The sequence below is a fragment of the Saimiri boliviensis genome, chromosome 7 (assembly GCF_048565385.1).
Source record: "Saimiri boliviensis isolate mSaiBol1 chromosome 7, mSaiBol1.pri, whole genome shotgun sequence".
Lineage (NCBI taxonomy): Eukaryota > Metazoa > Chordata > Mammalia > Primates > Cebidae > Saimiri > Saimiri boliviensis.
In genome coordinates this window covers 117,065,421-117,137,509 of record NC_133455.1, presented here as the reverse complement: position 1 = coordinate 117,137,509, position 72,089 = coordinate 117,065,421, and the positions used below count along the sequence as shown (strand labels likewise).

The 72,089-nt window shown below is 42.6% G+C and overlaps 1 protein-coding gene and 3 pseudogenes across 1 annotated transcript; 3 read left to right on the top strand and 1 right to left on the bottom strand.

Annotated features, from left to right (window-relative positions):
* The window catches only part of LOC101036234 (interferon-induced transmembrane protein 3 pseudogene), a 6,632-nt pseudogene extending 1,759 nt beyond the window's left edge, over positions 1-4,873 (top strand).
* A 14,531-nt stretch (positions 4,874-19,404) lies between these two features.
* HEBP1 (heme binding protein 1) lies at positions 19,405-49,665 on the bottom strand. The gene is made up of 4 exons (XM_003934535.4): positions 49,449-49,665; positions 38,039-38,177; positions 33,447-33,627; positions 19,405-20,018 (listed from the first exon to the last, which is right to left on the bottom strand). The coding sequence occupies exons 1-4, from the start codon at positions 49,524-49,526 to the stop codon at positions 19,847-19,849; spliced, it is 570 nt and encodes a 189-aa protein (XP_003934584.1). The 5' UTR covers positions 49,527-49,665; the 3' UTR covers positions 19,405-19,846.
* LOC101033711 (nudC domain-containing protein 2 pseudogene) lies at positions 25,797-26,520 on the top strand (annotated as a pseudogene).
* Positions 49,666-49,870: 205 nt separating the features above from the next.
* LOC101034242 (5-hydroxytryptamine receptor 7 pseudogene) lies at positions 49,871-54,067 on the top strand (annotated as a pseudogene).
* The last annotated feature ends 18,022 nt before the right edge of the window (positions 54,068-72,089 follow it).

Below are 72,089 nucleotides of genomic sequence, written 5' to 3'. Positions count from 1 at the left end.
CCTGGGTAACAAGAGCGAAACTCCGTCTCAAAAAAAAAAAAAAAAAAAAAAAAAAAAGAAATAAGGAATGGACTTGTTCATTTCCAAGCAGGGCCGCATATTTTCTTTCTTTCTTTCTTTCTTTCTTTCTTTCTTTCTTTCTTCCTTCCTTCCTTCCTTCCCTCCCTCCCTCCCTCCCTCCCTCCCTCCCTCCCTTCTTTCTTTCTTTCTTTCTTTCTTTTTCTTTCCTTCTTCTCTTTCTCTTTCTTTCTTTTGTTTTTCTTTCTTTCCTTCTTTCTTTCTCTCTCTCTTTCCTCTTCCCTTCCTTCTCTTTCCTTCCCTCTTTTCTTTTCTTTTCTTTTTTCTTTTCACAGAGTCTAGCCTTGTCTCCCAGGCTGGAGTGCAGTGGCATAATCTCAGTTCACTGCAATCTCTGTCTCCTGAACCAAGCGATTCTCATGCCTCAGTCTCCTGAGTAGCTGGGATTACAGGTGTATGCTACCACATCTGGCTAATTTTTGTATTTTTAGTAGAGATGGAGTTTCACCATGTTGGCCAGGCTGGTCTTGATCTCTTAACCTGAAATGCCCCACCTGCCTTGGCCTCCCAAAGTCCTGGGATTACAGGTGTGAGCCATTGCACCCAGTCTGGGCTGCATATTTTTGTTTTTGCATTTGGCTCCAGAAATTATATCACTGGCCCTGGGTATGTTATTCAGTTTTCTGGTATTTGATGCATAGTTTGATCAGTTTTCTATCAGGATGTGAACATTGCACGGTTTAATTTGATATTGATGTAATGTGCAATTTGTTGTGAAGTGCCGTAGTAATTGATTAGCAAATTGTCAAGACTCTCAACTGAGTGTCACTTATGAGTGTCAGGGTATTTTTTGGAATAGAAGTCATTCTACTTTTTTTTTTTTTTTTCAGTTTGTAGCTATTATAACACTTTAATTGAACTAGTATACATTCTCTTATACAGAGCTGCTTTATTATTAGAAAAAAGCAGGTGATATAAAAATATAGAGGTATATTCAAGTTCAGCTTGTTGACACTTGTACTATTAAAGAATAATTAAAGGCAATTGTTTTTTTTTTTTTCAGTTGGAGTCTGACTCTTGCTGCCCAGGTTGGAGTGCAACGGCAGAATTTTGACTCACTGCAAACTCTGCCTTCTGGTTTCAAGCGAATCTCCTGCCTCAGCCTCCTGAGTAGCTGGCATTACAGGCACCCGACACCACACCAACCTAATTTTGTATTTTTAGTAGAGACGGGGTTTCTCCATGTTGGTCAGGCTGGTCTTGAACTCCCAACCTCAGGTGATCTACCTGTCTTGGCCTCTCAAAGTGCTAAGATTACAGGTGAGAGCTACCATGCCTGGCCAAGAGGCAATTTTTTTTTTTTAACTGCAGTTACAGTATGGTATAGATTTTGTGATTCAATTTAATCACAACACTGATGTTGCAAATTGCCAACACTTTTAGTCAGATCAGCTATGACTGACAAGACAATTTTTATGAAGAATTTGTTGTGCATCTGGAAGTATAAATTTGACAATATTGAGGAAAATATTGACTCTAATAAAGCGTGGTGGCTCACTCCTATAATCCCAGCACTTTGGGAGGCTGAGGCACGCAGATTTCTTGAGCCCAGGAGTTCAAGACCAGACTGGGCAACATGGCAAAAATCCATCTTTATAAAAATATACAAATATTAGCCAGGCATGGTGGTGCACACTTGTAGTCCCAGCTACTCAAGAGGCTGAGGTGGGAGGATCACTTGAGCCCAGGGGGTTGAGGCTGCAGTGAGCCCAGATGGCACCACTGTACTCCAGCCTGGGTGGCACAGTGAGACTCTGTCTCAAACTCCCCCCACCAAAACCCAAAAGAGAATACTATTTTTTATTTTATTTTATTTGAGTTGCATTCTAAAATGGAAAAAATATATGCAAGATCTGATAGTGAAGATTATTTAAATGTGATTTATAAAATATGCAAGACAACAAAAATGACAGACTCAACATGTAATTTACAATAAAATTTTTATAATTGAAAGCTTAAAACCTTCAAAATAAAAAAACATGCCTGGAAAGACAACATAATATCTTGTCAATAAGTCAAGAAAATGTTTCCAAAGGAAAATTACATGTGATTATTAATAATTTATAAGTTGTCAACTACTATTAATGAAAGAGCCTTATAATCACCTACTTAGTAGTGTATTAGGAGCAAAAAAAAAAAATGGGTCATGCAGCTGTCAAAAATTATTCTTACAGGATGGATGAGATTTTTGATGATAAAATGATAAATCAGCTGAAAAATTGAAAATTACACCTTTTAGTAACCCGTAATGTCTCATCAAATCTATACTATTATAGAACAATAAGAGGGAATGTTTTTAAATGTAATTACATCCTGGTACAGATTTTGTGATTCGACTTAATGAAGAAAGCACTGATATTGCAAGTTGCCAACACTTTCAATCAGATCAGATATGACTGACAAGACAATTTTTATGGAGAATTCATTGTGTTGTTTAAATTTTAGTTTATTTTATTATTTTTTGAGATAGAGTTTTGCTCTTGTTGCCTGGGCTGGAGTGCAATGGCACAATGTCGGCTCACTGCAACCTCCGCCTCTTGGGTTCAAGTGATTCTCCTGCCTCAGTCTCTTGATTAGCTGGGATTACAGGTGTGTGCCAGGACACCCAGCTAAGTTTTTTTTTGTATTTTTAATAGAGACAGGGTTTCACTGTGTTGACCAGACTGGTCTTGAACTCCTGACCTCAGGTGATCAGCCTGCTTCAGCCTCCCAAAGTGCTGGGATTACAGGTGTGAGCCACTGCGCCCGACCTTAAATTTTATTTTACACTCAACTGGATTAGATATAATCTCTCAGTTGGAAAAGTATATTGCTTATTGAATATTATTTTTTTTTGATTTTTAGGTTTTATTTTAGGTTTGTGGGTACGTGTGAAGATTTGTTACATAGGTAAACTCTTGTCACAGGGGTTTATTATACAGATTATTTCACCACCCAGGTATTAAGCCCAGTACCCAGTAGTGATCTTTTCTGCTCCTCTCCCTCCTCCCGCCCGTCCCGCTCAAGTAGACCCCAGTCTCCATTGTTTCCTGCTTTGTGTTCATAAGCTGTTATCATTTAGCTCCCCATCATAGGTGAGAATATGTGGTATTTGGTTTTCTGTTCCTGCGTTAATTTGCTAAGGATAATGGCCTCCAGCTCCAGCTATGTTCCGGCAAAAGACATGAACTCATTTATGTTATAGCTGCATAGTATTCCATGGTGTATATGTATCACATTTTCTTTATCTAATCTGTCCTTGATGCGCGTTTAAGTTGAAAGTTGATTCCATGTGTATGTTATTGTGAGAAGTGCTGCAATGAACAATCATGTGCGTGTGTCTTTATGGTAGAATGATGTATATTCCTTTGGGTATATAGCCAGTAATGGGATTGCTGGGTCCAATGGTAATTCTGTTTTTAGTTCTTTGAGGAATTGCCATACACTGAATATTATTTAAATTGAAAAAAAAAAAGTAAAAAAAAGTGTGTTGACAACAAATAAAACCAGAAAATATGGCAGAATTAATATTGTTAAAAAACAAACAAACAAACAAACAAACAACTAATAACAGCCCTGGTTTATTCATCATGAGGCTTTGGCACCTAAAGAAATTTTGCTGAACTTCATGGATTTATTGAAATCAAATGAGATGCCAATGGGCAAAACTTGTAGAAATATTTTGTCAGATATTGAAGCTGACCATATCCACTTACTACACATAATCAAAGTCCTGGTTACCATGAGGAAAAACACTCAGAAATAAGATTTGGATTTTGTTAAATTGAAAAGCTCTCTCCTATGGCAAACATTTTTGGAAGTGGTATTTGGATAGTCAAAGTGCACATTTAGCTGATTTGGGCGCAGCGTATTCTTTTTCTTTTTTTAAGACAGGGTCTTGCTCTGGCACTGGCACTGAAGTTCAGTGGTGCGATCAAAGCTCACTGCAGCCTTGAACTCCTGGACTCAAGCATAACTGGAACTACAGGTGCACACCACCACGCTCAGCTAATATATTTTTTTAATTAAAAAAATTTTAGACCGGGTGCAGTAGCTCATACCTGTAATCCCAGTGCTTTGGAAGGCCAAGGTGGGTGGATCTCTTGAGGCCAGGAGTTTGAGACTAGCCTGGCCAACATGGCAAAACCCCATCTCTAGTAGAGATACAAAAATTAGCCAGCTGTGGTGGTGCACACCTGTAATCCAAGGCTACTCAGGAGGCTGAGGCATGAGAATTGCCTGAACCCAGGAAGCAGAGGTTGCAGTGAGCCAAGATCATGCCATTACTCTAGCTTGGGCGACAGAACGAGACTTTGTCTTAAAAACCAATTGGAGAAATCCAAACTACGGTGGAAAGGGAGAGCTCACTGAGAACCATCCAGCAACCTGACCACAGCTGGTCTTCCCTGGACACCTTGAACCACACTGTCCAAACCTTCTTCACTCCTGTCAACACTGGCCATTCTCCTAACTATGAGATGATCAAGAAGGAGCACGAGGTGACTGTGCTGGGGGCGCCCCACAACCCTGTTCCCCCGACATCCACCGTGATCCACATCCGCAGCGAGACCTCCGTGCTCGACCCTGTCATCTGGTCCCTGTTCAACACCCTCTTCATTAACTCCTGCTGCCTGGGCTTCATAGCGGTTGCCTACTCCGTGAAGTCTAGGGACAGGCAGATGGTTGGCGACCTGACGGGGCCCAGGCCTATGCTTCCACTGCCAAGTGCCTGAATGTCTGGGCCCTGATTTTGGGCATCATCATGACCATTCTGCTCATCATTATCCCCGTGTTGAAACTCCATGTCTATCGATAGAGCAGGAGGCAGCCTCCAAGCCAGGAGCTCTGCCCATGACCTGTATCTCACGTACTCCATCTTCCATTCCTCTCCCTGCCCCCGGAACCGAGTTCTGTATCAGCCCTTTATCCTCACACACTTTTCTACAATGGCATTCAATAAAGTGCACGTGTTTCTGGAAAAAAAAATTTAAAAATTTTTCGTGAAGACAGAAACTCACTATACCAGACTGGTCTTGAACTCCTGGCATCAAACAATCATTCCACCTTGGCCTCCCAAATTGCTGGAATTACAGGTGTGAACCACTGCACTCAGCTGTATAATACACTTTAATACGTTAAACACATTTTAAGGAATCAAAAGGCAGGAATTTTAAAAGGTGGCTGTAATTATCTGACATTCTTCCCAAAGAGAGGTGGGGTCTAATTCCTCTCCACTTGAATCTAGGCTGGCTTTAGCGACTCTTTTGTAACCAATAAAATGCGGTGGGAGTGAGGATGCGTGAATTCCAAGGCTGGGTGAAAATTAGCCTTGCAGCTTCTGTTTTGGTCTCTTATACCAAAAGGCTTGGTCCAAAGGCTCTTCCTAGGACACAGCTGCCATGTTCTGAAAACCCCAAGCTACGTAAGAGCCTACATATAGATTCTCTGGTCAATAGTACCAGCTGAGCCCAGCCTTCTAGCTATCCTTGACAAAGCACCAGACATGTGAATGGAAAAACCATCTGGGAAATTAATCCTCTTGTTCCACTTCTTCAATTGAAACTCCACTGAACAGAATTTAAGTGTATGTCTGTATGCAAGAATTATTTGCATTGCTATCAGTTTTCCATATGTTAACTTTTATTTCTGCAGAGTTTTTAAATAGCCTAGTCAAAGTCAAAGGCACATATCCCCATAGGACCAGATAATCCCAGAGGCCCCAGCATTCCATGGAAGGGATATTCATCCTGAAGTCTTAAAACTTTCCTTATAAAGGTAATAATTATAGCTGCTGCATGTTCCCAACCTTGTTGTAACACATAGAAGAGAACATTATAAAATCAGTTTGAATGAAATAAAATTAGAGATATTGCTACATCTCATTTTTCTTTCAAAGTCACAATGATTACTTTTCAGAAGACAATAAGAAGCTTGAAAGAAAAGCATTTCAATAAAAGATCTATTTTCTTTTCAAAACTCCGAACCAATAATTGAATTAAACCTGGTGAATGAAGAAGAGAAAAACTGATTGTATTTAATTCTTTTTTTCTTTTTGTCACCCCGGTTGGAGTGCAGTGGCATGATCTCAGTTCCCAAGCAGCTGGGACCACCATACCTATCTAATTTTTGCATTTTTTTGTAGAGATGAGGTTTCGCCATGTTGCCCAAGTTTCTCTCAATCTCCTGGACTTAAGTGATTGGCCCTTCTTGTTCTCCCAAAGTGCAAGGATTATAGGTGTGCCCCACTGCGCCTGGCCTGTATTTAATTCTTATACTAAAGAATGATTAAAAGACATTATGTATATTATGTGGATTCAGACTGAAGAAAAATTTTCAGTGCCACTATCGTAACTGGTGTATTACTATTGCTAACAATCACTACAGCCTATTTGTGTGAATTTTTAGGGTTTCAACTTCGACTGGATTTTAAAAAGAAAAAAACTAGGTTGAACAATGTATCAGATGTACGTATCACCTCAGGTATTCCACGGAATGATTTTATAAATGCCTTAGCATAACTGTCCACTAAATAAAAATCATGTCTACATTTCTGTTTTGTGTTATTTTGGATTTTTATAATCTATATAAAAATTAATAAAATAATATATGATGTTAGCTTTCCTCTGCTTTTATTTTACATTGGTAGTAATGGTAAATATTATTTCGTGAAATGTTTGAGGGGTATGTGTGTGTATGTGTGTGTCTGTTTGTACTGGGTTGAATGCAAAATGTCTTTCTGATTGGGGACTAGGGTAAAAGAAAATTTTGAAAATATTGGTCACATTGGATGAGCACTGACTTGGAGTCTGACTTGATTTTGGATGTCTGCTCTCTGATCTTGGGCACGTTTCTTGATTTTCTGAACTTAAACAAATGTTTCCTCTTCCCTGTGGCATATTTACACAAAGGAAAACCATCAATGATGGTTTTCAGGTAATTTAGTCTGAGCTGAGTTAAAGGGTTTTGAAAGTAAAGTGATGGTATAAACCATATCCGAGGTTAACAAAGAGTGCAACTTACTTAAGGATTCGAACAATTTTATTTCATTGTTTTTATTTATTTGTAGAGGAAGTATTGCCCCTCTCTTGCCTCAGCTTCCTGAGTAACTGGGATTACGGGCATGCGCCACCATGCCCAGCTAATTTTTGTATATTTAGTAGAGACGGGATTTTATCATGTTGGCCAGTCTGGTCTCAAACTCCTGACCTCAAGTGATCCACCTGCCTCAGCCTCCCAAAGTGCTGGGATTAAGGCGTGAGTCACTGTGCCCTCCAGGATTCTAACAGTTTCAAAGGATTTTTATATGTAATTATCAACATGCAAACTATTATGTTAAATTGAAGTGTTAAGTCTACATATTAATGTAGCCCATTTATTTACTCTTAGACTCTCTCTCTAGAAATATATCACTAGTGTTAATTCACTCATCTGCCCGTTTGTTCTTTTTATGACTTTTTTCGAGCATCTATTTTGTGCTGAGTACTGTGCTTGCGCTTGAGATACCACAGTGAAGAAGACTCAGGGCCCACTACCTGTATTTTTTTTTTTTTTTTTTTTTTTTTGTGACACGGAGTTTCGCTCTTGTTACCCAGGCTGGAGTGCAATGGCGCGATCTTGGCTCACCGCAACCTCCGCCTCCTGGGTTCAGGCAATTCTCCTGCCTCAGCCTCCTGAGTAGCTGGGATTACAGACATGTGCCACCATGCCCAGCTAATTTTTTGTATTTTTAGTAGAGACGGGGTTTCACCATGTTGACCAGGATGGTCTCGATCTCTTGACCTCGTGATCCACCCGCCTCGGCCTCCCAAAGTGCTGGGATTACAGGCTTGAGCCACCGCGCTCGGCCAACCACTACCTGTATTTAAGTTGCTTACCTACTGGGTGGGGTGGAGGGTAGGCAGGTAATGAAAACATCAGTAGGCAGTCAGTGTATTCTGTGGGTTCATAGGTGTGGGGTTCAGAGAAGACCTTTCAGAAGAGATATCTAAGCCAGGTGAAGTGAGGTGTAGGAGAACTCCGGATGGAGGAAGAGCAGCCTGTACCATGTCCACAGCAAGGACGACTGCAATCTCTTCTCCAAATACCAAGTGGATGGGTGTAGTGGGAGGATGGGTGGGTGAGAGAGAAGGAGGAGGCCCCATGGCCGGATCATCCAGGGAAGGCGTGGCTCTGTTGAGGGGTGTGAATGTTATTCTGAAAGTAACTGTCTTTATTGTATTTAAGCTATAAAGTGCATTACAGTTAATATTCATTCATTCATGCAACACATTTTTAGGGGCATCCATAGCTGCCCATTGTGCTAAATGCTATGGATATAATAGTTAACAAAGCAGGCACAGTTCTTGGCCTCAATGAGCTTACAGTTTGGTGGGAGAGGAGCCAATAGAACAACAATTAAAACATGCGCATATACAATTACTGGTGCAAAAGTGCTGCAAAAGGTGTTGTGGTAGAGAACGAGAGTGAGGCTCCCTCTAATACATTGGGTGAGAAGGGCCTCCCTGAGAAGGTATCATTTTTTTTTTTTGTTGTTGTTGTTGTTGTTGTTGTTGCCCAGGTTGGTCTCAAACTCCTGGCCTCAAGCAATCATCCCACTTCGGCCTCCCAAAGTGCTGGGATTACAAGTGTGAGCTATCATGCCCCCAGCTCCGTATTGCTTTTGGGATCAAATGCAAAAAATCATTGCTGTGGCCAATGTCAAGGAGCTTTTTCCCTATATATATTTTGGAGAAGGTTTGTGGCTTCAGGTCTTTTTTTTTTTTTTTTTTTTTTGAGACGGAGTTTTGCTCGTTACCCAGGCTGGAGTGCAATGGCGTAATCTCAGCTCACCACAACCTCTGCCTCCTGGTTCAAACAATTTTCCTGCTTCAGCCTCCTGAGTAGCTGGGACTACGGGCACGCACCACCATGCCCAGCTAATTTTTGTATTTTTAGTAGAGACGGGGTTTCACCATGTTGACCAGGATGGTCTTGATCTCTTGACCCTGTGATCCACCCGCCTCGGCCTCCCAAAGTGCTGGGATTATGGGAGTGAGCAGGTCTTACATTTAAATTTTTCGTGCATTTTCAATTGATTATTGTATGTAGTATAAGAGTCAAATTTCTTTTTCTTTTTTCTTTCTTTTTCTTTTTTTTTGATAAGGTTGGTTCAGTTTCATAGTTACTTTCTCTTTTCTTTTTTTTTCTTTTTTTTTTATTCTCTGTCCCTATTAATGTGACTACTCTAGCTATCTCATATAAATAGAATCATATAGCATTAGTCTTTTTGTGACTTGGCTTATCTACAAGGTTCATTCAGATTGTAGCACATGTCAGAACTTTGTTCCTTTTTATGGCTGAGTAGTATTCAATTGTATGCATATGCCACATATTCTTTTCCTTTTTTTTAATATCTAATTTCTATTTTATTTTTTTTGTAAGAAAAAGAATAAAGAAGAGGAAGAAAGAGAAAGAGGAAGAGGGAGAGAGGATGGGGGTATTGCTTTATTGCCCAGGCTAGAATGCAATCTAAAAATGGGTATGCCTATAATTGTCCTTAATAATGGAGATATAAAAGAAAATGAGGGAAGAGAATAACAAACAAGGAGCCAACCAAGATTTAGTTTAAACTTCTAAATTGATATGATGTGGTACTGATAAGAGTATATATTTTGTATATTTAAAGTGGAGAGTTCTATAAATGTTAATTACATTTACTTGTTCCAGATCTGAGTTCAAGTCCTGGATATAGTTGTTAATTTTCTGTCTCACTGATTTGTCTAATATTAATGCTGAAGTCTCCCACTATTATTATGTGGGAGTCTAAGTCTCTTTATAAGTCTTGTATGTCTGCGTATTCCTGTATTAGGTGCGTATATATTTAGGATCTTTAGCTCTTCTTGTTGTTGCATTGATCCTTTTGTCATTATATAATGTCCTTCTTTGCTTCTTTTAATCTTTGTTGCTTAATTGTAACTTCTGCTTTTTATTTATTTATTTTAGCTCTCTGTTTGGTTGGTAAATCCTTCTCCATCCCTTGTTTTGAGTCTTTGTGTATCCTTGAATGTGAGATGGGTCTGGATGCAGCATAATGATGGGTTTTAGCTTTTTATTCAAATTGCCTGTCTTTGGATTGGGGGATTTAGTCAATTCAAATTTAGAATTAATAATAATATATGTGAGTTTAATACTGCCATTTAATATTAGCTGGCTATTTTGCCCATTAGTTGATGTGAATTCTTCATTATATTGATGCTCTTTTTGATAATTTTTTTAGAAAGGCTGATACTGTTTGTTCCTTTCTATGTGTAGTGGTCCTTTCAGAAGCTCTTGTAAAGCAGGCCTGGTGGTGATGAAATCTCTGAGTGCTTGCTTATTCACAAAAAACTTTATTTTTCCTTCACTTGTGAAGCTTAGTTTGGCTGGATGTGAAATTCTGGGTTGAAAGTTCTTTTCTTTAAGGATGTTGAATATTGGTCCCCACTCTCCTCTGGCTTGTAGGGTTTCTGCTGAGAGATCTGCTGTAAGTCTGATAGGCTTCCCTTTGTGGGTAACCTGACCTTTCTCTCTGGCTGCCCTTAGTATTTTCTCCTTCATTTCAACCCTGGTGAATCTGACGATTATATGCCTTGGAGTTGCTCTTCTTGAGGAATATCTCTGTGGTGTTCTCTGTATTACCTGGAGTTGAATATTATCCTGCCTTACTAGGTTGGGAAAATTTTCCTGAATAATGTCTTGAAGCGTATTTTCCAGCTTGGATTCATTCTCTTCGTCACATTCAGGTACCCCTATCAAGCGTAGATTAGGTCTTTTCACATAGTCCCATATTTCTTGGAGACTTTGCTCGTTCCTTTTTATCCTTTTTTCTCTAATCTTGTCTTCTTGTTTTATTTCATTGAGTTGGTCTTCGACCTCTGATATCCTTTCTTCTGCTTGATCAATTCGGCTGTTAAAACTTGTGCATACTTCACCAAGTTCTCGTATTGTGTTTTTCAGCTCCATCAATTCACTTATATTCCTCTCTAAATTGTGTGTTCTTGTTAACATTTCGTCAAATCTTTTTTCAAAGTTCTTAGTTACTTTAGATTGGGTTAAAACAAGTTCTTTTAATTCACAGAAGTTTCTCATTATCCACATTTTGAAGCCTGCTTCTGTAATTGGAACACACTCGTTCTCCATCAAGCCTTGTTCCGTTGCTGATGAGGAACTGTGATCCCCAGCTGAGGAAGAGGCGTTCTGATCTTGGGTATTCTCAGCCTTTTTTGGCTGTTTTCTTCCCTTCGTTATAAATTTATCCATCTGTGGTCTTTGTATTCACCGTCTTTGTAATTAGGTTTCTGAGTGGACGTCCAACTTATTGATTCTCAGCGCCGAAATCTGAACAACCCACTGCACCGACTAAATCGGCGGCGTTAAGATTGATGGTGCTTTTCTGACTCTGCACCAAGAAGCTACGCTCCGAGGCACCAGCAAAACCGCCTCGCCGGTCACAAGAGTCGCGCTGGCGACCCGTGGGGCTCCTCCGCTGGGAATCTCCTGGTGCGTGAGCAACAAGAATTCATGTGAAGGTGTGGCGTCCTCTCGTTCTTTGTGCCTTTACTGGGAGCTACAATCCCGAGCTGCTAGTGATCAGCCATCTTGGATCGCTCTCCGTTGAGAAGGTATCATTTAAGCAGAGACCAGGAGGACAGAAAGATCCAGTCACGCCCATGCAGAGTGGGAGGAAGAGCGATGCAGGTGGAGAGTGCAAGATAAGCAGGAGCCCTAAGATGCCAAAGAGCATGGTGTGTTTGAGAAATAGAAAGATCCACTGTATCTGCAGCAAGGAGGGGAGTAGCTAAGAATGAGCATGGAGTAGGAAGTGGGCATCAGATGATACAGAGAGCTTGAGTTCCAGGGAGAGGAGTCTGATGCAACAGGAAACAGTGAAAAGGTGTTAAGCAAGAAAGTGACAGCTCCTCCTGTAAAGATAATCTGCTTCAGACCGTCTAATGTACGATGGAACACCAGGCATTGAGAATGGATGAGAAAAGACCAGGATAGGAAGCAGGAGACCATCTCAAGAGTCCGTGTGAGGCATGATGGTGGTTATTAGTCCCCCAGAGTTGGGAGGAGTGATGGAGAGAGCCAATAAGATTCAGGAGACTTTGGAGGTGGAATCTCTGTCTTGCTGGTTGTTGGGAGGCAGAGAATGAAGAACAACTCCTGGAAGCCCAGATCAGCTCTACCAACCCAGATCTCCCGCACTTCTCTTAGTAGCAAAGCTATTCTTCTAGCTGCTCAAACCAAGAATCTTGGCGGCATCTTGATTCCTCTCTTTCTTTCATGTACAGTCCACCAGGAAATCTTGTTTGTTCTACCTTCAAAATATTACAGACTCTGACCACTTCTCACTTGTTGGGTGACACCATCCAAGTCCAAGTGACCATCACCTTTTGCCTGCTTGACTGCAGGAGACTCCTAACCGGTCGTCTGCTTCTGACCTCGTCCCCTAGCCCCAACCCCGACCCCTTTACAGCATATGATCAAAAGAGCAGCCAGAGGGATTCCTGCAACTGTTGAGCTTGACTGTGTCACTGCTCCGCTTGAAATCCTACAATGGCTTTCTCCATTTTATACAGAAGAAAAGTCAAATCCTCTGAAGTGACTTCCAAGGACTTACCAGACCGGCCCACTCCTGTCACCTCTCTGTACTTCCCCTGGGCTCTCTGTTTCAGCCCCTCTGACCTCCAAGACCTTTCTCACCCACACAGGCCCGCCCTGTCTGACAGCCTTCGTGCCTCCGAGGATGGGCATCCCCTAGGTCGCATCTGGCCGACCCCCTCACTGCTTTCAAGTCTTGCTTCTCCTGGAGGGCTTCCCTGGTCACACTGGCAGCAACTGCATACCACCCTCTCCATACCGACCTCCCAAACGCTGCCCATTCTCTTCGCTCTACTTTTAAATTTTGTCATAGCACTTACTACTTTCTTTCTTTTTTCTTTTCTTTTCTTTCTTTTTTTTTTTTTTGAGACAGTGTCTCACTTTGTCACGCAGGCTGGAGTGCAGTGGTGTGCTCTTGGAGCACTGCAAACTCCACCTCCGGGGTTCAAGCCATTCTCCTGCCTCACCCTCCTGAGTAGCAGGGATTACAGGCGCCTGCCAACACAACTTGTTAATTTTTGTATTTTTAGTAGAGACAGGGTTTCACCATCTTGGCCAGCCAATCTGGTCTTGAATTCCTGACCTCATGATCCACCCGCCTTGGCCTTCCAAAGTGCTAGGATTACAGGTGTGAGCCACTGCGCCTGGCCCTTAAGACTTTTTTTTTTTTTTTTTTTTTTTTTTTTTTTTTTTGAGACAGTCTCACTCTTTTGCCCAGGCTGGAGTGCAGTGGCACGATCTCGGCTCACTGAAACCTAAGTTCAAGCAGTTCTTCCGCCACAGCCTTCCAAGTAGCTGAGACTACAGGTGCTTGCCACCATGCCCAGCTAATTTTTTGTATTTTTAGTGGAGACAGGATTTCACCATGTTAGCCAGGATGGCCTTGATCTCCCGACCTCATTATCCGCCCGCCTCAGCCTCCCGAAGTGCTGGGATTACAGGCATGAGCCACCATACCTGGCCCCTACTTTCCAAGACATAATGTAATACTATTACATAATGACATACTATTAATATTGATATGTCTATTTTTTCTGTCTATATCCCCTACTCTGCAAGGCTAAGGAGCTTTGTTTTGTTTGCTTATAAACTGAATTGCCTAGGACAGTGCTTGGCATACAGGAGAGGCTCAATACATGTGAGATGAATGAACATGAGAAAGAATCACAAATGTGGTAAGCCAGAGGGTGGGCCAAACACCACAAACAACGAGGTGCAGGCAAAAGCCTGGCTCGTGGGGAGGAATTCTAGAGGGATGGGCAAAATGCCCATGGCCTCCCAAGTTCTCACTCTTGACGCTTGGCTGGGCAGGGCTGGAGGCACTGCAGGTCTGTGCTCCAGGAGACATCCACACTCTTTCCCACCCATCCCTCCACTTTACATAAGAGAAGTTGGGAGAGGCAGGAAACAGCTGGCTGCCTGATCAAGTGCAAATGTGAGGTTCCCAAGGAGGGGGATGACACTGTTGCCCAGAGGAATATTCCGAGCTCAGATGATAGTCACGTGGGGGAGAAAGATGACGCCTGAGGGCCGTCCAGCTAACAAGGAAGATGTCTCTCTACTCAGGGTGATTTCCTGTTTTGATCTGAGCAAGTAGGTGAAAGGTAGTGCTATTTAGAGCTGTGGGGAAGACGGAGGCATGAAAAGGAGGGTGCAAAAGTGTGCAGTGAGAGTCCAGTTTTGGACATGCTGTTTGAGGTGCCTGCGAATTCCTTATAGCAATATATCAAGGAGGTCACTAGATACACGCTTCTTGAGCATCCTGATTTATTTCTGCATTTTGGTACTTTTCTTGATGTGCCAACTTCTTGTTGGCATCCTAAGCAGGTACTGTATGTACCAGGCTGGTGGCAGAGTCAGGATGCCTCTCCCTATCCTCATTCCTCAGCTTTCTTTCAGCAATGTCATGAATTGGGAAACACATTCATTCATTTATCCATCCCGTAATCATACACAAGCTTTCACTATATTCCGGATACTCGGCTGGGAACTGAGAGTACAAAAATAAATAATACTAAATATCAGCACTCAAGAAAATCACATCTAATTGGGGCTGATCAATTAAATAGTTGAGATTTATGTGCTGTGAAGTATTTGTAATGTGAAGGAGAAATTAATATTTCCCTGACCCCACCTCTCTTCCTACTAGAGAAAGACCTCAAAAAGAGGATGGATCTTATCCATTCCTTAGAAGCCCTTACAAGTGATACTTCTACAACTTTTGTTATGTTTAGGTCTGGCACAGTGGCTCATGCCTATAATCTCAGAACTTTGGGAGGCCTAATTGGGTGGATTGCTTGAGGCCAGGAGTTCGAGACCAGCCTTGCCAACATGGTAAAACCTTGTCACTACTAAAAATACAAAAAAAGCTTGGCATACTGGTGCACATGACTGTAATCCTAGCTACTCGAGAGGCTGAGGCATGAGAATCACGAGAATCACTTGAACTCAGAAGGTGGAGGTTGCAGTGAGCCTGGATTGTGCCACTGCACTCTGACAGAGTGAGACCTCATCTAAAAAAAAAAAAAAAAGCCTTAGAATTTTTCTTACGTTTTTGTATCAGTCAAAGAGAAATTGTTCAGTGTCTGTCTCAGCAGTGAACCCATTTCTTATTTCCACATGCCTGAGGGTGACATTTTGAAAGGAGATGAGATGAAGACAAAAATGAAGTCAAGAAGAGAGAGGGCTGTGAATAAATACTTAGGAGTCAATAGGTCATGGATGCACAGAACCCATGTGCATGATTTTCATGGTGATGGATGAGCTCCTGTTGGGAGTGGGTGCAAGAACATGATACAGCCAGAAGAGGGTAAAGAACCCCCTCCTGGGGACTCTAACATGTAAAGGCTGGGCAGGGAGAGATGTGCCTATGAAAGAAGTGGGAAAGTAGGCTGAGGTGGGTGCACCTGGAGAATGGCAGGTCACAGGTACTGGAGGAAGAATACCAGGGAGAAGGAGAGGTCTCAGCATTGAGCAGTACAGAGGGGGCGCTCAGCCTGATAAAGGCCGACTATGCTGGACTTCATAATCAGTTTCAGTGAAAGTAAATGTCAATGAGTGGAGGAAATGAGGGGGAAAGATGTAAACACTGTGTAACGTCATTTTGCAATTTATAGAGTTAATGAGAGAGCTGAGATGTACCTGGAAAGGAAGATTAGATTGAAGGAAGATTCTTTTTTGTTCTGATTGGAGAGATGTGAGCATGAATATATGTTGAGAAGTAGGAGCCAGGGACCAGGGAGAGACTGAAATCACAAGGAGATAATAGATGGTAGAATGAAATTCCCAAGGAAGTGAGAGACCTGGCCCCCATCACAGGTGACAGGAGGAGCTTTGGATGGAAGGTGGAACACCTGATCCTGTGAGAGAGGGAAGGAGGCAAGGGTGGTATTCTCCAATGACCAAAAACCCTCTCCTCCTAATAATTAAATCAACTCCCATGAGTTCATTTCCTCCATGCAGTCTTTGCAGATACATACAAGCGCTGAAGCTTCCTTTTGATTCTTAGAATGCCCGAGGCTTTGCTGGGCTCTGCCTCCAGTTTAGGGCCCCCCTCATAAGACACATTTTGCTCACACCGGCAGACACCCTGGTGTGAATCCACAATCTGATAGCCCATAAGAAAAGGCTCTAAAAAGTAAGCAGAGACAACAGGATCACAAACATACATTATATATTCAGAAGTATGTCACAGACATAAGGAGGGACAATAGGCTTGTGTTTGTATTGGTGGCACAAGAATTTCTTTTAGCTGAGTTTTACTACATGAGAGAAAACAAGGACTGCTAAATTGACAAGTGGCAAATAGCTTGCTGCTGGGTATCTGTGCTGCTTCTGGAGTTTTGATCTCATGGGGGTTGTTCATTTAAATTCCAGGCAGCAGCACATACCCTAGGGACACAGGGATTATATCACTGCCGCTCTGGCTGAGCCACAGAGTAAATTATACAGGGATGAGGGAATACCCACCCAGTATACTTACTGGTAAATTCACACCCAGCTTATCTCCTTTCTTGCTCGCCAGGGACACCAGCTATTGAACTGAGCATTTAGCGTTGTATTGCAGAGTGGATAAGAGCATGGGCTCAAATTCTGACTCTGTCACAGGTCATCTGAGTAGCCTGGAGCATGCTAATGAGCCTCCCCAAACTTCCCCAGTTCATCTGTACATGGGGTAGAGATGACAGTGCTAGTGAACACCTCATAGGGCTGTGTAGAATATATAAGGTAGTCCATGTAATGAGTTTGTACAGTGCCTGGTATGTGGTGAATGCTCAATAAATATTAGCCGTCAATAGCTCTTTTTTTTTTTTTTTTAATTCCAGCCAATCTACATTAATAGAACTGAGCATCTACAGTACCCTCATCCTTGATGCTATGGGTGAGGAGTAGGGATTATAAATCATAGAGGAAAAGGTGTGTTCCTGAAGGGATCAGGGAAGAATTCAAAGACTTTTGAGCTGGACTCTAAAGGGAGTGTGGAGGATAAGGAACCCAAAAGGGAGCAAGAGGCAGGATATGAGAAGAGGCTGGGGTTTGAGACCACTCTCGAAATGACGTTTTTGGCTGGGCACCATGGCTCATGCCTGTAATCCCAGCACTTTGGGAGGCTGAGGTGGGCAGATCACCTGAGGTCGGGAGTTCGAGACCAGCCTGACCAACAAGGAGAAACCCCATCTCTACAAAAAATACAAAATTAGCCATGCATGGTGGCACATGCTTGTAATCCCAGCTACTCACAAGGCTGAGGCAGGAGAATCACTTGAACCTGGGAGGCAGAGGTTGCAGTTGAACTGAGATAGCATCATTGCACTCTAGCCTGGGCAACAAGAGTGAAACTCCTTCTCAAAAAAAAAAAAAAAAAAAAAAAATTCAAAAAATTAGCTGGGTGTGGTGTTGCACGCCTGTAGTCCTAGCTCCTCAGGAGGCTGAGGCAGGAGAATTGTTTGAACTAGGGAAGCGGAGGTTGCAATGAGCTGAGATCGTGCCACCACACTCCAGCCTGGGCAACAGAGTGAGACTTTGTTTCCAAAAAAAAAAGGACTTTTTAATGATGGTCTAATTAATTCATTGCCAAGGAGAGAGGAGGTCTTTTTACTTGAAGTTTGATTACGCAATAGCTTTTCATAGCCTACACCAATTCTTGCCATGCCTTCAGTCCACTCCAGCATTCCACCTTACACGGTTTGATTTTTGATTCTGCATTTGTGGATATTGTTTGGGTCTGTCCCCAATTCCTTCAGAATAATGTTGCTATAGAAGCAAAATTCCTTCTAAAGGAAAAGGCTAGAGCTAGTTAGGAATATAAATTCAAAGGCAAAATCCATGGCATTCAATCAACTACATACCCACCAATGTGGCATGCTATGAAACTTTAATTACTGTGCTCAAGATCAAAGTAACATTACTCAGGAGTGGAGAAGCCAAATGTAAATTAAGGAGGCCTTTCTTAAACAAATGATGACAAACTAACTCCCTGAGCTCAGCCAAGCCTTCCACAGTCATCCTATGGCCCTTAAACCCTCACTCTAGCATGAGAATGAGGTGGTGTGCTGTGGGACATTCAGAACAAATTTTACTGGGTGGTGCTCACAAAACATGCAAGGAATATTCATACATCAGGAAGTTGACTTCTGAAGGAGGGAAAACATACTCATACATGCCAATCTGCAGAGGCAGCAGCTTTTTTTTTTTTTTTTTTTTTTGAGACAGTCTTTCTCTGTCACTCAGGCTGGAGTGCAGTGGCACGATCTCAGCTCACTGCAACCTCTGCCTTGTGGGTTTGAATGATTCTTGGGCCTTAGATTCCTGAGTAGCTGGGACTACAAGCACGTGCCACCAAACTTGGCTAATTATTGCATTTTTAGTAGAGATGGTGTTTCACCACGTTGGCCAGGCTGGTTTGGAAGTCCTGACCTCAAGCGATCCACCTGCCTCTGCCCCCTCAAAGTGCTGGGATTACAGGTGTGAGCCAATGTGCTTGGCCGAGGGAACAGCATTAAGGCTGTGGTCCTGAGCATTAAACCTACAGTTCTGATTTTATTAATATCTATAGAAACAGGAAATGGGGCATGGGTGGATGCTAAGGTGGTTTTCTCCCTGAAAACTATCCAGTTGTCCTAGGGAGGGCTGCTAAAGGCATGTGGCCCTAGCACACCATGAGGATCGGAGTATGTTCTACATGCTCTGGGGCCCACTGAGAGCTTCATCCTCCCCTGCTCACTCACGGGCTCTGCTCCAGCTCAGCTGCCATCCTACTTCCTGCTCACAACCTTGTATCTGTGTCTTTCTCTGCAGGCCAAACCGCACCGTTTCTTTCATTCCTATCCTCTTCAGTTAATGAAACTGGTCCCCAGCTACATCTCATCTCATCCCCCTGAACCAATCTTCCTGGCAAATCTCCCGTCTCCAGAGCTGTCCGTGCACCACAGTGTGATGATTTTTCTTCTCAGTCTGCTCTTGTGACTCCTGGAACCCTTTGCAGGTCACAGCTGCAGACATGATCTTCAACTTATGATCACAGAGTTCTACCCAACGGTTATGAGAAATGTCTGGTTTAGGGATGTTTAAGCCTATGTGTGGTGTGTGTCCTGGGATCTTTGGGTTTATATCTGAAGGATTTGGGAGCTCTAAATATAGAGTTCCTGCAATAGTAAACACCATCATAGTACGCACACTGATATTACCTTTAGGACCGCTGAACCTTGGAAATAACTGCACTTATGATTTGTCTTAGCTGTTTAAGTCAATGCCTTTTATTTTCAGTTTTTCTCAAGACAAAGCTCTTATAGGAATCACAGATGAAAAATCAGGCACAAATCACATTTACCCCTTAATAACAAAATACAAATTCAATAATTTTAGAAAATCAGTTTTTAGTGACCCAGATGGCTGGAAAAAAGCTGCCAGGATTTTTCTGGTCTACTGCAGAATTTTCTAAATCAATGAGAAGGATGCTGCCTATCTTGGCTGTTTTCTTTCCCACCGTGAGAAAAGAGACAGTACATGGAACATGCTTTTTTCAGAAAATTGGCAGTAAGTAGCTTTGAGGGAAAGTTGGTTCAGTTGGACTTGCAGTTGGAACTTGGGAAGCACTGTCCCCTCCTGTCCCCCTGAGGAAGGAGACACAGAGGTACACTTCCAGGAAGTTCTCGGCTCAGTGGGTTACTCATGTCTTCAACAGCCAGATCTCATTGCGCCGTCCGTAGGGCTTCATGGGAGGGTCATAGCCGGTGCAGAAGTAGATGTCCCCCCTGTAGGTGGCTGTGCCCTCCAGGGCAGCACGCAGCCGGGAGGCATGCATTACATAGTCTGCTTCCTTGGCATAACCACCAAACTGCCTGAGGATTCAAGAGCAACAGCTGGTTAAGAATGGACATGACCTTTGAGAGAGCAGGAATCTTTGGAAAAAGGAAGTCACTCACCACGCTTATTATGACAAGCATGCTAGAGTGGTAAGACTGGGGACTGAGTCACCACTTCCTAGATGGGTTGATTTTACCTCTCTCAGCCTAAGTTTCCTCATTTGAAAAAGGAGATACATATTTCTTTTTCCTCCAAAGTTATGAGTGTCAAATGCAGTAATGGATGTGAAAAACTCTAATGCGAAGCCTGAAACACAGTAGCCGAGTATAAATGTGAGCTTCCCTTTCTTTCCTGTAATCTCCCAAGGGGACAGAAGGCTTGTTTTCCTCAAGGCCAAGACTTCACCCTCTTCTCTGGCTCCCTCCACTGCCCTGCTGCATCTCTTTTCTGCTGCTCTGTCACCACCTTGAGAAGCAGGAAGAATACAGGGGACTTCGGGCAAAGCTGCAGCGATGAGAGTGGTAGCTAATGCCCCTTCCACAGCAGAGCAGCTCCAGTGACTGACCTCAACACAGCAGTGACCTGAAGCAGCTTCATTCACACACACAGCTAGGCTAGCCTGGGCAACACAAGACCCTGTGTCAAAAAAACTAAAAAAATAACAAACCCAGAGCTAGCCAGGTGCGGTAGCTCACACGTGTAATCTCAGCACTTTGGGAGGTCGAGAAAGGCGAATCACGTGAGGTCAGGAGTTCGAGACCAGCCTACATGGCGAAACCCCATCTCTACTAAAAATATAAAAATTAGCTGGGCATGGTGGCAGGCACCTGTAATCCCAGCTACTGGGGAAGCTGAGGCAGAAGAATCGCTTAAACCCAGGAGGCAGAGGTTGCAGTGAGCCAAGATTACATCATTGCACTCCAGCCTGGGTGACAGGAGTGAAACTCTGTCTCACACACACACAAAAAGAAAAACAAAAACCCCCAGAGCTAACAAAGGCAAAGACCTAAGAAAATCTTAGGAGGTCTCCATGCAAGCTTTAAACATGCCCTAAATAAGGAAATCACTTCTCACAAATCCTTTCTTCTGCTTAAATCATAAAAGCCTTCTTTTTCTAGCAAGGAAAGAAAAGAGAAGGTTCCTAAATCTGGATTTCTTTTGATGGCAGAAATTGGGGACAGAGAAGCAATAAAGCCTTTCTTTTCAAGATTATTATTCTCTCCCTTACGTCATCTGCCTCTGTTCCAAAATTCATCCTGTAGTCTACCCTAAATATACCACTCTAAATCTGGGTTGCACTAAAATTTTTATTAGAGTCAAGTACGTCCTGACTTCTAATGAGCTGTATGACTCAAAAGTCTGAATTTGCACCAGGCCAAGATTAGGCCAAATAATGCATTATTTTTGATGGAGTCCTCTGAATCATGCTTTGCTCTTTTACAAGTGGTTAGTCATGCTGGACAAGAATTCAGCATGCTGATTACAGGATCACTGATGTGAGCACCCAGGATGTTGTCTGTAATGGAGTGGCTGTTCTTTTTTCTTTCTTTCTTTCTTTTTTTTGAGAAGGAGTTTCGCTCTTGTTACTCAGGCTGGAGTGCAATAGTGCAATCTCAGCTCACTGTAACCTCCGCCTCCTGGGTTCAAGTGATTCTCCCGTCTCAGCCTCCTGAGTAGCTGGGATTACAGGCATGTGCCACCACATCCGGCTAATTTTGTATTTTTTATTAGAGACGGGTTTTCTCCATGTCAGCCAGGCTGGTCTCGAACTCCTGACCTCAGGTGATCTGCCCGCCTTGGCCTCCCAAAGTGCTGGGATTACAGGTGTGAGCCACCGTGCCCAGCTGGAGTGGTTGTTCTAATGTCTACACGACAGCTATAGACATGGATAAAACTGAGACCAATTTTGAATAGTGGAGGCTTGGCTCTTCAACTATATCAAAGAGGTTATAAGGCAGATGAAGAAAGTTGGGCTCTAGCTTCATTGAGGCTCAAATGAGAGGAAACTAGGTTAGTAGACAGACGATGAACATTCAGGAAAGACTTTTTCAGGCAATAAAAGCCTGTAAGACACTGGAGTTTTTTATGAAGAATGTCTTTAGACTGAGAATCATTTGTCTGAAATGAATCAGGTGCTGGAGATGGAAGCAGGTGTTGAGTGCTCTCGGCAGCCCCTACTTGCGCTGTGATACTGAATTGTTCTCTAGAAAAAGGGACAATCTTGGCTCTTTAAGTAATGATTTTGGAAAATTCCAAAGGAGTGGTCCTCAAATGTCTTCCTTCATCAGTTAGAGGCAAAATGGCTCGTGCGTGCTCAAATCCTAGCTCTGCCCTTTCTAGGTCTTAAGCTAATTCTTCAGTTTCTCAGATCTTCGGGTTCTTCATTGGTCTAAACAGAGATAGTGATAACATCAATCTTCAAAGGCTATGGTAAAGATTAAAGGAGAAAAGACTGCACAAACAGCTCAGCGCCGAGCCCATCACATAGCAAGCTGACAACAAACAGTAGCTATTATTGCTATCTGCAATTTGCTCAGAACAGCCTTTTAATTCCCTGACTCCAAGGTGAGGGACATGATGGTAATCTAAAGAAATATCATGCAGCTGAGTGTTGCGTGCTTGTAGTCCTAGCTACTTGGGAGGCTGAGGCAGGAGCACCGATTGAGGCCAGGTGTTGAGGCTGCAGTGTGCTATGAGCACACCTGTGAACAGCCACTGCATTCCAGCTTCAACAACATCGTGAGACCTGTCTCCAAATGAAATAAAGCAAAACACAATATACAACTGAAACAAACAAACAAACAAAGTAATATTATGAGCTGGCTCAATGAACAATTTTCACTTTGTCGATTAGGCCTACTCTTAAAATGCTATGTGACCTTGTAACTCCACTCGCTAAGCCCATCCTAATCTTCTTCCTGTGTTTTACTTTTTCTTTTTTTTAGCAGCATTTATCACCTTTTAACATACGGTATAACTTACTTATTAAGTTTATTGTTTATGGTTTGTGTCCTCTGCTAGAAGACAGGCTGCATGATGGCAGAGATATTTGTTGCCTTTTGGCCACTGATGTACACTGAGCAGCTAACATAGTGCCTGAACATGTTAGACCCCGTGGTTAAATGAACAATTCTGGGATAAACAATAAAAGCGATGTCTTCAGGCTGACAGAGCTAAAGATGACAGCACTTAGGGCCTAGTGAGTGAAGTGTTTATGTAAGTCTGTTGGCCCCATATTCACTCACTCACTCATTCTCATAATAAACATCTGAACACACACTAAGGGGACAGTGGTGGGAACTCAAAGAGCAGAAGTGGATCCACTGCAGCCAGGTGTGAAGGCCTTGAATGCCATGCTGAAGAGTTTGAACCTGATCCTAGATGCACAGATAGACCACAAAGGTTTTTTTTTTTTTTTTTTTTTTTCGGACAGAGTCTCGCTGTGTCACCCAGGCTGGAGTGCAGTGGTGGGATCTCAGCTCACTGCAACCTTCACCTCCTGGGTTCAAGCGATTCTCCTGCCTCAGCCTCCTAAGTGGCTGGGACTACAGGCATGTGCCACCACGCCCAGCTAATTTTTGTATTTTTAGAAGAGACGGGGTTTCGCCACGTTGGCCAGGCTGGTCTCAAACTCCCGACCTCAGGTGATCCACCTGCCTCAGCCTCCCAAACTGTTGGGATTACAGGCATGAGCCACTGTGCCCGGCCTCAAAAGGGTTTTAAAGTAGAGGACCTGCATGATCCAATTGTGTTTTGGATGGCAGCAGAGGGACAGAGGAAATGGCAAGGGGTTGAGAGATGTGGGGTCACTGGGGCCCAGGAACAGCTGAGTGTGAGATGATGAAGGTGGGAAAAAGGCAGATTTGAGAGGTGCCTGGATGTGGAGGGAGGTGAGAGAGAGGAAGGAGGAGAGGATTCCCCAGGGCTTCTAGTTAAGCCTCTGGGTAGAAGCAGATGACACTAATCTGAATAGGGATTAAAGGCTAAAGAGTAGCATTAGGCAGGAGGGGCAGATATAGGCGGTGTTCATGATTTGGTATGGGGGGCATGTTAACATTAAGGTCCCTCTGTGAAATACATTCATGCAACAATTATTATCTAAATGTGTGTCTGACTGAGTGAAAATCTCCTTAGACCTGGGACAGAACTGGAGTTAGAGATACTGATTTGGGAAAGAGACGGCTCTAGTGACAGCACCTTGAGAGTCCCCAGAGAGTAGGTCCTGTCTGTAGTCATGGTAAGGGGTGACACGAGGTAGAGATGTTGTGCAAACAGCAGGCCAGAAGCTTGCTCCTTAGAATCCTAATATCTAAGGGGTGGGTGGAGGAAGAGGACAGGGCAAAGGACAGTGAGAAGGGGCTGTCTGAGAAGCAGAAGGAAACCCAGCAGAGAGTGAGACAGAGAATGTCCTCATTCGGGGATTCCTAAAATTCACTCCGGGAAAACCCCCAATTCTTTACATTTATTCCCAGGCAGACCGAAATGCTGGTAATGCTGATAAAATTTCCCCTATTGCTTCATCATGGAAGCCTTTTACTGGAAAACAGACACAGCTGGGTGGGCTATGGGAACAGATACATGTGTTCTCCTCTCTGCTAATTTAACTAACTCACACTTACTCCCATCACAGAACCACACAAGCCAGAAACCAAACCCTACCAGGAACACAGCCTTGGTGTAGGAAGGGAGCCTAGCTCTGGCTGACTCCGCTGTGTTCACAGACACATTGACTCATTTGTTCCTGCCTTAATCGGGACACGGAGCACAATAACAGTGGGCCCACTGCTCTCCGAATTCACATGTGTGCTTGAAGGTGAGCTAAGAAATGCTCATAAAGTGCTTTGAGCTCCTAAAAGAAATAAACATGAAGTCCATACATTATTTTTGTAAGCCTGTGAATAAGTCTCTTCTCATCTTGAAAGAAGCTCTCTTCCAGGGCAGTGTTTTTATCTCACCCAGTGTCAGAGCTCAGTATTCTGAACAAAGAATTTGGTTGCCATGGGAACCGAGGAATCTCACACATACACACCCCCACTGATTCCAGAAACACAAAAGGAGCTGACTCAAAAGGTCTGGAAGAGTTAGAAAGGGGAAAGATGACACAGGCCGTTAGTGAGGGCTAGCGGAGGGAATTAGGGCTTTCGTCCAAGGAAGGAAAAAATCATAACACGTTATCTTTCAGGGAGTGTCTGGTGCAGGCATGCAGGGAGGAAGAAAACATGACTCTGAGCTTGACCATTCAACTTTGAAACTTTAACAATCAATGGATTAACACACACGAGTGTACGGTCTGCTGTGCATTCAGCTCTGTGCTGCTAGGCAAAAGAAATATCAGATCAGGAACTGACAGCCTCAGAGCAACAGGAAGAAAGGCTTAACATAAGTGTTTCATTCAAGCAGGCTGGCCTCGTGCTTATTGAGTTGAACATCACTGAGCACAAAATGTCAGCCAGACACCTTAAGAGCTGTAAGGATGATAAAAACCTCTTTCTACCCTTGCAAGGTCTAAGTGTAGTGGTCAGGAGAGAAACAGACACAAAGATTATGCTGGCTGGAGGGAAATGCTGGAATGAAGGTGGAAGGTACATCCAGAATGTTCTGGGAGTGGGGTATAGCGAATGATTGGTTCTGAATTAGAACATGAAGGGAAGGTATTAAGAAAGAGGTGATATTCAGGTTGTATGGGAAGGGAAAAAGAAAAAAAAAGAAAGGTGATTAAAAAAAAAAAAGAAATAGGTGATATCCTGAGCGAGGGATTCCGCGCGTGCGCTCGGCTCCGCCTCGTGCAGCTGCGGCCGGGAGGCGACTGGAGTATGTCGGCCCCGTCCGTGAGTAAGGTGGTTCCGTGCGGGACCCCATGGGGCCAGTGGTACCAGACCCTGCAGGAGGTGTTTATTGAAGTTCAGGTGCCGCCAGCCACGCGCGCCCAGGATATCCAGTGCGGCCTGCAAAACCGGCATGTGGCGCTGGCGGTGGGCGGCCGCGAAGTCCTCAAGGGCAAACTCTTTGATTCTACAATAGCTGATGAGGGAACATGGACTTTGGAGGATAGAAAAATGGTTCGTATTGTTCTTACCAAGACAAAGAGAGATGCAGCAAATTGTTGGACTTCTCTACTAGAATCTGAATATGCAGCTGATCCTTGGGTACAAGACCAAATGCAGAGAAAGTTTACATTAGAGAGATTCCAAAAAGAAAACCCTGGTTTTGACTTCAGTGGAGCGGAAATCTCAGGAAACTACACTAAAGGTGGACTAGATTTCTCAAACCTTGAGAAGTAACTGCTTTTTCTCCTGCGTTCTGTGGATCCTAGCAGATATTGCCAACTTAATCAGAGGAATAGATTATGTGATGGAAGAAAAATGGGGATGCCTACAGTTAACAAATTACAAAATATATTTTTAAATGGTTCTAGAAATTGCATTGAAACATGATTTATGTAGGAAATATACTATGGGAACTATTCTATGGATCTATGGTAAAGTTTTTTTGGACTTGTTTTTGCTCAGCATGAAGTTTTATATGCTACATTTTACTAACTCCATATTTAACCATATTTTTAATACAAAAGAACATTGGAGTATAGATCATGTGAAATGAACGGTGCCTTTAGGGAAAATTAACTTTTTCTTTTGATAAACACAATATTCAATAAAGTTTTCTAAATAGAAAAAAAAAGAGAAAGAAGTGATTTTAAGCATTTATTGAGCATCTCTATGTTTTTTGTGTATGTGACCTTGCCAGGAAATGGAGTATCTCTTCTTGATGCCGGCAATGAACAATGTGACAATCTTCTATCCTCACAGGGCTTCCAACAAATGGAGGCTGGGGAGGGGGTTGAGTGGAGCTGCGGGAGTGTGAGCAAAGGTCTGGAGATGGGTACTGTGTCTGGAGAGGGAAGCATCTTGGGTGGTGGCAGATGGGATGCTCTGAGATCAGGTTGACATGGGAGTGGCGCTGTGTGTGGAGGGTGGTCAGTGCCATCACAGGGCATTTTCACTAGGCTTTACTGCCTGGTCAAACATTTGGGACCCATAGTTGACCCACCCTCTCCTAGCACCCATCTCCTAGATGCTAGAAATGAAGCATTGCATTACTAGCTGGGCTTCTGTTCAAACCCCAATGTCTGGTTGGATGGGACTGAGGCCCCCAACCAGAGCTGAGCAGCCTCCAGGGAGGCTCAGTTTCTGAGCAAGGACAGGTGGTCAGTCTGTGCCTTAGGCAGGTGGTTATAAAAAGACACTTTAGAAGGGTCAGAGATGGAAAAGCTGGAAGCCAATGCCATGGCAATTGTTCAGGCAAGAGATGACACAGACCTGTAACGGATGAATGGGAAGGAAGGGACAGCTAGGAACTGACTAGGATGAGCCAATAATTAGATGCAGAAGTGAAGGAGTCAGAATGACACTGGAACAGGGTGGGCAGGAGGAGGGAGGGGACCATCAATAAGACAGAGAACACAGAAAGGGATCTGATTTTGCATGGAATCTGCATTGTGTTTTGGACGTGCTGATTTGGGAGATACTTGAAGAGGATTATGTGGCGATGCCTGCTGGGAGCTGGAAATGTAAGGCTGGTGCTTGGGAGAGAGGCAGAATGAGACGTGTTGACCTGGGCATCATGCACAGAGAAACTGAGCCTGAAGCCCCTGCCTGGTGGGAGTTTCTAAAAGATTTACAGGATAACTGACAGCTGTTGGGGGAGAGAAAATGACAATTAATTAGGCTGAGACACCAAATCTTATCATTAGCAAGGCTTCTGGAGGTGAGATGGCTTAAATATTAAGAGATACTAAATAACTGTTTGTCAAATCTAACCAAACTTCCCACTTAGGGCAAACATCATATGACATAAGTGTCACCTGTTTATCCGGATGGCACTTGAATTTTTCCAGGGGCAAGGACATTATCTCATGACATCCATACCTAAAATAGTTCCTGGTACAGAGGAAGTGAACAAGGAATCCATTATCTTTTGAACGAAGGAATGAATGAGTAGGTAAATCACAGTGTCTCAAGATCCACGCTGAGTCTGATGGGATATCAAGACATTAAGGGGAGACAGAGGTCAGGCTGGAGAGTTACCAACACACTGGTGACAACTGAAGCTATGATGGGGACCAAGATCTTCATGGGAGAGAGCAGAGAGACAGAAGCACAGAGAGGCAAGGATGAAGCTCTTTTGTTCACATATCCATTCGCCAAATTCTTTGTTTCTGTTTTTTATTTAGAGATGGGGTCTTATTATGCTGCCTAGGCTGGTCGCAAACTCCTGAGCTCAGGCGATCCACCTGCCTTGGCCTCTCAAAGTGCTAGGATTACAGATGTGAGCCACCGAGATGGCCAATTCACCAACTTCTTATTGAACACTTAGGAAGCCTGCATTCCAGTGGGGAGAGGGCAATAAATAAATGAGCAGATAGAGATATATCATGCAATTGATAAGGGAGGAAAAGCAAAATAAAGCTGGATAGGGGGACAGAACAGGACAGGGTGCTATTTTCATTAGAACGGCTGGGCAAGGCCCCTTTTAATTGAAGTGAGAAGGCAAAGCAAGGGTCCTGAGTAAGACAAAAAACCCTTGGTCCCAACTTCCTGTGGTTACAAACAGGGTTGAATAGGAACATGGGCAAACACTGGTCTGTAAATCTCCTAAGTGGTGATTTGGGAACCCCCTAAGGGTTTAGCAGATGCGCTCTTTCTTCCAAACTTCTCTTTCTCTAGGCTGAACTTCCCAAGCTGCCAAAGGCCTCCACTGGGGCCTGGTCATTTAGAGGGAAAAATGATATCAGCAACCCTAGGTGGCGACAGCTGATGAAGTTCTTTCAAATCCACAATGAAACCGGCCTTCACAATCATATTTTATAGACAAGAAAACTGAGGCTCAGAAAGATTAAACAACTTGCTGCAAGCTATAAAACTCATAATTACTAGAGTTGAGGTTCTAACTCAAGTGTATCTGCAGTAACTTTGACTTTTTTAAATTGTTAATTCTCATAAAAAGATCAAATTCTCAAAGGGAGGTAAAGTCAGGAGGACAATAGGCTAACATTTACTGTCTACCTCAGCATATGATCGTTCCTCAACTAGCCACTTGATGTCACTGCAGAGTCAGATGAGCATTCAAAAATACCCTGCAGTGACCTGTGTAATTTCTGATTCTGTTGAAAGCAGTGTGAATGAGATGGTGGAAGGCAAATGTCTAGGATTGTGTAGATATTTACAGATATTATCATATTTTATCCTCACAACACCGTAAAAGCTAGGTACTCATGCCAATCTTGCAGATGAGGAAACTGAGGTACAGTGAGGCTGGGGCAATATACCAAAGGCTATGGCCACTGAGTGATGAACTGGGTTGGAGCATAGGTCACCCCGAAAATAAACTCCTGGTTTCCAACTTTTTCCTTTATATCTAGACATTTCATTTAAACCATGAAAGTTTCATTAAAACCATCAAACTTCTCCTGCTCTTGGTCCCTATTGAGAACCTGGTGCTGAAATGAGCTGAAAAGGCCAAACTTTAACCTAAGTGCATGGAGAAAGGACAGTAGTCTGGAATGTCGCCGCTGGTCTAAGTGTGAGGATAATTCTATTGCCTCTTCTGAATACTAAATATATTCTAATAGTGCTATTTTTTTTTTCACAGCATTCTATTCATCTAAAAGCACTGGCAATTAACAACGTGAATAAATGTATAATCCCTTTGTAGACATCTCTTCACAAGGTCATAAAGAAGGAAGACTGAATGAAGGATGCCAGGCTTTCATTTTAGAATTAATTTTGTCATCGAATGCACTCACTGCATTATTTGACAGAACACTTTTTGCATTTGAAGGAGTACATTTGCCTTCCACCATCTCATTAACACTGCTTTCAACAGAATCAGAAATAACAGAAATCACTGCAGGGTACTTTTGAATGCTCATCTGACTCTGCAGTGACATCAAGTGGCTAGTTGAGGAACGATCATATGCTGTGTGAGAACTCCGTGTTAACAATTTCACGGAGCCACATTAGACACCACATTTGGCACTTTCATCTGTTTAGATTTCAGAGAGTTAAAAGGTAAGAGTCACCAACCTGCCTTTGATAGTACCTTTTAAATAGATACCCATTCCCACCATAAGAAACCAGCGTTCCTTAGAGAAATGACTAATTCCAGCTCTAAGGCAAGAAATGCTAAGATATGCTCAAAACATCTCATTATACCAGAAAGCCAGGGAGCTAACAAAGACTATGGGAGCTGTGTCAAAAGGACCAAGAAACCAACTTGAAGAGGCTCCCACCGGCCAACGGTGGGGCAATTAGAGCATCAATAAGAATAGTAACTCCAACAAACTGAAACATATCAAATGTGTTTAAATTCATACATTTATAATTACACTCAAGAAAACAAAGATGCAGACCACCTCACCTTTGGAAGATGTTATAGAATGAAATTATCATTCTGAAAACTGGTAAAGAAAGAGAAGGTATTGAGCAAGCATGTATCTTACTTTTTCTATACGAAATAAGGGAAGCCAAATAGTAAACGAGAGGAAGTTTTCTCTTCACCGAGTATTTCAGGTAACAAAAGAGGGAATATTATCGTTTTATGACCTCTAATGGAACAAGGCATCTAGGCAATGATGATCAACGGTGACCAACATCACTCAATCAGGGGCAATCAGACACTGTGGACCCCTGAAGGAAGTAAATACCACTATCTAGGAAATATTCTTGCCAAAACTTCAAAAACTTCAATCTGATCAAGGCTTTAGTTCCAACTACTAATTTATGGGCAATATGGGGGTCAGGGGGACCTGGTAGAATGGCATGGAAATGCAATCAGCAAAATCTAGACTACAGGGAATAAAAGGACAACTGATCCATAGATGGCAAGGAATAATGTAAAGGTGTGCTGGTAAAGAAATTCACAGAATAATAAAAGCTTAAAAATGTACGGTTGTGTGCACCCGTAATACAGCTACTTGGGAGGCTGAGGTGGGAGGAGTACCTGAGCGCGGGAGGTCAAGACTGCAGTGAGCTATGATCACACCACTGTACTCCAGCCTCGGCAACAGAGCAAGGCCTTGTCTCTTAAAAAAAAAAAAAAAAAAGCAAAGAACAACAACAACAACAACAACAAAAAAAACTGGGTGAGATGTGGTGGCTCATGCCTATAATCCTAGCACTTTGGGAGGCTGAGGTGGGCAGATCACTTGAGGTCAGGAGTTCGAGACCAGCCTGGCTACCATGGTGAAATAAAAATACAAAAAGTAGCCAGGCACGGTGGTACGTGCCTGTAATCCCAGCTACTTGGGAGGCTGACGCAGGAGAATTGCTTGAACCTGGGAGGTGGAAGTTGCAGTGCACTGAGATGGCGCCATTGCATTCTAGCCTGGGGAACAAGAGCGAAACTCCGTCTCCAAAAAAAAAAAAAAAAAAATACTGACCAATTGTAATAGATAGATCTGAGTTGGATCCAGATTCTAGCAAAATATTAAAACAAATGATAAGATAATGGTGGAAATCTGAGCTCTGAATATTTTGTATTATAAACTTTAAACATTAAAATTTTAGAAGAAATAAGGTATTATGATTATATTTTTTAAAAAATCTTCAGTAGTTACCTGAAATATTTATGTATGAAATAAAATGTCTTGAATTTGCCTAAAAATAATCCAGGGTAGGGCTGGGTGAATGCTGTGAAGATATACATGACACAGAATTGGCTTTGAGCTGATCATTGCTGTAGGTAGGGAATGGGCCCATAAGATTTCATGATCTTATACGCTTCTACCTTTCTATAAGTTTGAAAATTTCCATGCTAAAAATTTCAAGACAAAAGAAAAAAAATTACATCCACTAATTACCCTGGGCTGGTAAAACAAATGATCAGAAACTAGCCCATCTGCTTGAAGTCTTAATGTGAACTGATTGAATCATGTTTATCTCATTCCTTATGAAATAAGAATGAACAGAAAGAAGGAATAATTGCCGAAACCTGCTTCAGGTCATAAACATTAGGTAATATATAAATAGTACCTTAGTAAATACTGAAAGATATTTAACAATAATCCTATAATGTTACATTACAGGCACATACATACACATCATATATAGGAGGTTATATTCTCAGCATTTAACAAATGGAAAAGCTAAATTTTAAAGTGGCTGAATAACTTCCCAAGCATCATCTTGCCATTATGCAGTAGAGCTGGAAATCAAATAAAATACAAGTTCATTATATTATACCTGCTGCTTCCCAAACACAGGAAAGAGAATGGAAAAGACAAGCAGACATCTAACCCAGGCTGCAAGATTTAAGGAGGCGCTCACTCTCAGTTCCCATCCTGCACTTGGACAGCTGTGAGAGTGAGTGCTTCCTTAAATGTTGCACCCTAGGTGCTTTACTTCTTCACCCCAGGAAAAGGTATTGTTAAGTTAATTCGCTTTCTCCACAGCCTCTGCAGCGAAGCTGGGAAGTCTGAATGAGGACTGTGGAAGAAGCACAGGAGCTGAGGCTCTGGTGCCAGCTCCCAGCTGCATTACATTCACTGTCCTCTGGGGTCACCTGGCCTAGGACTGCCCTAGACCTAATGTGAGCAGTGAGGCTCACATTCTCAGAGCTTTCACACAGCTCCAGGGGAAACGGTCCCACCAGCAGGTGCAGGGTTGCAGCAGGGCAGCCAAGTTGGTCCCTGAAAGTGGACCAACACTCAGTCCTGTGCAAGATTATATGTATATGAATTTTTCATGAGGTTGCTCCTGAGCAGAACCAAACCACCTACGGTTACTTCTGGTGAAGACCCTGGTCATTCCCTGAGCCTGGTTTGGGGCCCGTCACATAGGAGGATTTTGACAAATATGGGAAGTCATCAATGATTTAGAAGAGACTTGGTTTCCGAGGGCAGGTTGCAGCCTGAGGGATAAAAACTGGTAGGGAACATGACCCCACATGAAGTCCTGGAAACAGGACCAGGAGGACAATAGAATAGATGCGTGCTCTGCTTAAATGACTACCGCCCCGGAACAACAAGCAGGGTGGCAGCCCAGCTCTGGCAAATGCTTCCTGCTCTCTGGCATTCAAAGGGAGTATGGGGTAGAAATCAGGTATTCTTCAGCCCTTTATGCTTCCCATGTGTCCATGAATCGAGACCATGGCTTGACTTAATATATTCGCTGAGTCTCCCAGAACCTTGCTCTGGCTAATGTAGACATTGATTGTAAGCTTAAGCAAAGCTTAGGCTCTACCCATCAATTTGACAACTGGCCAAGGCATTTATTCTGATAAAATACAAATGTGTGTGCCCTGCAGCCTGAAGAAATTAAAATGAGAAATTGTTAGGATTCAGTATTTCCTATTTACATTAATTCAGCTGCCATCAAAATTTGATGTGAATGCTTGCTAGAGGTGATGCGAGGAGTGGATAGGGAATCAAGCGCCACCCTGGGATGCCAGAAGGATAATCTCCTTACGTGGAATAGACAGTGATGCCTTCCCGTTCCTCAATCTTAACACTTTTGTCACTGGGAGCTGGTGGGTCGCTTTGAAATTGGTTTGGAATCCGGAACCAGACTTTTAATTTCTTCTGCAGAGAGCCATCTTCATTGGGGAACACGGCAAAGGAAATAGGGACTGTCATCCCCATCCCGATTCCTGAAAACACAAAAACACTGAGTGGGGCAGGGATTAGAGGTAGAGCTTGCTCAGCACTGTGGAAGACACATTAGTTCCATTCTTCTTTCAAGGCGGTATCTTTTGTTCTTGAAATTAACAATAAACATTTTAAATGCTAAAAATACATAGTCAGAAATACATGAATACCTCTTATTTGTATACACTGGTGGTAGGAGTACCACCAGTACACCAGTACAACTCTAAAAAATATTTGGCAATATATATCAAGACTGTAGATCATCAGTATCAAATTTCTTTCTTCCTTTCTCTCTCTTTCCCTCCCTCCCTCCCCTCCTTCCTTCCTTCTTTCTTTCCTTACTCTTTCTCTCTCTCTTTTCTTTCTTTCCTTCCTTTCTTTTCTTTCTTTCTCTCCTTCTCTCTCTCTTTCTCTTTCTTTTCTGTTCTTTCCTTTCTGACAGACTCTTGCTCTGTTGCCCAGGCTGCAGTGCAGTGGCACGATCTTGGCTTATGCAAACTCTGTCTCCTGGGTTCAAACAATTCTTGTGCCTCAGACTTACTTTCAAGTAGCTGGGATTATAGGTGTGTGCCACCATACCCAGCTTATTTTTGTATTTTTAGTAGAGATGGGGTTTCCCTATGTTGACCAGGCTGGTCTCGAACTCCTGACCTCAAGTGATCTGCCCATCTTGGCCTCCCAATGTGCTGGGATTACAGGTGTGAGCCACCATGGCTAGCCAGTATTTAATTACTTTCTTTTCTTTTCTTTTTTTTTTTAATAAGAAAAAGAATAAAGAAGAGGAAGAAAGAGAAAGAGGAAGAGGGAGAGAGGATGGGGGTATTGCTTTATTGCCCGGGCTAGAATGCAATCTAAATATGGGTATGCCTTTAATTGTCCTTAATAATGGAGATATAAAAGAAAATGAGGGAAGAGAATAACAAACAAGGAGCCAACCAACATTTCTTTTAAACTTCTAAGTTGATATGATGTGGAACTGATAAGAGTGTATATTTTGTATATTTAAAGTGGAGAGTTCTATAAATGTTAATTACATTTACTTGTTCCAGATCTGAGTTCAAGTCCTGAATATCGTTGTTAATTTTCTGTCTCATTGATCTGTCTAATATTAATGTTGAAGTCTCCCACTATTATTATGTGGGAGTCTAAGTCTCTTTATAAGTCTTGTATGTCTGCGTATTCCTGTATTGGGTGCGTATATATTTAGGATCTTTAGCTCTTCTTGTTGTTGCATTGATCCTTTTATCATTATATAATGTCCTTCTTTGCTTCTTTTGTTCTTTGTTGCTTAATTGTAACTTCTGCTTTTTATTTATTTATTTTAGCTCTCTGTTTGGTTGGTAAATCTTTCTCCATCCCTTGTTTGGAGTCTTTGTGTATCCTTGAATGTGAGATGGGTCTGGATGCAGCATACTGATGGGTTTTAGTTTTTTATTCAAATTGCCTGTCTTTGGATTGGGGGATTTAGTCAATTTAAATTTAGAATTAGTAATAATATTGGCCGGGCGCGGTGGCTCAAGCCTGAAATCCCAGCACTTTGGGAGGCCGAGGCGGGTGGATCACGAGGTCGAGAGATCGAGACCAACCTGGTCAACATGGTGAAACCCCGTCTCTACTAAAAATACAAAAATTAGCTGGGCATGGTGGTGCGTGCCTATAATCCCAGCTACTCAGGAGGCTGAGGCAGGAGAATTGCCTGAACCCAGGAGGCGGAGGTTGCAGTGAGCCGAGATCGCGCCATTGCACTCCAGCCTGGGTAACAAGAGCGAAACTCCGTCTCAAAAAAAAAAAAAACAAAAAACAATAAAATTAGTAATAATATATGTGAGTTTAATACTGCCATTAGCTGGCTATTTTGTCCATTAGTTGATGTAAATTCTTCGTTATATTGATGCTCTTTTTGATAATTTTTTTAGAAAGGCTGATACTGTTTGTTCCTTTCTATGTGTAGTGGTTCTTTCAGAAGCTCTTGTAAAGCAGGCCTGGTGGTGATGAAATCTCTGAGTGCTTGCTTATTCACAAAAAACTTTATTTTTCCTTCACTTATGAAGCTTAGTTTGGCTGGATGTGAAATTCTGGGTTGAAAGTTCTTTTCTTTAAGGATGTTGAATATTGGCCCCCACTCTCTTCTGGCTTGTAGGGTTTCTGCTGAGAGATCTGCTGTAAGTCTGATAGGCTTCCCTTTGTGGGTAACCTGACCTTTCTCTCTGGCTGCCCTTAGTATTTTCTCCTTCATTTCAACCCTGGTGAATCTGACGATTATGTGCCTTGGAGTTGCTCTTCTTGAGGAATATCTCTGTGGTGTTCTCTGTATTACCTGGCGTTGAATATTATCCTGCCTTACTAGGCTGGGAAAATTTTCCTGAATAATGTCCTGAAGCGTATTTTCCAGCTTGGATTCATTCTCTTCGTCACATTCAGGTACACCTATCAAGCGTAGATTAGGTCTTTTCACATAGTCCCATATTTCTTGGAGACTTTGCTCGTTCCTTTTTATCCTTTTTTCTCTAATCTTGTCTTCTTGTTTTATTTCATTGAGTTGGTCTTCGACCTCTGATATCCTTTCTTCTGCTTGATCAATTCGGCTGTTAAAACTTGTGCATACTTCACCAAGTTCTCCTATTGTGTTTTTCAGCTCCATCAATTCACTTATATTCCTCTCTAAATTGTGTATTCTTGTTAACATTTCGTCAAATCTTTTTTCAAAGTTCTTAGTTACTTTAGATTGGGTTAAAACAAGTTCTTTTAATTCACAGAAGTTTCTCATTATCCACATTTTGAAGCCTGCTTCTGTAATTGGAACACACTCGTTCTCCATCAAGCCTTGTTCCGTTGCTGATGAGGAACTGTGATCCCCCACTGAGAGAGAGGCGTTCTGATCTTGGGTATTCTCAGCCTTTTTTGGCCGTTTTCCTCCCTTCGTTATAAATTTATCCATCTGTGGTCTTTGTATTCACCGTCTTTGTAATTAGGTTTCTGAGTGGACGTCCAACTTACTGATTCTCAGCGCCGAAATCTGAGCAACCCACTGCACCGACCAAATCAGCGGCGTTAAGATTGATGGTGCTTTTCTGACTCTGCACCAAGAAGCTACGCTCCGAGGCGCCGGCAAAACCGCCTCGCCGGTCACAAGAGTCGCGCTGGCGACCCGTGGGGCTCCTCCGCTGGGAATCTCCTGGTGCGTGAGCAACAAGAATTCATGTGAAGGTGTGGCGTCCTCTCATTCTTTGCGCTTTCACTGGGAGCTACAATCCCGAGCTGCTAGTGATCAGCCATCTTGGATCTCTCTCCTATTTATTTTAATGTAATTTAAAGTAATTTTAATGTAATTTAAAATAATTTTAATTACTTTCTATTTAAAACGTCAATTTTAAGGAAATCATCTAAAACATGGAAAAGGTTATAGGTAATAAGATATTTGTTACAGCAGAATTTAAAATTCTGTTCAAAACAGGAGTATGTCTAGGTAAATTATAGACACATGATGCAATATAACATAGCTATGAATTATGCCTAAGAAGACTGTTTGGGAGTAGTGGAAATAATTATGAAATAATAACTAACAGAAGCAGGATATGTAATTGTAGGAACACAGATTACATTAAAAAGCCCTAAAAATAGATATTCAATCGCTTCTCGGCCTTTTGGCTGAGATCAAGTGTAAAAATAGATATTCAAAAGACAACATTGATTGTATTGAATGAGAGAATTAGGGAATACTGTTTCATTATTTTCAAGGTTTTCTTTAGTGAGCTTTATAATTCTTATACATATTTTCATCTTAAAAAATGTTAAGACAGTGTTAAGAAGGAAAAGATTTCTTCCTGACCTCTTACAGGTTAACATACCTTCCAAAGCCTTATTACTTTAGTCCTAGTAAACGTTTAAATTTTTTTTTTGAAAGCAAGTTTATTAAGAAAGTAAAGGAATAAAAGAATGGCTACTCCATAGACAGAGCAGCTCCTTTTAAATGTTATTAAGGCTAAGAAATGTTTCTGTCTCTCTATCAGCTTGAGAAACATCTTAAATATTAAACACGACATCTCTTTTTTCCCCCTTGCTTTCTGACCCATTTTTGTTTTGCAGTGGACACACATCACCTAGTCAACCAATCCAAAGACATAGTAAGCACTTCAGGGTTAAAAAAAATAAAATAGAGCATATGGTCCCACACCTGGAAGTGAGGCAGGAACTCGGAGATATTGAGCAGGGATGCCTTCAAGTGAGGGACGGGCTGGGGCTTTCCTCAGAATCCTGCAATAAGCTCCTTGTTCATGCAGTGCAGAAGGTTCATAGGCCACTGCAGGTCGCTACAGATGCCTTGCAGCCCCTCACTTGTGTTTACCCTTGATGAAGTGAGACCTTGCAAAGCTGGCCCCTGAGACCAGAGCCACTTCCTGCAGGGGTACTCACCCTTGTCATTGGTGCCCCCCGCGTACTTTGCAACCTTGGGCATTGCTTCCCGTAAAGCCTCATCCACAGGCTTATCTGTCACTTCTACTGTGGCAAACTTGCCTCCTTCACAGGCCCTTTCTTCATAGGAAACTTCTTCCTAGAGAGAGAGAAGGCACAGTGTTTAAGAGGTACGAAGTAGCAACTTGTGATGTCTCCAGAAGCAGTAACTGTCCAGCTACGGGAGGTGCAGAGGGCTAAGAAACTTTTCTTGGTGCATCTGGCCATAGAGTAGAAGGGACAGGCCTGAGTATAAAGAGCCATGAGAAATAGATTCCGGGATTCCTGTAGAGACAACATCCAAAGCAGGAAGCTCTTATACTCGATATTCTTGGAGAGATAAGAGAAGATACTGCATCGTGAAATGCCAGAATGCTACAAAAGCGGAACATTCAGAGACCGAAAGACCTCTAGGACATTAAAAATCTGATAACAGAAAAGCAAAATTCAGTAAAAAGGTCGGAAGATAAAGTTAAATAAATAGGAGATCCAGAAAATAAAAAAAGAAGAAAAGAAAAAATTAGGAGGAAACAAAAAATATGATGACAATCCAACAAAACTGTGAAGCCCCCAAGATTAGGCTCATTCTAGTAGGAGGCTGCAATTCAAGAAGAATCAGGGTTCAGTTGTCGCTTGGCATCCTTGGCATCCAGGGCCTCTATGGACACCAAAATCCACGGATGCTCAAGTCCCTGATATAAAATGGTGTAGTATTTTGCATATAACCCCCACACATCCTCCTATATGTTTTAAATGATCTCCACATTACTTATAATAATACAATGTAAATGACAAGCAAATAGTTGCTATTCAAAATTTTATTTATTTATTTATTTTAGAGACAGCCTGTCACCCAGCCTGGTATGCAGTGGTACAATCATGACTCACTAGCCTTGACATCCTGCGCTCAAGTGATCCTGCTACTTTGGCCTCCTAAGTGGAACCACAGGTGCACACCACCATGCCCTGCTAATTAAAAAGTTTTTTTTTTTTTTTTTGGTAGAGTTGCCCTATGTTGCCCAGGCTGGTTTCAAGCTCCTGGGCTCAAGAAATCCTCCTGTCTTGGCCTCCCAGTGTTGGGATTATAGGCATGAGCCACAATTAAAACCGCCTCAGTTTGCAAAATTATAACTGAGGAAATTATGACAGTGAAAGAAATCAGACCTAACCTACTCTATCTTGCTTTTTTTTTTTTTTTTTTTTTTTTTGAGACGGAGTTTCACTCTTGTTACCCAGGCTGGAGTACAATGGCGCGATCTCGGCTCACCGCAACCTCCGCCTCCTGGGTTCAGGCAATTCTCCTGCCTCAGCCTCCTGAGTAGCTGGGATTACAGGCACGCGCCACCATGCCCAGCTAATTTTTGTATTTTTAGTAGAGACGGGGTTTCACCATGTTGACCGGGATGGTCTCGATCTCTTGACCTTGTGATCCACCTGCCTCGGCCTCCCAAAGTGCTGGGATTACAGGCTTGAGCCACCGCGCCCGGCCTCTCTATCTTGCTTCTAACCCTTAAGCTATCCTTGTGGATTTCTGGGCACAGGCCAAAGCAACTTTGGGAAGGAATTCAGTTCATGGTTTGACTGAAACAAAACTGATGACAGCCCTTTCCTAATAAGACCCCCTTCTTGCCCGGGGTTCAGTTTGCCTTTGCAGGACTAACAAATTAGCTAACGATTAGAAGTTACAAATTAGGGGTCATGCAGCCTCTGGCTCCAAGAGTCTGAACCTCCTCAAATTGCTCCTGGGGATAACATCACTGTTGTAAATCTCAAGATCAGTACTTGTGATATTTTGCAGACCCTGCACTCAGTGGATCAGCTGACATGACTCAGACCAGTCATCTGACCCAACCAGTTCTGGCTTTGCACCAAGCGACAGAAGACAGCAAGAAAACCTAACTTCAACCCTCCCATGATTTCATCTCCAACCTGACCAGTCAGCACTCCCCATTTCCCAAGTCCCTACCCGCCAAATTATCTTTAAAAACTCTAATCCCCCGAATACTCAAAGAGACTGATTTGAGTAATAATAAAACTCTGGTCTCCGCACAGCCAGCTCTGCATGAATTATTCTTTCTCCATCGCAATTCCCTGTCTTGATAAATCGGTTCTTTCTAGGGAGCAGGCAAGGTGAACCCACAGGGCAGTTATACCATGCCTGGCCTCTATTGCTGATTTATATATTTTTTATTGCGGGTATTGCTATTGTTATGTTTTGAACATTTTCCATCCATGGTTGGTTGAATCCGTGGATCCAGAACCCACAGACAGGAAGGGCTGACTGTAGTTCTGTTCACACTGCGCTCCCAGACACATTATATACTCTCCCTAACTCTTATCTCTCTACCTAACCTGCTTCATGCTCAGCTCCACTGTCTCTTTTCACACAAATCCTTCTTTCATCTCTGCATCACCACTTTCTGCACTGAGTCCCTGGCCTTGAACTACACTTTCCCTGGTGCTGAGACTCAGTATGGACCCCTGCAGCTTTCCTTCAGCACACCTCCTGCTCCTTGCCACGTGATCGCTCATATTATTTAATTTTATATTCCTGGATATACTGAAAGGCAGTGTTCTTCAAACTTAAAAAAAAAATCACAATCCATAAGAAGGAAAGCATTTTTTACAGCCTGCTTAGTTGAAGTTTCACAAAGTAATGCTTTGTCCTTATGGATGGGATGCATCCTGGTTCTTTTTTGTTGCTGTTCCTTCCCCTATCCTGCTTTCTTTTCTTCTGCTGTACTGGAGTGAATTTTATTCTACCTTATTAGAAGAAGAAAAGTTGGTCTATGTTCATCTTACTGTCTAGTAATGAAACATTATTATAGTTTTAACAATCTGCAATAAAGCCTTTATGGGCAGAAACTATACTGCAGAGCTTTGCATGTTAGAAGTGCAATAGATATTTATTTGATTAAGTTTCTGTCTCTCCTAACAATGATCATGAAAAACAGACACATGCTTGGGAACCTGGCTGCCCTAGACTGGTCAAACAGATGTTCATATAATATCCCAGACTGAAGATTCTCAACTAGGGAAGAGGATGTGACCCACGAAGGGACAGAAAGTGCCTCTGGAGGAGGGCAGGACTGTAGGGCTGTGACTGGCGAGTGTACTCTGAATGAGCATATTTAATACTTCTCTTTTTTTTTGTTTTTTGCGACAGAGTCTCGCTCTGTCAGCCAGGCTAGAGTGCAGTGGTGTGATGTCTACAACCTTCGCCTCCCAGGTTCAAGCGATTCTCCTGCCTCAGCCTCCCAAGTAGCTAAGATTATAGGAGCACACCACCATTCCTGGCTAATTTTTGTATTTTCAGTAGAGATGGGGTTTTGCCATGTTAGACAGACTGCTCTTGAACTCCTGACCTCAGGCATTCTGCCCATGTCGGCCTCCCAAAGTCCTGGGATTACAGGTGTGAGCCACCATGCCGGGCTTTAATACTGTAATTTTAACCCTGAGTGCCAAGTCTGTACTTAAACCCCTCTTCACATGGGGTAGAGGAAATTGCGCCAGACCAGGAATCATGAGGCAGCAAGTCAGCCTTGACTTTGGGGCACTGTGGTGACTCATTCTGAGGCTGCTGTGAAGCCCTCCATCTGGTGAATCTGACATTTCCAAAGGGCCTTCGGTAGCAAACTGTTAAGTAAACTTAAGGTGTTTTGCTCTTTCTGTTGCAGCAGAGAATTCCAGAACTCCCCTTTCATTTGAGAGCGTACCTACTCTTGTAATGTTTTAAATTCCAGAACCACTATCCTGGGAATCACAGAAGTTCAGAACTTAAAATTGTTTTAAAGTTTCAGAACTTAAAACGGTTTTAAAGTTTACCTAAGCTAACTAATTTTATCAAGGAGAAAATGAAGAACCAGAGAGAACGAGTTGCTCAAAGTGATGTGACTATTGAATGGTGAAACTGAAACAAAAATTCCAGTTCCCAAACTCCAGTTTACTCCAGTTTAATACTTGCTGCAAGGTTCTCTATAGCTATGGGGGCGAAGTGAGCATTTAAACCTCTCTCCTCCCCCTCCCCCTCCCTCTCCCCCTCTTCCTCTCCTCCTCTTCTCCATCCCTTTCTCTCTCTCTCTCTCTCTTTTTTTTTTTGACAGTCTCACTGTTGCTCAGGCTGGAGTGCAGTGGTGCAATCTTGGCTCACTGTAGCCTCAACCTCCTGGGCTCACATGATCCTCCCACCTCATCCTCCTGAGTAGCTGGGACTACAAGTGTGGGGTGAAGTGAGCATTTAAACCTAACCTTCCTTCCCCTCCCCTCCTCTCCCCTCCCCTTCTCTCTCTCTTTTTCTTTTCTTTTCTTTTTTTGAGACAGGGTCTCACTGTTGCTCAGGCTGGAGTGCAGTAGGCACAATCTTGGCTTACTGTAGCCTCAACCTCCTGGGCTCACATGATCCTCCCACCTCATCCTCCTGAGTTGCTGAGACTATAGGTGTGTGCCACCATGCCCAGCTAATTTTTTTGTATTTCTTTTTCTGTTTTCTTTTGCAGAGACAGGGCTTCTTCCATGTTGTCCAAGCTGGTCTCAACTCCTGAGCAATCCAATCCACCTACGTCAGCCTCCCAAAATGTCTTTGCTTTTTAAAAAATTTTCCTCTCTCTCTCTTTCAGATGGGGTCTTGCACTGTTTCCCAGTCTGTAACCTCTCTCTTTAGCCACTATATTAGATACTTTGGGCAGACAGTTGTATGCCCGTGTCAAATTCAGAATAGAGGTATCAGAAGTCATTTTATGCAGTTACTTATTTTATAAATGGGAAAGCCAATGACAAGATCTCACTGGAGAAAGAGCTAACTGGCTCTCTCCTTTTCTTTTATTCATTTAACCAACAAGTACTGAGAAAGAGACCTTTTCTTCTTTTATTCATTTAACCAACAATTACTGAGCATCTATTCTGTGCTGAACATTGTTCCAGGTGATAAAGACAGAGATGAAAGATTTGGTTCCTGATATCAGGATCGGCATGGCCTAATAAGGGAAGATGCCGGGAAAACAGAAGGTTATCATCTGATGATATTTCTAGGGGGCAAGGCATGCCAGGGCAGTATGGGAACACAGGTGAGGACTACTTAGGTTAGTTTGAGGGGCATGGGTGTATGTGATAACATGTTTGGCGAGGTCAGGCTGATTTTGAGGTGTTTACAGATTACCCAACTGGACGTTCAGTCACTAATTCATTGATTCATGGAATAAACAATCAAAAACCTCTGCCAGGTGCTACAGATTTGGAGACTAATATGATAGAGATAATTAGGAGGGTGGTGAGGAGAATTACACAAATTATTGTCTAAGGCAGTAAATGCTCTGATCATTAAGGGAGGGGATTCCAGGTAATGGGCACCACAGGAGTAAATGAGGAGAGGTCAAGAACAGTATGATGATGGTGAGTACAAATAGTTGTGGCTGGAGCAAAGACTGTCAAGCAGGGCATACAAAAGGTGTTCTGGCAGGGGCCAGATCCCAGAAGAACTCAGAGGCTGTTGTGGGAGTTGGATTTTGTAACTACTAGTCCAGTGATGGTGATTTGATAGCAAGCCAGTTCATCTTCCCTAAATTTGTTCAACTGGCACTTGTGACTTAAACATAGGATTTTGCAAGTGTGTCTGAATCTTGAGTGGAGGGTGTCTGCAACAGAAAAGAGATCTAGAAAATGGCTCAAGTGATCTGGGCTCTTGGCCTGTTCTCCAGGCGGCAAGTCCATGGCAAGGAAAGAAACACTGCCAAGAAGGGACTCCAGCCTGACTCCCATGATACACCTATCATCCTTTAAGGCTTGACTCAACTCCACCTCCTCCTCCTCCGGAGTGATCCCTCCTTTCTATGAACCCCTAAAGTCAGAAGACTCTAGAGCTGGAAGGGGTCTTCTGTGTCCATCAGTTAATCTCCTCCTGATATAGTGACCTGTCCACTGAGCAGTTGGACACACAGGTTTGGAGCTCAGCAGGGGACTGGCATAGAGGTGTAAATTTGGGAGTCATCAGCGTAAGGGGAGACCAGAGCTGTGAATGAGGTTGGAATTGTCCAGAGAGCATGTATAGGGCACTCTACACCAATGTAACTGTGTTAATTAATTGCCCGTGTAAAGGCATTCCTTCACCAAGTTCTTAACCTGCCTTTGATGTTGCGGGCACCACTGAGCTTTTACCTACTTTGCCAGCCACACCTGCAGCACCTGCTCTGCAGCTTTCTGCTCTTTCCTTTAATGACATGGTCATTCCTACACCAGGGCCTTTGTGTCTGCTACTCCCTCTCCCTGGAGCATTCTCCTCCTGCCTTTGTCTGGTGTCCTCCCTATTCATCGAACAGGTTCCAACCTAAAGTTACTTCCTCAGAGAGGATCCTGACTTAAAACAGTTTTCCCATGACCCACCCTTGTATTTTCACAACACAATACTTATTTTAATTATAATTAAATAATGTGTTAAATCCCCACTTCCACCCATAAGCCCCACAGGGTCAGGACTGTTTCTCTTGTTCACCACTGTATCTCTCTGTACCTGGATGTACCACATCTTGCATATTGTAGGCACTCTAGAAATATTTGTGAGAAAGGGGAGATGCAGAGTAAAACCTGTTTTTACTCTAATGACAATAAATACAATGGCCGCAATAGGTAGGCAGAGAGATGAGGACTTTGTCTAATAGGATCTCATGGAGAAAAGTTGGGCCACAATACATTAAAGCAGTTCTGGTGGAGGGATCACTTGTTTTCATAGCATCTGTATCCAAAACCACTCATGTGAACCACTGGACCAGTGTGAAAATTCAGGCTTGAGAGATGGAATTGTAAAACTATTCTAGTTCTCCAGGGAGCTCTATTTAAACTGATTCAACTAGAATTCTCTATTGCTGTAGAGAATAAGGCAGCTAAGTTAACACAGTCTTGAGTCTTAAAATTTAACATCTTTGGTGCATTTGCTTTTGACGTGGAACACAACAGCCCTCCTTCACCCCATCTCTATTATCCTATGCTGCCAATCAGTTCCTAGATGGGGATTTTGGCCTATGGCTACAAATACCAATTTTCAACATTCAGTGGGAACCTTGGTCAAGTTCATGTCCCAGACAAAGGTCTAGCAAGAATGCCTCTGGCTATGGGATTTGCAAATCCTTTGAAAGGTCAGTTTTTTTCTTGCCACTTCATGTAGTGGGTATACATGCTAAGGATGGAAGCCAGCTTTCTCATTACAAGAATATACTGATCATAATAATTAACCTGACAGAGTACTTTCTGTTTGTCTGTGTTATTTTAAATGCTTTACATGGATTCATTCATTCAATTCCTCCTATAACCCTGTGAAGAAGTTAGTGCTTTAATCTTCATTTTCAGATGAAACTGGGGAACAAGAGTTTATGTAACATGCCCAAACTGTAGTGGGTGAATGGTGGAGCCAGGACTCAAAGCTAGGCTATCACGTCCTAACCTGTCTGCACAGGCTGGACGCAAATCTGATAAGGATGTCAGTTATTAATATCAGTACTGCACTGAGCATCCAAAGGCACACCCAATCCAACACAGAGAGCTGTCTATCCTTCTCCATCCCTGAGCAATGAAGAAGGCACCTGATAAGGTCTGCAGCAGCACTGGCCTTCCTGCCAAGTACCTGGAATCAGTCCTGAACATCTGGTGAGCCTGAAGCCTATGCTATATGGGGAACATGGTATGCCATCCATTTGCCCAGACGGGTGGACAACAGTTTCTGACTCAGGCTGTTTCCAGGATAAAAGAGGTAATTTCAGGGACAGGCTCTCTTCAAAAATAATAATACCATTAAGTTTGTATATTTAAAAAAAAAGGTTTACAAGTATCTATGCATAATTAATTAATTTCACATTGGCATTGTTATTCTCATCTTAGAGTTGAGGAATGCAAAGGCTCACGGGGATGTTAAGTAACTTATTCAAAATTTATTGTAAAATTAGGGGGAAGCTAACCATTACCATCTCCAACCAAGTACTAGTGTTAAACAGCTTTATAACTGGTTATCTCATTTGAACTTCAAAACAATCTATTAAGATATGAACTATTATTTTTTCTCACAATTAGCTTCAGAGGGGCTAAGGTGGCCTGTGACCACACAGCTAGAAAGAATGAAGCTGAGATGAGCACTAATATAATGCTATTACTATATTTGTAGAGTATACTATTTAAAAAATGTTTTCATGGTTTTAAAGAATTTAATATTTCTTGGTCAGATGGTAGAAGAAAAAGTATTAAAATTTTTTTTAAAAAGGATTTAATATTTATAGTAACTCTGGAAATAGATGGAAAAGATATTTTTATACCCACTTTGCAGCTGTTGAAACTGAGGTTAATTTGGGTTAAATGATTTGCTTTAGCTTGGTACCAGTATCCCATATGGCCCTATATTCCCATCAAACCCTGAGGGAAGATGCTTATTAGGGACTTCTACTTATCCCAAAGACCCCAAATTAACAGCAGGTGACATTGTATCAATGAGTCAAACAGAAAACAGAAACTACTAGTGTATTTAGAGCAGAGGCACCTTGATGCAAGGAATTGGTTACACAGATAACAGAGGGGCTGAGATGCCAGCAGGGGACAGAGAGGCAACCTAGAGGTTAGTAATCAGCCTAGGAGAGATGGAGGGAGCCTTGCCTATTACCTGAGTTCAGATACATAGACTACTGGATAGAAGCTAGAACCATGGTAGCCTGTGTAGTCGAAGCCAAAGCCACAGAGAAGCTCCTAGTAGGATAGAGATCTGAAGGGGTGGAGAAGGAGGAGGAGAAATACGCTGCTTTCTTTCTTCTTCCTATCTCCCAGTAGTGCCTCTCATTGAGTAAACCTAGCTGGGAGCCGGCTGACATCTGGCCTGGGAAACAGTGGCTGAATGGGTCAGCCTCAACTCTACAGGGAGGCAGCAGAGCAGGGGATGGGTGAGGAAGGAATCTGAGGGCACAGGCCATGGACCCGCCCAGACCCTCCGCCTGCATGGGCCATCATCATGAACCCAAAAAGACAAAGTGAGCCCCATTCCATGACAAAAACCAAGAACACATGGATTCTTTGTGTTAGAACCACAGGAACCTTCATCAGGGCTGAGTGTTAGGAGAAAGGCTGTGGTTTTGGGTGGGGTAACTGCTTGGTGGAGAGGCCAGTGATGCTGCAGACCTTATCAGGTGCCTTCTTCACTGCCCAGGGAGGACAGAGAGCTCTCTGTGTTGGCTTGGGTGAGTCCTTTGGATGCTGAGAGCAGGACTGATATTAGTCACTGGCATCCTATTGAATTTGTGTCCAGCCTGTGCACAACTATGTTAGTTGCCCTACTCAAAACCACAGCCTCTCTCCTCACACTCCCTATTCCTCTCTCCCCTTCCCTGCTTGCTTTTCTTCACAGCACTCATCACCATCTGATCCATGACACATTTTATTTGTTCATGATCCAATAAAACCTAAGTTCCATGAGGGCAAAGACTTCTGCTGGTTCTACTTTTTATCCCCATTGCCTAGAAGAGTGCCTGGCACACAGCACTCGAAAAATATTTTTTGTTTAATTAATTTTAAATTGGGTGATTTCACATAAGAATTTGGATATACGGTTTTCCTTAAAAATTTGGCAACACTGTTTCATATCACATCACTGCATAGCAACAGGTGGCTGGAACTGTCCTTTATAGATGGGGACCTGAGCTCACTCTCTAATTTGCCACAGTTTCCACCATGCCTTAAAGCCTAAAACAGCCAGCTTCACCCATTTCCATTACCTGCCTGGCTGCTGCAGGCATTCAAATGTGTGACCTCTGATTAGGGCTAAACTGTTCATTCTACATAGAGCTGGGGAAACAGAGATAAGAACAGGTGAAAGGTCTTTAGTTGCTCGAAGAGTTCAGATTAGAGTCTAACTGAGGGCTTTTATGATATGAAGATCATTGCACTAGGTATCAGAGCTTGGCCCCCAGGCAATGCAGTCCTTTCACAAATGAGGCACAGTATTGGGAGCTCTGTACACAGCTGCACTGTACAAACTACCTGTCCACCAGGAGATTATAATCTAGCAGCAGACTCCTTGTTTTCAGGGGTGGAGTTCAGTTAGCCCATGTTAGCACTGATATAAATTTGGGGGAAGACAGCAACTATGGCCCTTCTCACTCATTCTGTATTCTAGGTACCCAACTTCAGCAGATCGAATTGGCCAAAAGCAATGGTACAGCTCTGGGCCTTTGTGCATGCCCTTATCTCTTGTGTGCACTCCTACACATCCCTGAGGCCCCGCTCAGGACACTCCACTGAAGGCCCCATCATAGCTCCCCGGCAGAATTCACTGCCCCTGTGCTGCCTGCCTACATTTACATCTATTCTGCACAGATCTTGTTCTTTTACACAGTAGTCCCCGCTTATCTATAGCAGATACCTTCCAAGCCCTGCAGTGGATACCCGAAACGGTGGGCAGAACTGAACCCTGTGTCTACTATGTTTTTTCCTATACATGTATACCTAAGGTAAAGTTTAACCTAATTTATAGTTTATTATAAGGTAAAGTTTAACCTAAACTTTACCTTATAATAAACTTTACCTTATAATAAACTTTACCTTATAATAAACTTTACCTTATAATAAACTTTACCTATAAATTAGGCACAGTAAGAGATTAACAATTAATAATAAAATAAAGCAATTGTAACAATATGCTAGCATTGCTAAGCTTGCACTTTGGGGCCATAATTATGTAAAATTAGGGTTACTTGAACACAAGCACTGCAATACCGCCACAATCGATCTGATCACCAAGCTAGCTATTACGTGACTAAGGGCGGGTTACAGACATAGCAGGCTGACCCTTGGACAGAAGGGCATTCTGGTCCCAGGGATCAGGATTTCATCCTGCTATGCAGAATGGCCAGAAACTTAAAACTTAGGATTTCTGTTTTTCTGGAATTTTCCATTTAATAGTTATGGACAACAGCTGACATTGGGTAACTGAACCCGCGGAAAAGGGGGGCTACTGTACTCAGTTCTCTAGTACTTCGGAGCTTCTTGCGACGCTCATTTCTGCAAGCGAGTGTCTCTCAACAAATAAAACTATTCAGAATGTTTGGAATATTTAAACGAAATAATGCATTCAACAGGCAGTGCCCACCTCGCCAAGTTGGGATTCTCCCCTTGCATCAATCTCTCCTCTTTAGCCTGCTCCTCCCACCGCCGGCTGCAGGGGGACCACTCACTTCTCCCCTTCCCAGTCCAAGTGCTGAGCGTCGGAGGGCCGCACTCGAGACAGACACCAGAAAGCACCTTCGATAGCACATTCCTGCCCCACCTGCCCTTCAGCACCCGCTGCAGCCCCGATGAGGGTGGGGGTGGGACGCAGCCACCCTTCAGGTCCTTGGCAGCCCTACGGGCCTACCTTGTCCCCTTTGCTTAGGACCTGCCAAGGCCACGTCTCTACGCTTCCGAACAGCGAGTTCTTGATCATGCCCAACATGTTGTAGCCGAGACGCTCCCGACGCACGGGAGGACGTGAGGTGGCGGGCGGGTCGATGGAGCACCACGGGCGGCCACCACTCTGGGCAGGGTGGCAGGGCCGCAGGGCGGTGAGCAGAGGCGAGAGGCGGGCTAGAGGGAGGGGCCGGAGGGCGTGGCTAGAGGGCGGGGCGGCCAGGGGGCCGGGCGGTGAGGCAAGTGGGCGGGACAGAGGCGAGTGGGGCGGAGAGGAAAGGCTGGGAGGCGAGATGAGGGGGCGGGGCGGCGAGACGAGGGGGCGGTGAGAGGGCGGGCCAGTTATGCGAAGGGCGGGGCTAGAGGGCGGGGCAGCAGGGCAGCAGAGCCACGAGGTGAGAGGGCAGGGCGGGGAGGCAAAGCAAGGGGTGGCAAGCCGCAGGGTCGTGCTCCGGCTCTTCTCAGGCGTTCTGCGGGTGTCTTGGGAGGGAACCGGGCAGCGGGCCCCAGGCCATCCCCCTCCGCCGACCCCTTCTCTTATTCCGAGTCTGACCTCCCAGCTGAGGCCCTGGAAAGCAATTCTCGCGTGGACTGGCTTTAGGCAGCAGTGGGGAGGAACTTCCTGCCATGCATCCTCGACCCTCCCTAGGCCGGTCCACCGCTGCGTCCTCTCTCCTGTGCCTGAGCTCCAACCTCCGAGCCCTGGGTTCCTCACGCTTCTCCAGGCCCCCACCCGAAGGTCCGATCCCGCTGGTCCAGCGGCGGCCGGGCTCCCTGTCTCGGTAGCCGTCCCTCTACCCCCGCCCCATGACCCCTTCTAGACGACTGAAAGAGTCTCCGAACCACTTTCCTGCTGCCACTGTTTCCTACCATCCTCTACATCACAGCTTCCAGGTGCCTTTGTAAGCATGGCTTTGCTCGTTCACTCCTATTCAAAAATCTCACCAAATTTCTCACCGTTTACTGAGTTGAGTGCCTGCTTTCTGTCAAGTCTTTTACAAATATATCTCTACTCCACACACCACCGACAAGAAATATGTTGGAGCCATTTAAAAAGGAGGAAACCGAAACGAAACTTCTGCGGCTGCCTGAGCCTCCATTGCTCCGAGCCGCGCGGCTGCCGGCCGAGCCCCGCCGGAGAGCCCACGAGCCCGCACGTCCCGGGCGTCCGTCGGGGTTGGAGGCGCCAAGCGGCCTTGCTCCAGCGTTTCATGCAGGGGCCCGAGGGCCGGGAAGGGCGGGGCCCAGAGGCTGAGTCGGGCGCCCCGGCCTCAGGCTGGGCCGCGGAGCCGAACTGGTGAGGTGAAGCCCGGAGTCGACAGCCCGGGGCCGGCTCTAGGGGCAGCGGCACTCGGCTGTGCGTGATGGATGTTAAGAGCAGCGGCCACCGGACCTCTACGGGCGCCTGGGCTCTTTCCTCCTGCTAGAGGTGGGGCGCGGGCTGCCCGACCTGAGCCCCGATGCCGCACCTGCTGGCTCCCTGACGCCGCACCTGCTGAGCCGGGTCCCCGAGGTGACGGCCAGCCTGGCACCCACCTGGGACGCGCCCTCGGACAATGCCTCCGGCCGCAGGGAGCAGATCAGCTACGGCAGAGCCGAGGGAGTTGTGATCAGCTTCGTCCTGACGCCCATCTCCCTGCCGACGATTGCGGGCAACTGCCTGGCGGTATCTCCATGTGCTCCACCAGCCCTCCAACGACCTAATCCTGTTCCTGGCGCTGGCCAACCTCTTGTATGGCCGTGGTGGTCATGCCCTTCATCAGCTTCACCGACCTCATCAGGGGCAAGTGGATCTTTGGACACCTTTTCGGTAACGTCTTTATCTCCATAGATGTCCTGTGCTGCACGGCCTGGATCCTGAACACGTGCATGATCAGCATCGGCAGGTATCTTGGAATCAGGAGGCCCCTCACGTACCGTATGAGGCAGAATGGGAAATGCATGGCGAAGATGATTCTTTCTGTCTGCCTTCTCTCTGCCTCCATCACTTTATCCCACAGTTTGGTTGGGCTCAGAATGTAAATGATGATAAGGTGTGCTTGGTCAGTCAAGACTTTGGCTACACGGTTTTCTCCACCGCAGTGGCATGTTATATCCTTATGTCTGTCATGCTTTTCATGTGCTACGAGATTTACAAGGCCACCAGGAAAAGCGCAGGCTAACACAAGTTCCCTGGCTTCCCTTGAGTGGAGCCAGACATCAGTAGTCACCCTGAATGGCACAGTGAAGTTCCAGAAGGAGGTAAAAGAGTGTGCAAAATATATCCATCTTTAAGCGGGAACAGAAAGCAGCAGCTACTCTGGGGATCATCGTCGGGGCCTTCACCATGTGCTGGCTGCCGTTTTTCCTCCTCTGATAGCCAGACCCTTCATCTGTGGCACTGCCTGCAGCTGCATACCACTGTGGGTGGAGAGGATATCTCCATGGCTGGGCTATGCAAACTCTCATGAACCCTTTTATATATGCCTTCTTCAACTTGAGGACTACCTATGGCACCTGCTCCGTGCCAGTACCAGAATATCAACCAGGCACTCTCAGCTGCAGGCATGCATTAAACCCGGAAGCTTGCTGAGAGGCCGGAGACCTACCTTTGTCATGCAAAACTCTGACTACTGTAGAATAAAAGGTCATGATTCATGACTGAAAGTGGAATAATGGAGATGAAATAAAGCAAAATAGAGGTGGAAACAGAAGAAAGTCATTTGCCAAGACTGCAGAATGGAATGTGGCTTCTGTCCTTTCTTGAGGTGGATAAAACATGACAAACAGGGTGATCCAATTTACAAAATATCTTACGAGAGAGATGGTGACCTCTCCTTTTTTCTGTGGATCAGTGCTATTGTGTGTTCTCAGTTTAAGATAGCAGCTCATCTCAGCAGTAAGCACACCAACAGAACTGAGTTCCAGAAAGGCAGCAGTTTCAGGTTCTTTGGACATGTCTAAATCCATGCAAGTGGGAGAAGGTTCCAATGCACACTTCCTGTGCTTCCGAGTCTAGGTGTCTTGGTGAATATTCAGGAATCATTCATGGACAGAATGTATTTTGTTGTATGACAGGAGGGTTTTCCAAGCAAACTGTGATAAGCACAGCATCGAATATGTTACATGCCCATGTTAGAAAACAGAACCCAGTCGTCAGCTAATACAAATGATTTCCCAGAGCAGTGTTTGTTTCAAGCTACTGTCAAATAGTTTGGCTTTTCTGCAGGGGCCCTGTAACTTCCCCAGTCATGTACTTTCTTTGTTAACTCACTTACTGTTATTGTGTAGCTCAGGAACAGGTCTTAGGATGGAGATAAGCATACAACTTGAGTAAAGCTTTTTCCTGTGCTCTGAAGGGTCCTGAGAAGTGAGGGGGATGCCTTCCATGAGGATTTTTATCTCAGTGAAGCGCAAGTGGTTCCCAACCATATTGTCATTAACATGGTTATTGACATGTTTTTGACTTTCATTTTTCGCAAGGGTGCAGTGGAGCTACCCACGGGATGATCCGTAACTGTATGTTATATGGAATAAAGGGTTTTCCATGAAAGGTTGCGATGCTTCTGGGGATGAGGCATAAACATGTGCATTCTTGTTGAGCAGCATTGTATTAAAAACCAAATTGTGTGAAGCGGTCACCTGGACCACTTCTGGGAAATGCTCCAGAACACCAGTCTGTTCCTTCTAGATAATTTGTTCTTTGTATTTATTTTTATTTTTTACTTTCAGGCAGAGTGTCACCCTGTCTCCCAGTCTGGAGTGCAGTGGTGCAATCTAAGCTCACTACAACCTCGGCCTCCTGGGTTCAAGCTATTCTCTTGCCTCTGCCTCCCAAGTAGCTAGTATTACAGGCACCTGCCACCACACTTGGCTAATTTTTGTATTTTTAGTACAGAAGGGGTTTCACCATGTTGACCAGGCTGTTCTTGAACTCCTGACCTCAGGTGATCCACCTGCCTTGGCCTCCCAAAGTGATGAGATTAAAGGTTTGAGCCACTGTGTCCAGCGTGTTCTCCATATCTTAAGTCAGCTGTGTGCCAAAGCAGTTCTATCCCCTGACTCCCACCCACACCCACCAAAAAATGGTAGACAGGGAGAGCAGGTAAGGGAACAGAAAAAGTCTCTTTGCAGATATATATTTTTAAAATGATACCATGTCATAAGTATGAGCAAAGGAGACAGACAGTAGATGAGAACAGAAAAGTACCTATATCTACAAGGGGGAAAATGAATGCAAATCCTTCATTAGATAAGACAGAACTGAAAGAGAGTATTATTTTCCTACAATAAAGCAAGCTGTCCTCTGAGGATAAAGTAGAATTTCAATGTGGATTATGGACTTCTTCAACTCATACTGACGTTCCTTCTTACCAGACACGTGGAAGAACTGCCTTTCCTGAAACAGGAGGAAGACGCTGTCCTTTCAGTCAAAGCTTGTACAAATTCCTGACCTGGAGATTTGCTAATGTGACCCTGGATATGTATATTCATAATTTAAGTGATTATTTATGGTCAGATACATATTGTTGAACTTGAAAATGTTTTATTACATCGAATGAAGTCTAATTGTAGCTGAAAAAATAAAAAATAATAAAATGGAGGAAACTGAGGCTTAAAATAATTAAGGAACTTTCCCAGGCAACAACCAATGTGTGGCTTGGTGAGGATTTGAACTCGCATCTGTGGTGTCAATGACCATAATGATTTGTACTCTGTCACCCTGGCTTTTCTGATCTGTATCTACCTCTACACATGATACTGCTTTCCAAATACTACTTGAATGTTCAGCTTCGCCCTTGGACTCACTTCTTGAAATTGCCTTCTCTGAAAGTGTCCCTCAAACACTGTGTCCATGAACACTGTGTCATGCTTCTGCTTGAACTATCTTCATGAGGATTCTTTTCTCTTTTCTTTTTTGATACAGGGTCTCACTCTGTCGCCCAGGCTGGAGTACAGTCGCACGATCTTGGCTCACTGCACCTTCAAACTCCCTGGCTCAAGTGATTCTCCCACCTTCGCCTCCCCAGTAGCTAGACTGCAGACGCACACCTAATTTTTGTATTATTTTATAGAGACAAGGTTTCTCCATGCTGTCCAGGCTGGTCTCAAACTCCTGGGCTCAAGCAATTTGTCTGCCTTGGCCTGCCAAAGTGCTGGGATTACAGGTGTCAGCCACCATGCCCAGCCTGTTTTTCTTTTTCTGAGAGAGTATCTTGTTCTGTTGCCCAGGCTGGGGTGGAGTGGTGTGATCATAGCTTACTGCAGCATAGAATTCCCGGGCTCAAGTGATCTAGCCATTTCAGCCTGCTGAATACCTGGGATTACAGGTGCGCACCACTACTGCCAGTGAATTTTTAGTATTTTTTGCAGAGAAGGGAATCTCACTATGTTGCCCAAGCGGGTCTCAAACTCCTGCCTCAATTGATCCTCCTGTGTCAGCCTCTCAAAATGCTTAGATTAAGCCAGTCTGCTTGGCCTTTATGAGGATTCTTTATGCCTTTTTTTTTTTAACCCATTGGTTGCATTGTCATTTGAAATTGTTAACCTAATTGTCAGACTAATTTGTGGCAGCTGCACTGAGGGACTGCCTGCTGTGCTTTCATCCTAAGGAAGGGGAAGTTGAGCTGGAGCCAGGTAGTGACAATCAATAATAGTGGTACTGTTGACCTCTAGCTTTGTGGTAGAAGACAATGATTTTATTAACTCCAGATAAAAAAGATTTGCCCTTTGACAAATATTTGCTCACTGCTATAAAACAAATTGCCATTTAATTATTTCATAGTTCCTTGACTCTAAGATGCTATTGATTGTGAGAGGCCCTCTTATTTTATGTGCCACCAAGAAAGAAAACAAATGCTGCTAAGTAAACTATGACATTCAATTGATTTAAAATGCATCCAGAGACAACAAAATGTGAAATAGCATGCAGCTTGCAATTCATAAGTGATTCTTAGGTTGCTTTGTAAGGGTCTCTGAGTATTTTTGTCTGCTCACAACCATGCCTCCTTTATAACAAGCTAATCTTTTAAAAGGAAAGATTTTCTTTAGTATTTCCCTCACTGGCCACACTCAGAGGTTGCTCAATAAGTGTGAAATGATTTAAAAAATTCTTGATATTACATCTAGTCAATTAGCTACTAAACTAGATACAGTGCAATGGGCTCTATTAGTATAGTCAAGTAGCAAAAATATTTGGGAATCATAAAACATCGGGTGAAAAGATCTGAATTCCAATCTGTCTCTGTCCTACTAGTGTAATGAGTATTTCTTCTGCAAATTTCCTAACCTCTGAAGAACCACTTTCTTTCTTTTCTTAAATTTAGAGACAGGGTCTTGCTATGTTGCCCAGGTTGGTCTCAAACTCCTAGGCTCAAGTGATCTTCACACCTCAGCCCCCCAAAGTGCTGGGATTACAGGCGTGAGCTGTTGCACCTGGCCTTAGAACTCACTTTCTACATCTGCAAAGCTGTGATAATAATGCTAGCTCACAGTGCTGTCGGGAGGATTAAAGGAGCCCAAGCAATAAAAAGCACTGTGTACACTGTTAAGGGCTAGATTCCCCACACCCATGATCAAGTTTGTTTTGCTACGAAGAGCTGAACATGGCTGCTTCAAGAGTATATGGGAAGCATCATTTTAGAGTCCAGATTATTTGATGTCTTGTTTTTTTGTTTTTAAGACTGAAATCTTGCTCTGTCTCCCAGGCTAGAGTGTAATGGCATGATCTTGGCTCACTGCAACCTCCACCTCCTGGGTTCAAATGATTCTCCTGCCTCAGCCTCCTGAGTAGCTAGGACTACAGATGTATGCAACCATGCCCAGCTAATTTTTGTATTTTTAGTAGAGACAAGGTTTCACCATGTCGGCCAGGCTAGTCTTGAACTCCTGACCTCAAGTGTTCTGTCCGCCCTGGCCTCCCAAAGTGCTGGGATTAGAGGCATGAGCCACCATGCCTGGCTCTTTGGTGTCTTTCTTTATCTGAAGAATTCAATATGCTGTGAAACATTTTCCTTTGCGATTTATCATGTATTATGATTAAATATGATGAGTGCGTGTAAACCAAAAGACAAATTCAAGCCCCCCAATCGACTGAATGGACTCCTCATCTCAACCAAGGGGATTCTAAAGAAAATGGGAAAATTAGTTCAGGTCCTGATGGGAAGCGGGGATCCAATCATGCCTCATTACACTCTCCTCCTTTTGGAATTCAGGCACAACTGACCAGCATTAACATTAAATCTTAAGTCTGAAAAAACAGACTCTTTGTAGCAATAAGACATCAAATTCTAACCCTGTATAGCCTCATAAGACAGATAGCAGCTCTGAAAGAAATCAAGATATTTTAGAAGCTGGGTGCAGTGGTTCACACCTGTGATCCCAGCACTTTGGGAGGCCAAGGCAGGCGGATTACCTGAGGTCGGGAGTTCAAGACCAGTCTGGCCAATATGGCGAAACCCTATCTCTACTGAAAATACGAAAATTAGCCTGGTGTGGTGGCTTATTCCTGTAATAGCAGCTACTTGGGAGGCTGAAGCACAATAATTGCTTGAACCCAGGAGGTGGAGGTTGCAGGGAGCCGAGATTGCATCACTGTACTCCAGCCTGGGTAACAGAGTGAGACTCTGTCTCAAAAAAAAAAAAACAAAAAAAACAAAAAACCAAACAACAACAACAAAAAAAACTCCACAAGAAACAGAAAACAACAACAACAAAAAACCCACATGTGAATATGTGAATAAGAACATAGGTGGGTAGACATATCTCACATCTTAAGAGGAGAGAGGGAGGAAAAGATGGATGTCTGGCTATGTACTTTTAGAGGTTGGAGGTGGCAAGTTGTAGGAGCTCCTGTCAGAAGGCTTTCATTTTCTCTGTGAAATAGATTATGAATGATGGAACAGGAAGCAGGAGAGAACAGCTTCCACCATCTTTCCCTATAGGAAAGACATGAGCAAATCAAATAATATTTGGCAATAAGGCATCGGGACACAGTTGCTTATAATAATAAGTAGGCTGGAATTTATTCTCAAGGTAATGAGGATCTATTCCATTAAGATTTTTACATAGGGTGGCTAATTAGTGTTCCTGCCTCAGTTTAGCAGTAGTATTTTCTGGTGCATCTGAGACTCTTCTGAGTCCTGGCCCAAGAGTATGAGCCTTACGGAGAGGGGGGCATTTCCTCCTCACTACCCCTTCTTCCCTTGTGCAGTCTGCACAAAGACTGCCTTCCAGTAAGCTTTTAAATTTTTTGCATTCCTATATTTTATTTTTAAGTGACATACAAAATTGTATATATTTATCATGTATAACATGATGTTTTGAAGTATATATACATTGTGGATGACTAAATCTAGCTACAACGTATGCATTCCCTCATAGTTAACATTTGTGTGGTAAGAAAGCTTCATATCCACTCTTTTAGCAGTTTTCTTTTCTTTCTTTCTTTTTTTTTTTGGAGATGGAGTTTCGCTCTTGTTACCCAGGCTGGAGTGCAATGGCGCGATCTCGGCTCACCGCAACCTCCGCCTCCTGGGTTCAAGCAATTCTCCTGCCTCAGCCTCCTGAGTAGCTGGGATTACAGGCACGTGCCACCATGCCCAGCTAATTTATTTATTTATTTATTTATTTTTATTTTTTAGTAGAGACGGGGTTTCACCATGTTGACCAGGATGGTCTTGATCTCTTGACCTCGTGATCCACCCGCCTCGGCCTCCCAAAGTGCTGGGATTACAGACTTGAGCCACCGTGCCCGGCCTCTTTTCTTTTTTTTTCATAAGAGACCGGGTTTCACCATGTTGGTCAGGCTGGTCTCGAACTCCTGACGTCGTGATCCACCCACCTCGGCCTCCCAAAGTGCTGGGATTGCAGGCATGAACCACCATGCCTGGCTTTTTTTTTTTTTTTTTTTTTTTTTTTAGCAATTTTCAAGAATATTTTGTTATAACTATAGTGTCCACGCTGTAAAATAGATCTCTTGAACTTCTCCTTTCTCTCCAGTAATTTTGTATTATTTAATGTGGGAAGTAGAAAAGTTCCTTTTTAAAGTTTCCTTTCTTGTTAAAAAATAAGTGTGCTAATAACTTTGTTAAGCTCTATCCTATGTAGCTGTTAGACATGCTGTGCTTACAGGCATGTAGTACATTATATGTCCTTGTACTTTAACCAAGATATCTATGCTGTATGTGCTCACAGCCATGTCCCAGCTCTCCAGTGCTTTTACATGTTAAGAAAAGTTTTAAGTTATTAGCCAATCGGGTTTTAGTTTAGATTGTGAGGTCTGGCTCCAGCCAACAGAGATCAGACATAGCAGTAAGGATGACCCCAAATGGGTAAGGAATAAATTTATGTGTATTCCCTTTGTTCTTTGTACTCTCTTGGCAAGATGGCTAGTGAGAGTATCCTTCCTGCAGTCCAGGAAGTAAAAATTGTGCTGCTGAAAGATCCTTTGTTTCCATGCTAATTTTTCATTGTGGCACTGAGCATCTGTTTCCAACATCTATTTCCAACATTTAACGAATATGATGCCAATATCCAACTCTCCCAACTGCCCAGCCCCTGCTAACCACCGTTCTATTCTGTACTTCCATGAGATCAAGTTTTTTTTTTTAGATGGAGTCTCGATCTGCCACCAGGCTGGAGTGCAGTGGCGCAATCTTGGCTCAGTGCAAACTCCACTTCGAGGATTCAAGCGATTCTCCTGCCTCAGCCTCCTGAGTATCTGAATTACAGGTGCACACCACCGTGCCCAGCTAATTTTATATTTTGCGTAGAGATGGGGTTTCACCACTTTGGCCAGGGTGGTCTTGAACTCCTGACCTCAGGTGTTCTGCCCGCCTTGGCCTCCCAAAATCCTAGGTGTGAGCCACCACTCTCGGTCTGACTTTAAAAAATTAAAAAAAAAAATATATATATATTTTGAGACTGTCGCCCAGGTTGGAGTCCACTGGCACAGTCTTGGCTCACTGCAACCTCCGCCTCGTGAGTTCAAGTGATTTTCCTGCATTAGCCACTTGAGTAGCTGGGATTACAGGCATGAGGTTTCATCATGTTAGCCAGGCTGGTCTGAAACTTCTGCTCTTAAGAAACCACCTGCCTCAGCCTCCCAAAATGCTGGGATTACAGGCGTGAGCCACATGCATCCAGCTTAGAAGTATGCATTGTTATATTACTTTCATATATATTTTTTCCAGAGATTTTTTTTTTGTACATAGACATGCAAACACATGCATATATTTTTCTCTACTTTCTTATTACACAAAGATAATGTACTATAATCATGGTTTCTATAAAGTGTTCTTTTGTTGTCATGTGCCAATATTTTTTGGAAATTATGCCATAGTGATATATGATTAATGATTCACGTTTTTCTTAGCTGTATGGATTTTCATGTATGGATGTGCCGTAAGTACTTAACAAGGAGCCTATCAGTGGAGGTTTACATTGTTTTCAGTCTTTTGGTAATAGGAACAATACTGCGATGAATACCCTCCTACATATATCATATCCCACCTGTATAAATATACCTGAAGAAAATTTTTCTGGGTCAAAGGATATGTGCATTTAAAATTTTGATATATATTGCTAAATTATTTTCTGTATAGGTTGGCAAACTCACCAGTGAAAACATCTGGGTCTTCAGATATCTTTCTTGGAAGGCTATTAATTATTGATTCAATTTCTTTTATAGAGATAGAGCTATTTAGATTATTTCTCTTTGTGTGAATTTTGGTAGTTTGTATCTTTCAAGGAATTGGTCCATTTCATCTAAATTATCAAGTTTGTTGGCATAGAGTTGTTTACAGTATTCTTCTTTTCTCCTTTTAATATCTGTGTGATCAGTAGTGATAATGCTTCTCTTATTTCTGACATTGGTAATTTATGTCTCTTCTTTTTTTCTTGGTTAGTTTGGGTAAAGGTTTATCAATTTTTTTGTTCTTTCCAAAAACCAGTCTTAGGTTTTGTTGATTCCCTCTATTGTTTTTCTGTGCTCAACTTCATTGATTTCTGTTCTAATTTTTATTTCTTCTGTTCTCGTGTTAGGATTAAATTGTCTTTCTTGCTCTAGTTTCTTAGGTGGAAGCTTAGGTAATTGATTTTAGATCTTTCTGTTTTTCAAATACATGCACTAAATTTCCCTGTAATCACTGTTTTCGCTGCACCTCACAAATTTTGGTAAGTTGTATTTCCATTTTCATTTGGTTCAAAATACAAACTTCTCATAAAAGATAAGTTGTTGAGCCCATATAACTTAAAAACTGACATATTTTCTGACTATGTGTGCTTAGAGAAAAGGTAGAGAGCAATGTGAGGCCAAAGTTATGGAAACAATGGAGCATGTGAACCAACAAAGTGGAACAGGTTTTATCTAGGCAGGGAAAAGTGAGAGAGAATTCCAGGGAAGAGTTTAGATTGTAATGCCTATTTGGAGAATCTCTATTTGGAAAGCATTTTATTTTAAATATATAAAATACAAAACAAAATTACCAATTTAACATGCAGTTATGGGTATTTGTAGTAATAATTTCTTTTCTTTTTCTTTTTTTTCCAACAGGTCAAGAAAGAAATCTGAGGGCTTTTCCAGTTTTTAATTCTAACCAACCCAATTATGCACTTAGGGGCCAGTCCAGGTACCCACTGTGAAACAGACATGGACTGGGACTCCACGTATCTCCTGGCTTTCATAAGCTCCCACTCTAACTTGGGGACTGTGCTGGCATTTCAGGCCCCCTGGCAGAGGTATCAGCTAAGACCGTGTGTCTAATAGCCCTCAAAAATCTGAGCATTTCCCTTTTCCCTAATATATCTGGAAAAAGGCTGCAGGTCCCTTTGGGGAGGGAATGGGGTCGTCCTTATTGTATGTATTTGCAGTGGGATTGCAGGATTCCTTATCGAGGGGATTAAACTTCCTCTTTAATCAGTAGGCTTTGGTTCTGAGAACTGGCCTAAGATCTGAAATACAGGTTTGCAATTACCTATTTGGTGACTGACATCAGCCTTTTGTTCACTAGCTTTCAATTTTTGTGTGGTTGTATAAACCAAGTAGTAGTCTAATTGGTTGCCCTTCTGTATTGCTTTTTGTAACACCATGGTCCATTAGCCATTGCCGCAGATCCTAGTAGGTCAGGAAACCTTGACTGCCACTCTAGCTTTGGTCTGTATTACAGTAATTATGTTCCTCTTGACTCCTAAGATTAAATGCCACCATCTGGTCTCTGGTATTCTTGAATCTTATCATCCCTATTGATAATAGCCCAATTCCATTGCAAAATCTCTTGCTCTCAAATGTGATATACAGATGTACTGAGGGACAGTTATGGCTGATCTCAAAAGATGCTGGCACCTCACCAGCACTGTTATTACTTCCTCTACTGGTTATTACTTGGGCCTTCTTGGGAGACCTAATCAGGTGGTAGGTTCTCTGATTCACATCACAAAGGATTTTAATATTTATACTTTTCTGAACCTGTTGGCACCTTTCTCAACACTCTGTTGAGGCAGTTCTAGCATCTCTATCTCACAGGAGATGGATATTGTAGCCAAGCCTTGAGGAGTCATCCCAACAGCATTTTAGGACTGACTACAAGTGTCCTTATCAAAATATTAAGTTCCAAGTCATGAAAGAGTACTCTCATATTATCATCTGCTCACTTAGTCCACCTTATATTCTGCCCTCCCCAGTCTAATGTCCTCAAGCTCCACTCCCATACACACCCCAATTCCTTTTAAGACATGTTAACCAGGTCTTTAAATTTGTTGGATGTGTATATAATATGCTTCCAGAGGAAGAATTTTCACTTGGGTTGTGCTGTGACTTGTTCCTCGTCACTGGTTTGGAGGTACTTAGGGAAGATGGAGTTGATCTTGAGAAGGATAAGCACAATTTTGTGAAGCACCTGCCTCATGTGAGTCCTTTGCAAGGTCTCCTACTGAATGAAGGTTGTTCTCTTTCAACAAGGGGGAGGGAGGTTTTTTCACTAACCTGGAGGATTAAGAGGTATCTGATGGTTCAAGGTGGTCAGGTTCATGCAACCAAATATCCTCATCCTAGTTTCTGATTCTCATGATTATCATACCAGATCTTCGACCTTGACATACGAGACCTACTGAGGCTATCATTCAGTATTCTTGGAGCTCTGCTAGCCTGGCAATTCAATTCTAGGCTTGCTTTTGAACAGCGCCTGCCCTGTGGCTACAAAGGATAAGAACCATTTTAAAACACAACCACGGACTCTTTCTCACTTTCACAGTGTCTTGAGTTGTCTGCCTAACCCGTACCCATCTTTGGGTTATTTTTCCTTTTTTCTTCAAGACCTCTAAAGCCATGAACAAAAGTCAACCAAATTCAGTTTTTATAATGATCTCTTTTCTACTCATCCTACTTGGTGCTTTTTAAGCCTGACCAGTAAGTGACCAGTCCCAGCATCTCAATCTGAGGGTCTGCTTTTTGGAGTGACTTCTTTAACTTATTTTTAAATTGACAAATAAAAGTTGCATATATTTCTGACATACCACATAATTAAAAATATGTATATACTGTAGAATAGCTAAATCTAGTGAATTAACATATGTTTTATCTCACATACTTATTTTTTGTGGCAGGAATATATAAAATCTACTCTTAGCAATTTTCAAGTACACCACAAACTGTTATAGCTACAGCCATGTTCCACAATCACCATCTAACATCATTATATTCTACGATAGATCTCTCTTTGTTTTTTAGATGGAGTCTCACTCTGTTGCACAGGCTGGAGTGCAGTGGTGAGATCTCGGCTCACTGTAACCTCTGCCTTCAAGATTCAATCGATTCTCCTGCGTCAGTCTCCCAAGCAGCTGGGATTACAGATGCACACCACCACACCCAGATAATTTTTACATTTTTAGTAGAGATGGGGTTTTGCCATATTGGCCAGGCTGGTCTCAAACTCCTGACCTCGTGATCTGCCCACTTTGGCCTCCCAAAGTGCTGGGATTACAGGCGTGAGCCACCATGCCCAGCCGATAGATCTCTTAAACTTATTCCTCCTGTGAAAGTGAAATTTTGTATCATTTGACTGACATTCTTCTTAATGACCTCCCTATCCCTCATCATTCTACTCTCTGCTTCAATGAGTTTGGTATTTTTTTTAAATTCCACATACGAGTTTATATGGTATTTGTCTTTCTGGGTCTGGATTATTTCAGTTAACATAATGCCATCCAGGTTCATCCATGTTATTGCAAATAACAGAATTTCCTTGTTTTGTTTCCAAGACCGAATAATATTCCAGTATGAGGAGCTACTTCTAGTACCAACAGTTTAGCTTAGGTTTCTTTAAAACGCTGAGGCTGAGACAAGACTTGTGTGATGGTCATTATTTTGGAAAATGATCCTCCAAAGAAGAATGAGGGAAGGATGAAGCTGGAAAGGAGGAAAAGATAACGTCAGAGCACCGAACTGAGTGGATCACACTGTGGAGAGCTGGAGATTAATCCTATTAGGGACCCTCTGGGAAGTTATGTCCAGCACATGTAAGAATTGTCTACTTGAAGGAGAAGAAGGGAATATTTGTCATTGACTTTTATACGTTGCTGGCCGAAGATTGTCCTATGGGATATAATTCTCACATTTCTATTTTTGAAAAAAGTATTTGGTTCTTTTAGATAATCAATGAGATGATGAATGAGACTTTTTTTTTAAAAGTATAATTATGAACTTATGTATTTTAACATATTTAATTAAGTGTCTCTTTTGTAATCATTATTCTTATTGATGAATGTCCCATCTTTGGCTATTGTGAGCTCCTTCAAAGTGGTGCCTGCGACCTTTTAACATGAACCCAGCAGACCTTAATAGCTTCCTTGTTTTCTAGCATGACTAGGTCTTCTAGGCTCATTCCTGCCCCAGACACACAATTATCCATTTTCCCAAGGAGCCCTTCAGAGATCACGGTCTGGCACTAGAGGTCCTCGTTGCTATTGGGTTGGTCAATGCATGAAGGCCTGTTCCCTGGACAGAGCTAGAAATACGTTTTTGTTTATGGAAAAGGGAAATACCTTATGAGTTAGTCCTTATATTTTTGATTCAAATAAAGTATTACAGTTTTTCTTTACCTACCTTCTTTGATTTTATATTTGCACTTCTTTACTCTTACTAATTAACGTAATTACTTATTTGCTTGTTAAAAGAAAAACTTTAGACACAGTAGACAGTTTAACTGATCAAGGAGGGATTCACAAATTGGGCAGCAACTCCATCTCCTGGAGCTAGAATAGGTTTGGAGCAACTGCAGAGCTGCCACGTGGTTGGATAATATTTACGGACAGAAAGAGGGAAGTGGTGGACAGAAAATAGAAGTGAGGTACAGAAACAACTGGATTGGTTCCAGCTCAGTGTTTGCCTCGTTTGAACATGGTTTGACCAGTTGGCGGCCTGTGATAGGTTACAGTCTGTTTACATATCCAGTTAGGTTACGGTTCACTATATACGGAGCGACCCTAAGGGCAAACTTAAAATATGTAAGGAGGCAGCTTTAACTTAATTTAATGCAGTTTAGCCTGTTCTATTTGTATATATAATTGTTTCAAACATCATTACAAAATTAATTATTTGCTATATCCTATCATATACATCTGTATAATAGTTTCATACTCACCATGTCAATATTGTTGCTGACAATATGATTCCTAGGCCGGCGCGGTGGCTTAAGCCTGTAATTCCAGCACTTTGGGAGGCCGAGATGGGTGGATCACGAGGTCAAGAGATCGAGACCATCCTGGTCAACATGGTGAAACCCCGTCTCTACTAAAAATACAAAAAATTAGCTGGGCATGGTGGCGCGTGCCTGTAATCCCAGCTACTCAGGAGGCCGAGGCAGGAGGATTGCCTGAACCCAGGAGGCAGAGGTTGCGGTGAGCCGAGATCGTGCCATTGCACTCCAGCCTGGGTAACAACAGCAAAACTCCGTCTCAAAAACAAAAAACAAAAAACAAAAAACCAATATGATCCCTCAATACAATTTAAGGTTTATTTGCAATTCTACTTTTTCCTTAGAATATATCCCACTAGGAAGGTACAGTCAAATTAATATGTTTTGAAGTTATCAAATTAATTGGATATCACATTCTCAGTATGTTAATAGCTAAACCATCAACTTAGTATTTATTTTGTTTTCAGTTTTTAGAAACTGATTTTTTTTATTATGTAAACCATTTATGTGGTTTGTAAGTCAAAAGCTCTAAAACGAAGTATATTCAGAGAAGTTTAACTTCTAACCCTGTTCCCTCTAACTTGCTTTTTCCTTCCATTTTCATTAAAGTTTAATTTATTCTTCCAGTTTTTTGTTTGTTTGTTTTTGTAGAGACAGGGTCTTGCTCTGTCACCCAGGCTGGAGTGCATAATCACGGCTCCCTATAACCTTGAACCCCTGGGCTCAAGCAATCCTCCTGACTTGGCCTCTCAAAGTGTTGGGATTATAGGCGCAAGTCACTGCGCCTAGCCCCTTATTCTTCCATTTAAAAAAATCTATCTATCTATCTATCTATCTATCTATCTATCTATCTATCCATCCATTCACATTCCTTTTTTTCTTAGATAAAAGGTAGAATACTGTACACTTTAATCTGCATCTTGCTTTTTTTCACTTAATCATACTTCATGAAATTCACTTCTTAATGGTCCTTAAAGATTGTATTCCTTTCGAGAGCTTCATAATTTACCTTTTTGTGAATTTATCCAAATATCAGTTGAAGACAGTGCCAGCAGATTTGGAAAGTAACTGAGTCATTAACTAGAAGGATAGATTTATCACTTACTGCAATGTGGAAGACTGCAAAAGGAACAAATTTTGGGGGAAGTATCAGAAATTTAGTGGACATATTTTACTTGAGATGTCTATTAGACATGTAGGAATTACAAATTGACAGTTTGGATATGCTGGTCTAGAATTCAAGGGCGAGGTCCGGACTGGACATATAATTGGAATTTAATAGCTGGGGAGTTCAGTGAAGGAATGGAAGAGTCTAGGCTGGTTATTTCTTCTCTGATTTTATTAACTCCTAAATTTAGGAGATTTGGGTTGCCTGTTTTCAGCCCCTGGACTCCTGTTTCACTGATTTCCATGGTGAACAGGGAGGTAATCATTGTCTCCAAGCAGAGTAGGAAAGGGGCAAAAGGAAAATGCAATCATGTTCTCGCTCATCTATGTCCCCTGCCAGTCTTCTCTCCTGGGCGATAGTCAACCCTCTTCCCCACTGTCTTCAGGTGTAGGACTTCCATCTCCCAGGGGTTTCTTACTGCTGATGTAATTAGTTCCCGGAATTTATGTTTCCTTCTGAGTTTCTCCTTGTTTGATTCTGGGGAAGGGAGCCAGCAACCCATGCCAGTTTTCTATCTTCGCAGGAAGTCGAAATTCTATTAGATTTTAAAAATTAAACAAGGAGAAATAATATTTTTAAGAGAAAAAAAGATGGGGAAACTCTGATTTATCATCTCTTTCAAATATCCTATGAAAATATTTCCAGGAGATTGATTCTGATTAGACTCAGATTGGGGAAAACAGGGATTCAACAAAGCTGGGAACTGCACACTGCTTAAGAAAATAAAGAACTCCTTGCCAGGAAACAAAAAATATTCTATGTGAAGACGGGCTTTAACTCTAAAACCTTTCTGAAATTCTACCTTGGGTAAACAGGTATAGCATTTCCTTAAGAGCTACATTTCCCCAGCCTGCAGTAAACAAGGGGAAAGAGATCAAGTTGATCACAGACTGCTTCTCTTTAATCTTGTAGGATTCACTACAATTATGTAGAGAAAATGTTTTCATATTATAAAGTCAAGCATAAAAACCTACAATCGAAGTTAAATATGATGAGCATTAAAATAAACAGGAGAGATAGTTTATAAAATTAAACTAGATGATATAACTGGAAGTTAATAAAACCTAAACAGATATTAGAAAAGTTTTCTGATGGAAATTAATATCTACATTTTTATATAGTTTCTCTTGATTGACTATGTCCTTAGTATACTCTGTTTTTTGTTTTCTATTTTTGTACCAGTGGCTTTTAAATGATTTTTACAAGAAATATGTTTATTATCTACCAATACAGATAAAAAAGGGGTCAAAAGGGAAAGTTCCCCTATGATAGCAGAAACTTCCCTTCATGAATGCAAGGCCACATACTTCCCAGAGATAACTGCTCTTGACAGTTTAGTATGTATCTTTCCAGACTTTAAAAATGCATATTAACATTTTTACATATACACACATATATTTAATACATACATATTTCAGATATATGTAGAGAGATCATTACATCTCTATGTATCTGGAACTTATCATGAGCATGTTTATATATTATTAGTACATTTAAATCTATGCCATCATTTGAAATTCATTTTGTACATATGTTAATAAATTATATTTTATTTCGTTGAAAAATACTCACAAAAAGAAGTTTAAAATGAACCCACCTGTGTTCCCAGCTACCCTGGAGTCAGAGGTGGGAGGATTGCTTGAGCCTGGGAGGTGGAGGTTGCAGTGAGCCAAGATTATGCCACTGCACTCCAGCTGGGGTGACAGAGCAAGATCTTGTCTCAAAAATAAATAAATAAAAAAAATAGAATAGAATAAAATGAACCATATGTTTGTATTCCTTTTTAAATTAAAACATTATAAAGATAATCTGAAAAAGTAGTATCTGGTCATTGTTCCCAGTTGTATCTCTTCTTTTCTAGTTGCCAGTTTGTATTTTTTTTACATTCACTGAAAGAGAGAAGAGATCAAAAACAAACAAACAAAAAAAGGAAAAAGAAAAGAGAGAAGAGATCCACAGATCTGTAAGGCTAAGTGTAAAAAGGAATACATTTGTAACAGAAGCAAATAAACTCTTGAATGCCTGATCTTTAAGATTAGGGGGCCGGGTGCTGTAGCTCACGCCTGTAATCCCAGCACTTCGGGAGGCCGAGGCGGGTGAATCACCTGAGGTTGGGAGTTTGAGACCAGTCTGACCAACATAGATAAACCCTGTTTCTACTTAAAAAAATAAAAAATTAGCCGGGTGTGGTGATGCATGCCTATCATCCCAGCTTGGGAGGCTGAGGCAGGAGAATTGCTTGAACCCAGGAGGAGGAGGTTGTGGTGAGCCAAGATTGTGTCATTGTGCTCCAGCCTGGACAACAAGAGTGAAACTCTGTCTCAATTTATAATAATAATAAAAAAATTAAAAAAGACTGGGGTGTGGAGGAAAATATATTTGACAATTTATCAAATAAGAGAACAGAGATGGAGGATTAAAATTAAGGTTAAAAAGAGAATTTGAAAGGGATTATATGGGATAAACAGGAAAACTTCATGCAAAATCCTTTCTTTAAAATGTTTACTATTATTTAAATTGGCCTTGTAATAAAGAAAATAGCTTCATTCTTAGAAATGAGAACAAAACTTCAGGTTTTTCAGGCCAACAAATGTAGAAAATAAGAAGTAGTTCTGTGATGAGACAGGTTGAAGTAGCCCCTGGTACATTCATGTCCCTAAAAATAGCCATTTCTTTAATGACATAATAACTATAGAAAAATAATGGAAATTGCCATTCTTGGTCTTTAAGCCTCTACTAGTTGAAATGAAAATTTTCTCAGCTTTTAGAGTCCATATCTAAGGACTTCAACGACCTAAAGCTCAGGCAGTGAGAGAGAAAACATTTCTGAGAAGCAGGAGGAATTAACTTCATAAAAAAATATCTCTCTAGGGAATGTAAGGCTTTATTGCAGAAGTAAAAATTAGCATCAAAGGAAAACCTTTTGCAGTAAAATGGCAAAACTTCATGTACTTAAGGCAAAGGGAAGGGGAAATTTCTTTTTTGTTTTGAGACAGAGTCGTGTTCCGTCACCTAGTCTGGAGTGCAGGGGTGCGATCATAGCTCACTGCATCCTCAACCTCCCAGCTCAAGCAATTCTCCCACTTCAGCCTCCTGAGTAGCTATGATCACAGACATGTGCCACCACGCCTGGCTAATTTTATTTCTCTTGTAGAAATAGGGTTTTGCCATGTTGTCCAGGCTGTATTTTTGACAGAAAGAAGAAAATAACCTCAAACAAAATTTCCTAAGAATTCTGTGTCAATATTTCAGGCATTTTCAGGGTTCATGCATGGAGCAGGGATTCGGCCTTGCCCCCTCTGGCTTCAGAAGACAGCATCAGTTCTCCTGGGAGGCAGTCACCCGTGCAGTCTCCAAGCCCTACAATAGTGGCTATCTGCCGTGTGCCCTGAGCTCTGGGGAGCTGAGAATGTCCCAGCAGAGACAGAATGACTGAGGATTAAAGAAGCAATTGCAACTCGCTGGGGATTAGATTTGCAGACCTCTGAGATCCCTTCCAACGTTGACATAGAATGTTATTAAAAGAAACAACCACACACACAAATCCCCTTCAGCAGAGCTGAAAATGGACCTGGGTAGGGGTGAAGTAGCGTGGCTATGTGGGGTGGGGAGGCGGCAGGGATGTGGGAAGACCTGCGGAAATGTTTCTAGCAGGACCTCATCAATAGAAAGAGTTTGATTGCAAATGCATAGCTAAATTCACCGGGATGTGGGTGGGGGCAGGTTAGAGAACTCCCCCAAGAAGAGAAACAGGGACTAGCAGGGGCGTGTTTCACTCAAATAGCATTGCAGCCACTGGAGGGTACTTAGAATTCAAGGAAGACACCCCATAGTGTGGGATTCCCTGAGGCAGAAGGCACAGAATTAGGGCTCCTTTTGTGTGAGGGTTGTACTGCTCTTCACTATGAAATTGTCATTCTGGATTTACTGAGAAGGCATGAAATTAAAGTTAGTAGGTGAACTATGTATCAGGCAAATACATTGTGTTTAGGAGTAAAGGAATGTTTTTTGTTTCTTATTCCATCATAAACTAAATATTTGCCCAATTTTCTCCTCCATTTCTTCATTTAAATTAAAGCTGAAGAACAAGTAGTTTTTTGAGAACCAGGAACTGGAAGAGATGATAGATCACCAATGAGATTAATATTTTAAAACTTGAGTAATGATGTAATGGAAGATAGATTGAAAGTTAAATTGTTATTCTACTTGGAAAGAATTATATGATATGAAACTAAAGGGTAATACAATTATTCAGTGTCTAATATTTTAGCCCCAGTTTCAAGGTGAAAGAGAAACATGTATACAGATTTTGTCAATAAGAAAACTCAATATGTTTTTAAGGTTGAGAAAAAAATATTTCTAGTCTTTTTTTTTTTTTTTTTTTTTTTTTTTTTGAGATGGAGTCTCGCTCTGTCACCCAGGCCGGAGTGCAATGGCATGATCTCGGCTCACTGCAACCTCCGCTTCCCGGGTTCAAGCAATTCTCCTGACTCAGCTTCCCGAGTAGCTGGGACTATAGGCGCATGCCACCATGCCCGGCTAATTTTTTGTACTTTTAGTAGAGACAGGGTTTCACTGTGATAACCAGGATGGTCTCCTGACCTTGTGGTCCACCTGCCTCAGTCTCCCAAAGTGCTGGGATTACAGGTGGCTGAGCCACCGCACTCAGCCTAAATATTTCTAGTCTTAAAGAAAAAGTTCAGGTTATGTGGAAGTTCTCTATGAGGAATCTGTTTGTCTTAGATCATCTATTAGTGAAGGAGAAAGTAGCTTTATGTAAATAAAATCTCTGAAATAAGACAAGAGAGTTTCATGACTTTAAGGCCAAGGCATAAAAAAAATACAGAAATAATATTTTTTCACTGAAATAAGTAGCTTTATGCACAATCTCCTGAATAAAAGAATAAAATCTTAGATTTTTGCGATAGAGGGTGAGGGGGATCGGATGAAAATAAAGCATTTGTCATGGTAATAAGAAAAACAGCTTCATGTCAATCTCTCTAAGAATCCTACTTAAAAGTCTTCAAGCTATTGACAAGGCAAAACAGCCAAAAAACTAAACAAATCTTTAACTCCAGGGTAAAAGAAAAAATAAAAATTAAATGTCTAGTCTGGGCATGCTGGCTCAAGCTGTAACCCCGGCACTTTGGGAGGCCAAGGCAGGCGGATCACAAAGTCAGGAGCCCGAGACCAGCCTGGCTAACATAGTGAAACCACGTCTCAACTAAAAACAAAAAATTAGCCTGGCATTGTGGCGCGTGCCTGTAATCTCAGCTACTCCGGAGGCTGAAGCAGGAGAAACGCTTGAACTCAGTGTAAGTTCTTTTAGGCTGACTACAGCGCCATGGACGCCATGTTAACCTCTGTGATCTGCACAGACACTCCAGATAAGTTCCTGGAAAATCTAAAGTAACTGAAGACCAGGATGAAGGGAAGAATGATCAACCCCTGGTGCCTACTAACTTTGAGACATTCTCTATTCTTCCTTATTCCAGCCCTAATTGATAAGGTCATTGCACTTTGTAACAGACCGTGGTCAACCTCCTGACTCCAGACCCTGCAATCCCCTCCCAGCTTGCAAACCTGCAAACCCCCTCCCAACTTGCAAAAAATCGCCCTAAACTGTACCTTTCCACTGCCTGCCCCAAATCTATAAAACCAACTCCTATCCCACCACCCTTTGCTGACTCCATTTTTGTACTCAGCCTGCCTGCACCCAGGTGAATAAACGGCCGTGTTGGTCATACAAAGCCTGTTTGCGGGGGTCTCT

Bases quoted from the DNA above. Each gene is read 5' to 3' on its own strand.
- HEBP1 (XM_003934535.4), bottom strand. From the start codon at position 49,526: ATGTTGGGCATGATCAAGAACTCGCTGTTCGGAAGCGTAGAGACGTGG. The intron at 38,178-49,448 runs GTAGGCCCGTAG...CTCTCTCTCTAG, and splicing joins TCCTAAGCAAAGGGGACAAG to GAAGAAGTTTCCTATGAAGA. The intron at 33,628-38,038 runs GTGAGTACCCCT...TTGTGTTTTCAG, and splicing joins GGGGGGCACCAATGACAAGG to GAATCGGGATGGGGATGACA.